At 35.1% G+C, this 72,089-nt stretch overlaps 2 protein-coding genes across 2 annotated transcripts; both read right to left on the bottom strand.

Moving 5' to 3' along the window:
- Positions 1-18,308: 18,308 nt before the first annotated feature.
- Positions 18,309-24,493, bottom strand: LOC132267215 (TPR repeat-containing thioredoxin TTL1-like). Its single transcript, XM_059768310.1, has 7 exons — positions 22,408-24,493; positions 22,121-22,316; positions 21,824-21,996; positions 20,320-20,653; positions 19,610-19,832; positions 19,291-19,391; positions 18,309-18,829 (listed from the first exon to the last, which is right to left on the bottom strand). Exons 1-7 carry the CDS (start codon positions 23,445-23,447, stop codon positions 18,677-18,679), a joined length of 2,220 nt encoding a protein of 739 aa, XP_059624293.1. The 5' UTR covers positions 23,448-24,493; the 3' UTR covers positions 18,309-18,676.
- A 5,299-nt stretch (positions 24,494-29,792) lies between these two features.
- Positions 29,793-46,130, bottom strand: LOC132267214 (protein SCO1 homolog 2, mitochondrial). The gene is made up of 7 exons (XM_059768309.1): positions 45,939-46,130; positions 41,159-41,276; positions 40,999-41,077; positions 31,052-31,252; positions 30,876-30,965; positions 30,637-30,769; positions 29,793-30,519 (listed from the first exon to the last, which is right to left on the bottom strand). The coding sequence occupies exons 1-7, from the start codon at positions 46,001-46,003 to the stop codon at positions 30,411-30,413; spliced, it is 795 nt and encodes a 264-aa protein (XP_059624292.1). The 5' UTR covers positions 46,004-46,130; the 3' UTR covers positions 29,793-30,410.
- Positions 46,131-72,089: the final 25,959 nt, after the last annotated feature.

Below are 72,089 nucleotides of genomic sequence, written 5' to 3'. Positions count from 1 at the left end.
TTAAATTAATTTAAATTGTTTTAAAATAAAATAGGATAAAGTAAGATACTAAGGTTTTTAGTAAGACATTGGTATTAGGATTGCAATCTCTTAATTGTTCTTATTAATATCATTATTATAATGTTGTATATGGTCTATTGTGAATAAATTTAATTATATTAAGTTGTTTATTTGTATGTGTTTAGAAAAAGAGTTATGAAAAAAAACATTAAATTATTTTATGTTGTTAGACAGTCCAAAAGAATACTCTATGGGCAAAATAATTATTTCGATAGTAAAAGAGATTCAGTAAATGTTTTGCCAAACATAAAAAAGTATTCTAAAATACAGTTTCCAAACACCAACACCTAACCTAAATAGAGTGATAACATCTACTTCTCTTTTTCTTTTGCGTAAAAATAGAAGCAAAAGCTATGTCAAATGAGTCCTTAGTCGTCTTGAACGAAACAATCAACTAATTTGAAGTAAAGTATAATAGATTTTATCTCATGCTCACACCCACTCCACTCTGTGAAGACTCCTTAGGCTTACTCTTGCGATTTCTCCTCCAATTGTTGCAAACTTCATGTTTACACCTCAATCCGTGCAGAAGGGTTGCTAGAAGAACACGACTGGTCTACGAACACTCTTTTGAAGCCCATCCTAATTCCGCTGAAAGATTCAGTTGAGAACACCATCCTAATTTACTCACGTGCAATAGTACGTACTCTCAAAGAAAACGCACAAGAAGACCAATGAAAGTTTTTTTGTGAAAAATACTCAAAAGCTCACTAACTTGCAAAAATAATACTAATCTCTATGTTACATATGTTTAGGAGACTAAGAGAGTATTTATATGTATGTATGAGAGTCCTTGTTGAAAATTAGGTTGAAAGCGGTTAAGAATGTCTCTATCAATTCTGGTTCAAATAGGAAATCAATATCAACCTAAAAAGTAGTCCTTTTGGATCCGAACAAGTACAACCCGTGGCTAAAAGTGAAACCGGTTGGACTTCACAGAAGTTAACAATTGGGATAAGTCGTCAAGAGTGCAACAAGTGAACTTTTCAAATTTTAAAATCTTTAATTAAATACTAATTTTTTTGTTACGACCTACATGATTTTTTTCTTGTAATCAATGTATCCATATTCACGCGCAAGGTGTCCTCACTCAACATACTTGCCCTGCATGATTTTTTCATGTAATCAATGTATCCATATCCATGATCTTGTTGTTCAGCTTCCCAAAAAGAAAAGTATTTTCATATGTACATGTAAAGAACGAAGAAGGAAATGAACTCAGAAAGCCCAACTCTCAAAGTAAAGATGCAGGACTACCTGCACCTAGAAAACACTATCGAAACATTGAAGACCAGATTGTGACCTGCAAGGACTAGCAGAACCGACCATCTAAAGTGATCTCCGACTCGGGTGAAGATCTATCGATCAGGTAAGTCTCCTTAACTCTTGCACTTCTTCTTCTTCTTCTTCTTCTTCCGCAAAGGCTCAGTTCATCCAATGATGTCTTCATTGTTGTATGTAGTAAATGCCTGATATATATACATTCATACAGATAACTTGGACGATCATAAAGAGAAGGAATGACTCTTTCACAGGTTCTATCACTTTTTTTTTTTTGGAATATAGGTTCTATCACTTTGCCTCCACCCAAAGGGCTCTGTTACGAGTTATGTTTTGCAGAGAGAGATCACAATAGTTCAAACGAAAAGTAACTTCTCGTTGTTAACTTTAAACAGTAGATGAAGATCGGCTACAACCCCTTGAACATTATAGAACTTTGGTTCTAGTTACACTCTAACATCATTTGTGTGCAATAAATTCCTTCACCTTAGTTGGTTCCAATCCAATATTATTTTTTTCTTTCCATCTCAAATCAAGAATTTTCTTCCAATGCATACATATTTGAGAAATTGTAGGACTAATTGGTGTTACGTAGTTCATAAAAATTAATTTGTTCTTCTCAAACTAACTAGGAGCAGCTGCAGAGAAGCAAATTAAGCAAGAAACCAAAAAGGGTACAATGCCTTTTCATGCTCCAAACAAGGTCCAGAGGCTATGGGATGAATGGAATCTTCGTGGTGCTATTCTTTTCAGTCCCTTCTTACAGGTATTGATGACTTTGTCTGCACCATCACGGAAAAGAATAAAAAGCAAAATGATAACCAGTGTGATATGGTCGGCTTATTTGCTCGCTGATTGGGTTGCCGCCTTTGCCATTGGACTCATTGTCAGTGTCCAAGGAGAAAACTGCGACAAGCCAGTGGTAAATAAAGACCTAGCAGCTTTTTGGGCTCCATTCCTTTTACTACACCTTGGTGGCCCAGATACCATCACCGCTTTCTCTCCAGAAGATAATGAATTGTGGCTACGGCATTTGGCTAGTCTTCTCTTCCAGCTTGGTGCAGTTACATATGTCTTCTCACAGTCAACTCATAGCGAGTTCTGGATTCCAACCATCCTCTTGATTTTTGCTGGAACCATGAAGTACGCTGAGCGGACCCGTGCTCTGTATCTAGCACGCTCGGGTAATTATAGGGACTTTGATGGCCGTTTGGTACCTGGTACAGAGATGGAGGCAGAGAACATCAGTGATTTTGAGGTGGTGGAAATCGGGAAGATGTTGTCAAAATATTTTAGTTTACTAATCATTCACAGCATGTTCAATGAAATAGATCCTTCAAATGCTAAATATTTCTTTGATAGATTCAGTAATTCTGAAGACGCTTTCAGTATAATGGAAGTTGAGCTGAATTTCATTTATGACACTCTCTACACCAAGATGGCTGCGGTGCATAATAAGATGGGGTACATCTTCCGCTTCATATGCCATCTCCTGACAGTGATTTCCTTCCACCAATTTTATTCCCAGCACAACAAACACAAATTCCACGTAACGGACATCGCTATTACCTATACTTTGTTTATTGGTTCCATTGGCTTGGACTTGCTATCACTCCTTATGCTCATCTTCTCCGACTGGACTGTAGCTTCAATCAAGAATACCGTGGCCAAATCAATTATGTGTTCCTACCACAAAAAATTTCCAATTTTCAACAAAAGATGGCGTCAATCTGTCTCACAATTTAATTTGATAAGTTGCTCTCTGGTCGAACGGTCCTTATGGCTTGACAAAGTGACCGATTTTTTGGACTCGAGCGCATCCTTGACGAAATGCAATACACAGATACCAATCCTGTCAAGGATGGCCTCCAAGAACTTCATTTTTGAGGTGTTAGGATCTATGAGTTTGGAAGTTGATATTGATTACTTTGCATTTCAATCAGATAAAGATCTTTCTCTAAAGGAATATGATTCTCTTAAGGAGGTACTTTTGGCCAGAGGCAACTGGATTCTTTCCAAAAGACTTGCCCTGCTTTTCTGATCACCCTTCAATTATTGAATGGAGTGTGAGCAAGGCAGTCGACTACCGTGAGAGCCTTTTGATGTGGCATATAGCTACAGAAGTGTGCTGTATCACCGATGATCCCGATGTTCCATCAGATTGTTATCGTGAATATAGTAAGATTCTTTCAGATTATATGTTGTATCTTTTAGTCATGCGGCCTGCAACATTACTGGAGTCTGCAGCAGTGATTGTTGCGGAAGGGACGTTCCGGGCCACCTATCAACATGTCAGGCTCATTATGCAACAGGAGTTAGAGGATAACCCTACTGGAGAATTCAATACGGTTGAGGAAAAGCATAAATTTGTTTGCGACTATATACTACAAAAAAATATCTTGTTTAAAAACCAATGGAATACAAAGGACATAAGAAAGGAATCAATGTTGGAGGATGCAAGAGATCTTGCGTGGAGTCTTCTCGAAATAGATTTGAAGGAGAAGAGGTAGGAAATGATTGGCAAAGTGTGGGTGGAGTTGTTGCGCTTTGGGGCAATTCACAGCACAACGCGTAGTAATGCTCAGCTGCTCAGCAAGGGTGGGGAGTTTATTACCCTGGTTTCGTTACTGAATGCGCACTTTGGCTTAGGATATCAGTTCTTGAGAGGTAAGCCAACAGACAGATGGAAAGCCTCGCATGATGACGTTAATGAAGATGTCGGTGCTCTTCATTCGTCTCAGCCCAATAATGGTTGATAATAAAGATAAATGCATCTAAATCTGATCGGAGTTCAAGCAATCTGAAGATCCATACAAAATCTGTTCAGAAAAGCAGGGTTTCATTTTGCCTTGACAAATTCAATTTTGAAGGAAAGAGGTTTCGATCGAGCTACGAAGGGGACAGAGCATTCGCGGAGTGTTGGTGTTCTTCTTGCTACCCTTCTATAAGGATTGAGGAGTAAGCCCTGAAGTCTAGAGCATTTGGATTGGAGAGTCGCAAAGCCAAAGGTGTTCAACAATTTGGTAGAGCATAATGGGTGTGAGCCTGAGACAGAATCTGTTGTACTTTGTTTCGAGATAGTGGATCGTTTCACTCAAGATTACGGAAGTCTCCATAGTTTTTATCCTGGTTGGCCAGATTTCTCCCAACAAGGGTTTCATATTAAAAAACCGTATCAATCTTTAACACTCTATTTACTTTACTTGCACTTTATTTTCGCTTTGTGGATTGTTGTTAGTTTTATTTTTGTAAAATTAAACTAAGAAAAAATCAAACAAAAGGGCAAGTTAAACCCATTCATCCACAACCATTCTGTCTAGTGCAACTCACAGTTTTAGAGGTATGGGATTCTTGCAATGACCCTCATTACCTATTAACTTGCTTTTGGATTGGGCTGGAAGTGCTCTCGAACACAATACCATGCTCTTAAACATTAATTGCCTGCTCCTATGTGCCTCTATGTACTACATGTGGGTTGAAAGAAACAATAGAGTCCACTCTAACACATACAAGAGTGGTGGTGATATCCAGAATTTGATCATAAACGCTGAAAGAATCAACCTTTCTCAAGGCCCCAGCCCCCAAGTATATCAGGAATGACTTTGTCAGGACTCTACAATCTATTTGGAACATCCCTGATTAAACTTTTAAAAGAAGGGAATCGATTACTTTATAGTACAACTAAGTTGCCAATGAAAGAGGTGATAATTTAATACTCATTTTTGGCCTCTACCGTCGCCTTCAACTTCCGCATTAGTTTTATCACCATCTATGTAAGCTTCTAAAGTATCTAAATACAGTTTTATTTGGAAGTAAATCAAATGCAATTGTGCACTAAACACAAGCTATTTGATTAAAGGACCAGTTAAGAAGAATGCATAAAATAAAATAAAAAAGTACATGGTTAAAAGTTTAAAGTTCAAATAATCAATCTTAAAATGAATTTGTGAGGCATAACACATTTTTAATGCAAGACAATTCAATCATTTCCTTTATAGCTTAATATTCTAAGAAGAATGCAACAAGTACATGGTTAAAGTTCAATTAATCAAACTCAAAAATAACATATTTTTAATGCATGACAATTCAATCATTTCCTTATAAGCTCAATATGATTTTATAGTAAAGTTCTTATTTCAAAATTATCTGAGCGACAGTGCCATCCACACCAGACTGAAAAAGTATTGCATTTTCTTTTTAGATATCGAATAAGCTTATGAAGTAACAAATGGTGCATGATATTTCTCTTGAAAAATAATTGTATTGTTCTCTTCTCTAGAAAAAAAACAAGAAGAGATTGTCAATGCTTTTGAGGAATGCAAATATTACTTCTTTTTATATATTTCTTGTTTATTTACTTTCATTTATCACAAATTATTACTTAACGACTTAGTTTATTGTATTCAATGTTTTATCACCTCTTATAATATATACAAATTGGAACCACTACATATTATCACATCTACACATCGTCCTTCACTATTTCACTCAACGGGGAAATCCATGGGTATTTCAAAGGAGTAAAAGGGTTGAGATGGGCGACCCTTTATCCCCCTTTCACTTTGTAATAGTCGTGAAATTTCTTTCATCAATCATCAACAAATCAGTCTCTTCAAATCCATTATTCAAATTCCACTGGAGATGTAAAAGACTCGGGCTCCATCTCACGACCTATTCTTTTGTGTCATGGAGACATCTCCTCTGTCCAAACACTCGAATCTGCTCTTGATCAATTTCAAATACTCTCCGGTCTCTCAGTCAATGCATCCAAAAGCTCTATATTCCTCTCAGGAGTCAATTCATCAATGTCACAACCTATAATCTCCCTACTGGGGTATGAAGTTGAATCTCTGCCAATCAGACACTTCGGTGTCCCATCCATCTCCACTTGTCCTAAAGTTCTGGTCTGCAGATCGTTGCTAGAGAGAATTACCACCTCTAGAGTTGGACATTGGACAAGCAGTCAGCTCTCATATGCTGGAAGGTTGCAGCTACTCAAATATATCTTTGTGATTTGTGAGCATCCACATTTATTGGGCTAGCATTTTTATCTTGCTAAAAAGCATCATTAGAGACTTGAACAAAAAATTTAGGAACTTTTTATGGACAGGAAAAGAATTGAAGTCCAAAAAACCTAACCTCATGGGTCTCTATCTGTATACCTAAAGCTGTTGGTAGTCTTGGGCTACCTAATATAATAGCCTCTAACAAGAAGAGCATATGGTCCATCTCAGAAAACAACAATCAAAGTATTTGGGTAATGTGAGTTAGAGCATACCTGATTAGATATAGAGATTTCTGGGTTATGAAGGCTCCACAGCATTAATTGGAAGAAGCTTTTACAGCATAGAAGCATTGCTAGGCATTTCATCAAACAGAAAGCATGCAATGGTGCAGACAGCTTAGAAGCATTGCCAGGAATGCTCGAATCTTTCCTGGAAAGCCCTCTTCAAAGAGTTTGGTAACACCATCTCTTCAATTCTCAAACTAGGTTTCTTTAAAGATTGCACAGCCTCCCGGATCATTCTTAGCGATTGTAATCTCCCCTCTTCTTGTTGCAACCTCCCCCAGACCACCGGATTCATGCCTCCCGGGTTTTTTGTCTTGAATTTTTGGGCCGGGCTTAGTTCTTTGGGTTCAGTTATAGAATTGGGTTTTGTATTTGCCAACTTGTTGGGTTCCTTTTTAAAAAAACAACACATAGAATTGAACGTAACTCATGCGGACTAAAGGTTCTGATTGGTACACCTTTTATTTTTGCTATTTTTATTTTTGTTGGATGTTATAACAATGAACAGCATAAAAATACCTTCTTCTTTTTGCATAGATCAAAACATTTTGTGAATAGTAATAAAAAATTAAAACACCAATTTATTATTTTTACATGTTCCAGCATTGTAATAAGACATATTGTAGCAATTTAAAAACTTTTAAATTACATTTTTAAATTAGTCATTATGTTTTTTAAACTTGCTAACACTTTTTTATCAAATATATTTTCATATTTTTATTTTTTAAAATCTTGCAACAACTAGATATTATCAAACCTGCTTCTCATTATTATTCAAAACACTTTACAATAAACACTTGTTTTGTTTCGAATTAAAACAAAACCCAAATAAGAAGCAAAACATAAACTAAATAAGACCTAAACCAGTCGATTACCAAGGGTCTTGTAGTCGAGTGATATTTTCTCTCTACTTTTCAAAATGGATGGTGAGGATTTGAGTCTTCAAATGAGCAAAGTGAGTGTATGAGTTTTATCATTAATTGTTTGTTAATAATTAAAAAAAAAAAAAAAACAGTCTATTAAATAATGTAAAAGTGAAAGTGATGTCATCTTATCAATTGAAGTATATGGAAAATATACATATATATATATATTTGATAATATTATTGAACAAATGTTTATCTTTACTCTTTAATTTGCCGCGCTTAGTGACACACTCAAAAGTAAAGATCAATTTAAATGATGTGACATGAAATTAACGAAAAGTAGACTTTTTGAATGGTAGAGCCGAGAGTCTTCTTCTTATCAACAAAGACTTGGTGAATTGATAAGAAGAAGACTTGTCATTAATTTTTTGTTAATGAAAAAAAAAAAAAAAAAAAAAAAAAAAAAAAAAAAAAACATATATATTATCAACTTATTTATTGAGTGGCAGAGCCGAAAGTTAATAGTGACCTTACATAGTCTCCTTTAGTCTACTTCTTATTGGTTCGTCCAATAATCATTCCATTCTTTTATGTAGCAAATGCCTGATTAGCAATATATATACACACCCATAAATACATATGATAAATACTTTTTGGGATTTAATCGTTTGATATATACGTGCGCGTCAATTTTTTTTGCAAGAAATGATAGTTTTCTTTTGATTGGCATAGCTGAAAGACTTATTCTTATCAACAAAGACTTAGTTAATAAAAAAGAAGACTTGTCATTAATTTTTTGTTAATGAAAAAAAAAACATATATATTGAGTGGCAGAAACTAAAGTTAATAGTGACCTTACATAGTCTCCTTTAGTCTTTTTCTTATCAACAAAGACTTGGTTTGTCCAATAATTGTCCCATTGTTTTATGTAGTAAATGCGTGATTAGCAATATATATATACCCCCATATATACATATGATAAATACTTTTGAAGATTTGATCTTTTGATATATATGTGCGCGTTAATTTTTATTGCAAGAAATAATAGTTTTCTTTTGAGTGGCAGAGCCGAAAATCTTCTTCATATCAACAAAAACTTGGTTGATAAGAAGAAGACTTGTCATTAATTTTTTGTTAATGAAAAAAAAATAAAAAATAAAAAATATATATATATATATATTATCAACATATATATTGAGTGGCAGAGCCTAAAGTTAATAGTGACCTTACATAGTCTCCTTTAGTCTTTTTCTTATTAACAAAGACTTGGTTCGTCCAACGATAGTCCTATTGTTTTATGTAGTAAGTGCGTGATTATCAATATATATACACACCCATATATACATATGATAAATACTTTATGGGATTTAATCTTTTGATATATATGTGCACGTCAGTTTTTATTGCTAGAAATGATATTTTTCTTTTAAGTGGCAGAGCCGAAAATCTTCTTCTTATTAACAAAGACTTGGTTGATAAGAAGAAGATGACTTGTCAAAAAAATTTGTTAATGAAAAAAAAAAAAAACATATATATTATCAACACATATATTGAGTGGCAGAGCCTAGTTAATAGTGGACCTTACATAGTCTCCTTTAGTCTTCTTCCTATCAATAAAGACTTGGTTCGTCCATTCCATTGTTTTATATAGTAAATGCCTGATTAGCAATACACACACACACCTATATATATATTTGATAAAAACTTTCTGGGATTTGATCTTTTGTTATACATGTGCGCGTCAATTTTTATTGCAAGAAATGATAGTTTTCTTTTGAGTGGCTCAGCTGAAAGTCTTCTTCTTTTCAACAAAGACTTGGTTGATAAGAAGAAGACTTGTCATTAATTTTTTGTTAATGAAAAAAACAAATATATTATCAACACATATATTGAGTGGCAGAGCCTAAAGTTAATAGTGGACCTTACATAGTCTCCTTCAGTCTTCTTCTTATCAACAAAGACTTGATTCGTCCAATAATCGTCTCATTGTTTTATGTAGTAAATGTCTGATTAGCAATATATATATACACACCCATATATACATATGATAAATATATATTATTAATTTTTTTGTTAATGCCAAAAACATATATAATATCAACACATATATTGAGCGCCAGAGCCTAAAGTTAATAGTAAACCTTACACAGTCTCCTTTAGTCTTCTTCTTATCAACAACGACTTGCTTCGTCCCATAATTGTCCCATTGTTTTATGTAGTAAATGTCTGATTAGCAATATATATATTTACACACCCATATATACATATGATAAATACTTTTCTGGGATTTTATCTTTGGATATATATGCACGCGTTAGTTTTTATTGCAAGAAATGATAGTTTTCTTTTGAGTGGCAAAGCTGAAAGTCTCCTTCTTATCAACAAAGACTTGGTTGATAAGAGGAAGACTTGTCATTAATTTTTTGTTAATGAAAAAAAAAAAAAAAAAAAACATATATATTGAGTGGCAGAGCCGAAAGTTAATAGCGACCTTACATAGTCTCCTTTAGTGTTCTTCTTATTAACAAAGACTTGGTTCGTTCAATGATCATCCCATTGTTTTATGTAGTAAATGCCTGATTAGCAATATATATACACACCTATATATACATATGATAAATACTTTCTGAGATTTGATCTTTTGATATATATGCACGCGTTAGTTTTTATTTACAAGAAATGATAGTTTTCTTTGTGAAGGGGGACTGATGCTTGAACTGAGGATGATATTTCATGCAAGGTACTGTTGACACTCAAATTGGCTGTTTAGATCCGATTCTGAATTGATGTGATACAGGTGTGCCAGAACCAATTATGTGGTTCAAGTGTGAGTTGTCAACTGCAGTCTCTTTGAGAATATTGACTATCAAGCAATTCGAGGAGAGAGAACAAATATAACTCCTCTTTGAGTTCTAATTACCTTAATTAAAAGGACTGTATTAGTGAATAATATATAGTAATAATATGATAATAGAAAGGGAAGAAAATATAGATATAGAAAGTGATAGGGAGAAGAGATAGATGACAGAGATATAGGGAGAGAAATAGAACGAGACTGAAATAAAGAGGGAGAAAGATAGAGATAGTAAGGATGTTATTTGGGGAAAGTGCTTGAGAAAGCAACAATAATAATAAAATGATTTTGAAGGTGCTGAACTTCTAGTACAACAAGCCTCTTTAATTATTTATAGAATATATCGTAACCAAAATCCTATACATAAACATTATAATTGCATTATAACTCTTTGCCATAACTAAAATGTAAATTCAAATCAAACTAATCATATAGATAAGCATCCTACTTAATTACAACTCCATCACCTAAACAATTGCAAATTTAAATTAATTATCCCACAGATAACTATTAGCAACTGTAAACGTTACCCAACTAATTCAAATACTTCAACCATCTTTATATGCCATTTGAATCCACGATAAATATATATCCCCATTTTTGTCCAAATCACAGCCACGTCATTACCCAATAATACTGCCAAATAATCCACCTGTAGTTCAAACCTTGCCACGTCACTACCCATGCAAATTTACCAAAAAGGGTGTTAACAATGCCCCCCAATTTTAAATGTCTTATCGGCTGTTGGCCACCTAAACCGATAAGATATTTGAAATTTAAAATATATTGGAAGGAAATTTTGAACAAGGGTTTCACTAGTCACTTAGAATAAGATTGCAAATCAACGAACTCCAAAGATTTATTTATTTTGAATCACCCCTAAGATGATATTTATTTCATATTAGCCAAATCTGCAGATTTAGGCTACTTCCTAGATTCTCGTAAAGTTTGCCGATATCGCCTGCCCATAAACCCGGAAGGACTTGCCCCCCATGCATTTTCTAACTCCATTAACAAATGATGATCATGATCGGCAGGAATTAAATTATTGTGAAGTGTCACTCTAGCCAATCTACCTATTATCTTTATGACATTGTGCCAGAAAGGAGTTTTCTTAGCTGATTTCATTGCAGCCGATTTTGCATTCAGCTTCATCGGTAGGACTATATCATGCCCAAAATTCCATTGATCGGCAAGCATTACCCAACTATATCAGCAGGCTGAAATAGAGAGTATGAATCAACTAACTTTTGTTGGGGGTTTGCAATCACATGCCCCCCAGCAGTAGCTAGTTTTTTAGCCAATTTTCTTTCAGCCGAGTTTGCCTGAGCCGATTTTACATTCAGCTCAATCAGTAGGACTGCATCATGCCCAAAAGTCCATTGATTGGCAAATATGACCTCACTATAATCAGCAGGTTAAAGTAGAGCATATGGATCAACTAACTTTTGTTGGGGGTTTGCAATCACATGCCCCCTGGCAGCCACTGGTCTTTCAGCCGATTTTCTTTTAACAAATTTTGTCTTAGTCGATTTTACCTCAGCCGATTTTCTCAACTAAGCTCTAAGTAACCTTTTGAAATTAACATCGGTTAGTCTTTTTTTTCTTTTCTTGAAATTGGGCTGAGGACAGCGAGCAAAAATAATTCTTTTAGCTGATGATTGCTTTTGCCAATTATTAGATGTCACAATCGGCGAAGAATTCTGGTACATAGGCCACTTTGCTCTCAGCAGATTTATACCCTTCCATTCATGGCAAACATGTTGAATGGGAGCAAGTTGGGTTTGCTCTATCTTTCCGTCTTGTTTGTTGAGTGATAGAGCTAAAGTTGATAGTGACCTTACATAGTCTCATTTAGTCTTCTTCTTATTGGTTCGTCTAATGATCGTCCCATTGTTTTATGTAGTAAATGCCTGATTAACAATATATATACACACCCATATATACATATGATAAATACTTTATGGGATTTGATCATTTAATATATACGCGCGCGTCAATTTTTTTTGCAAAAAATGATAGTTTTCTTTTGAGTGGCAGAGCCGAAAGTCTTCTTCTTATCAACAAAGACTTGGTTGATAAAAAGAAGATTTGTCATTAATTTTTTGTTAATGAAAAAAAAAAAAACATATATATTATCAACGTATATATTGAGTGGCAGATGATGAGCGTTGAATATTGCATATTCGAGCCCCTAAATATGCATATGTTAAGACTTAAAGTTTTATATCTATCCTGTTTTATACTGATTTATGTTTATTTCGTGTTTTTAGGTGATTTCTCAAAGAAACGGTTAAAACCGGGCTTTTGTGATGAAAAGATTGATAATGATGTTTACCGCGTCATTGCCAGTCATTTGAAGCAAGCCGAGAGTCAAAATGGTGAATTTTGGAAGAGTTTAAGTTCAAAAGCTCGAGCCTGAACTTCAAGGCTTGAGCCTGAATAAAGGGTGCTCGAGCCTAACCAAGGGTGCTCGAGCCTTGACCCTCAAGCTCCAGCATAAGGCGTCGGAATTTGAAGGAATTGATTTTCAAGCTCCCAGACCTCGTGCCAGACCTCAGGGATCGAGCACCAACACTTCGAGCTCGAGCATGGCTGAAAACTCTGAACCTACTTCAGTATTTTGGCCATAACTTTTGACTCAGAACTCCAAATTGAGCAAACTCAATGGCTTTGGAAAGAAGACTCGAAGCTCGATTTTTTGTCTCTAATAGCTATCTTTAAATTCGCACTCTAAATGGGTCAAAATTGCGTTACAAAGTCGGAACAAGTTGTTGGCAGGTGATGCTCGAGCCTTAACCCAAAAGCTCGAGCCTGAAGCTAAAAGCTCGAGCCTAGACGTCCTGGAAATCAAAAATTCATGCGAGAATTACCGAAAATCATCTTTTTTTATTTCCTTAAGAGCCTAATTGTTACCAAAAGCTATAAAACCAATCCAAAGGGGATTGGGACTGAATTTCTCATATAAAATAAGAGGAGAAGACCACAGAAAATTTCTATCATCAATCTCTCTCATATCTCTCTCTCACGGCGGCTTTTAGGGTTTTGAAGAAGAACATCCAAAAGGAGTTTTGGCGGTCCATGGAGATGAAGACCACAACAACACAGATGATATCTAGCATCGTCATGAGTGGCTAATTCCTCTCTTAGGGTATTGATGTAACCCGATCCGAGTACTATGGTTTGATTGTTTGTACTTTGAAAATTTAATAATTTATATACTTTGATTATATGATTTTGAGTAATTGAGCCAACTCAATTGATGTTTTAATGAATTAATAGTTTCTGAATAGTTATTACATTGTTTTAGATATAATTGTTCATAAATTATTCTCAACCCATTCTTATTGGACGATATCTGGCAAAGCCCTGTCGGACATAAGAATGGAGATCATGTAATGGTATTCAAACGTTTTTCTTGAATGAACTCTTTCATAATCTATGCTTAGGGAAGACGAGTTATACTATAACATTAGTTAGAGTAGGTAGGGAGATAATTCGTGCCAACTTTTGATAGGTTATAGTTAGCTAAGTTCAATTAAACATCTTTCTTTAAAACTGAATTAAATGAATGTTATCGAGTTTAATTTATATGATATATAAATTGTTAAAATTTCAAGGTTAAACAGTTGACCATAGTATGAGGTTCGTGGTGAATTCAATCCCTAAGTATTTCTTCTCTTGATCTCAATCCTTTTATTCCGTTTATTTTCTTTTATATTATTGAATTACTTCACAACACACAAAATCAAATCTTTCTTCTAAATTAAAATCGTAATTAATTGAAGACTCGATGAACCACCACAATCCTTGAGATTCGACACTCTCAACATAGCCCTATCCTATAAGGATTCGTTCTATTGTGAGTGGATAATTTATTATTGACACATCAGCAAAGCCTAAAGTTAATAGTGACCTTATATAGTCTCCTTTAATCTTCTTTTTATCAACAAAGACTTGGTTCGTCCAATAATCGTCCCATTATTTTATATAGTAAATGCGTGATTAGCAATATATATACACCCCCATACATACATATGATAAATACTTTTGGGGATTTGATCTTTTGATATATATGTGCGCGTCAGTTTTTTTTGCACGAAATGATAGTTTTCTTTTCAGTGGCAGAGCCGAAAATCTTCTTTGTATCAACAAAGACTTGGTTGATAAGAAAAAGACTTGTTATTAATTTTTTTTGTTAATGAATATATATATATATATATATATATATATATATATATATATATATATATATTGAGTGGCAGAGCCTAAAGTTAATAGTGACCTTACATAGTCTCCTTTAATCTTCTTCTTATCAACAAAGACATGGTTCGTCCAATGATCGTCCCATTGTTTTATGTAGTAAATGTGTGATTAGCAATATATATACACACCCATATATACATATGATAAATACTTTCTGGGATTTGATCTTTTGATATATATGCGTGTCAGTTTTTATTAGTAGAAATGGTAGTTTCTTATGAGTGGTAGAGCCAAAAGTCTTCTTCTTATCAACAAAGACTTGGTTGATAAGAAGAACACTAGTCATTAATTTTTTGTTAATGAAAAAAAAAAAAAACATATATATTATCAACACATATATTGAGTGACAGAGCCTAAAGTTAATAATGGACCTTACATAGTCTCCTTTAGTCTTCTTCTTATCAACAAAGACTTAGTTTGTCCAATAATCGTCCCATTGTTTTATGTAGTAAATGCCTAATTAGCAATATATACACACACACCCATATATATATATATGATAAATACTTTCTGGGATTTGATCTTTTGATATATATGTGCGCGTCAATTTTTATCCTTTTTACAAATTTAAATATAATGGCAACTCGTCTATGCCTCTAAGAGTATGTTTTTGTCCATACTATATATTAACAAATTGTCCATACTTCCATTGTATGTATTTTGTTCATACAATTAGTTAGATCATCTTTCTATACTTTGACATTTCAACCATGTCTCCAAGTAACCACCTACCAAGACTACTCAACCAAGTCGAGGTACAAGTGCGACTGCATTTATTAGTCAGCCCACATGGTTCCACAATCCATTACCATCATCATAAATTAATTCACAATAAATCATACAATAGGCACACATGCAAAATATAAGCATGAATAAATTATGTAAAACAACCTACTATGATTTCCATCCACAACACAATATATATAAATGTGATAAATAACAATGAATAATTTATTAGTTGATTTAGTTTTATTTATTTAATAATACCCATGTGTGTGGTAATATATAACACGTATGTTACACAATTAAGCAATATAACAGTATATTCAATTCCCACCAACTTGTAAAATCAATCAACCACTACCATTTGTCCAAAGTGGTTATAACCAATTCCATAATTCAGCATAGCACTAACACGTTATACGTATATAATATACAACCTGATTTAATTCACATGTAACCAATTCATCATTGTCTAAAATTGGTTATAATAATTTTGGGATAAATTATATATTTAACACGTAACTAATACAATGACCAAATTGTTTATAAAAATTATGGGATAAGTGTCATAATATGATATGTATAATATCACTAAGTGGTAAACCAATTCTGGGCAAACTTTCAACTGAATCAGACAGTGCAATAGCAGGAAATTTTGGTCAATGTATGACCCCTATCGGTCGACCGAGTTGCCCAAATCATTCGATGTGTAGCCTCCTATCGGTCGACTGAGTTGCCCACATCGGTAGACGTGTAGCATCCTTTCGGTCGACTGAGTCCTGTCGTCTTCTTCTTCGCGGCTTCTGGTTTAGCTCCGCTTCTTCCATCATTCCAATTCCAAAACACATCTAAACAGTCTAAATAATTCCTAAATAATTAGCTAACATGTTCTTATGATCAAACACACAAACATATCAATTAAATCATGTAAATCATGCTTTCACCAATTTTATACACAAGTATAACATATAGACAGATATATACATATATCAGTTTATTCATGCTTTTAACATTATGTCTACAGTGATTTATCATGTAATTTAAATATGTGATTTCAGTTCTTAAGGTGTAAAACTTATGGGTTCTAAGAGGAAGAATAGAGTAAGAAATCGCCTGAAGGTTTCGAAACGAAACCGACGCCGCAAGCTTCTCATTTCAATTCTGCAACTCTAGCTCCTCTCTCGCCGTCGCCGTCATCTTCCACAGGTCCGACCTCCTCCTCTTTTTCCTTGGTCAGCCTCTCTTCCTTCTTCTCCTTTTTCCTTTTCTCAGATCACACCTCTCTCTCTCTCTCAGCTGCCCCTCTTTTCCTCTCTTCCTTCTTACGTAAAAACATTCTCTCCACAACAGAATATGTATGTATATATATATATATATATATATATATATATATATATATACTCATCATAATCCTACCCTCATCAAACTACCCAATATACCATATACATAATATACATAAATATTTATATATTATGTAATATATATTTATATATATCCTTCTTAACAAATAATTGTGCATATTTATGTATATACGTGCCATATAATATATACTTACTATATATATATGGGAAAATTACATATAAATGAAGTCAAAGTTCCATATTTCTCTAAAATGGATTGCTGAGGTGGCACATGGTTTTTTACTGTTTAGAAAATTGTGGTGCCTAAAATGCCCTTTCCTAACAAAAAAGTAGTACCTTCAGTTCAAAAAAGTAGTACATTCGGAGAAAAAATAGTACCTTCGCGGGTGTTTAAAAAACATGGTACCTGGAAGCCAAAAAGTAGTACCTTCAGTTCAAAAAAGTAATACCTTCGAAGAAAAAGTAGTACCTTCACGGAAGGGTATCTTAGGCACCACAATTTCTAAACAGTAAAAAACCATGTGCCACCTCAGCAATCCATTTTAGAGAAATATGGAACTTTGACTCAGCCTCTAAATAAATATGGAACTTTGACTCCATTTATATGTAATTTTCCCTATATATATTTATATAACTCATGTAATATATATATATATATATATATATATATACCCATCACCATAATAATTCTTGGCCCATTAAGACCCTCTTCCAAAATCCAAGGCCACCTCCTTTGGCCCAAATCCTTAACCCAATATTTGAAAATTAATTAAATAAAACAAATACCATAATCAAAAAATTACAAAATAATTAACACAAACGCAACCATAGACAAATAACACACACTCAATCAATGCATTTCAAATCAAGCAAAAATGCATGCCGAATCATTGTGTCCGTATCCGTATTTGTATCGTGTCATATTTGTATCCGTATCCATATCGTGTCGTACTCGTGTCTGTCCTTTATAGGATAAGGATAATTTCAAATGTATGGGGTTGAGAAGGATAAGCTCAAGTCTACTTTAACAGGGCAAAGGCCCAGCAAAAGCTACAAAGCCTAGACTAAATCACTGAAATGGGTCTCTGATATTCTGAAGGCCAACCCAACATTTAAAAACTGTAAATTGCCTTATAAATTCTTGCACTGAATTAAGGCAAGAAAAATTAATGGATTTCAAGAAAATTCAAATAAAGGTAAGTTGTCACTATTCCTTCTTTCATCCATGATTATGCTAAAGTACTTGAAGGCAAGTTGCTACTAAGCCTAAGGTAAATTAAAAAGTCAAATTTATTATCTTAATCATTGCTCTGATTGTGTACGTTACAACAAAATATTAATGACAAATCACTTCATGTTCTAAAGTTGAACACAACCATACTCTAGCTTTTGTTAGGCACTCATGAGCACATATATAATTAGTAGGCCCATCAAATCATCCAGTAACAACGATTGCATTCACAAGGAAAGAGAGAAAATATATTAAAACAAGTTTGAAAATAGACAATTTCGACTAAGGTATGACAGGTGAAAATTTAATTTATTCTGATGTTAAAATGACATGCATTAAATCTTATTTAGATAAAATTAATTGAATTTATCCAACCATCAAATTTCCTATCATTATTTATAAACAAATGGGCTTGGAGTAACAATGGATTGAATGAATAAATTGAGCCAAGTACCTCAAACTACATTAATTACATTCAAACGTGTATAGTCCTCCTTGATTCCTCTCTAATGTTAAAAACTTTTGCTGCTTAGTTCAATCATGAGTTTTCCTTAGTGCTACAACAATTAAGGGCTGTGCCAGCAAATTAAACTGACCAAAATAACCTTCAATTCCCTATGAAGCCTCTTTTATCTTCTTCCATTTCTGCATCAAAAAAAAGACTTCAGTCTCTTGTCCTTCATGCCTGGTCCTTGTGGCACAGTAGGTTTGTGGATGACAAACTCAGAAACCCCTTCCATTGTTCTAAGTGGCATACGATTTTATTGATCTCTCTAACAAATCATGTTTGTCCCCTGCGATTTCTTTTTCTCTTGACCCATTCTTGTATATGTTGAAAGCCGGAAATGAGCTCACCTCCTCTGCTTCTGCTAAGGAAGGATGATCTTCGACCTCCACCTGAAAATCACGTACAATTATACCAAGCATGGACAGTGATACAGGATAAGCACACGAGTGATGTAACAAAATATTAAAAGATACATTTCATATACGAATAAGTACACCAATTATTATTATAATTATTACTAGTACTACATCACCACCACAATATATATATATATATATATATATATATATATATATACACCTATTACCAATAATCCTTTATTTAAATATAAATATGTATATAACAAACTAGTTGAAATCTTTGTTATGTTTTCCACAACAATTATAATATGATAATATACTTTGATAACTTACATTTTTAATGTTCCAGACTTACTGAGTAATAGTTCCACAAATAAATAAAATCAAGATCAAAATCTTTTATACGTGGATAATATATATATATATATATATATATATATATATATATATATATATATATATATATATATATATATGGTAATGGTCCAAACCTTTAAGAAGTTGATGGAATGGTATCTCTTGCAGAGTTGCTCCATGAAATGCAACGTTTGTTTGTCGTGTGGCTTGCTAGAAAATAGGACAACTGATATACCTGTCATCAATTAATTATAATAATAATAATTATTATTATTATTATTTTGGTTAAGAAAGAAATTTTATATAAAAATGAAGAATCAGTGTGTGTGTGTGTGTGTAATGAAGAATGTATATATAAGAATCAGTGTGTGTGTGTGTGTGTGTGTGTGTGTGTGTATAATGAAGAATGTATATATATATATGTGTAATGAAATAGTATAATGATGTTTTTACCAGGCGAATTTAGGTAGTCCATGAAACTTTCTTCGCTTGAAATGAGGACCACTTCATGAGCAGCACCACCAACCTTCATGTCCTTCACGTCGTCTCCTCCTCCTCCTCGCTGTCTATTGAGCTGGGTTTGGGCCTCCTTCAAGGCGCGGCCCACCTCCTCGTCATCTGGTGTTTCTCTTCTCAACACCTCATAGTCTCGTATACATGCCTCCCACTTTTCCAACTATACATATACATACCAACCATTACAAACATTTCAATACATATATTAAAATTAGTCAATCACCTTTAACAACCACCACCCAAAAAAATAATTATCTTTTAACATATATCGTAATAAGAATAATATTAGCCTTCAATTTTATAAGGAACATTTTCTTTATATGACATGTCACAAATGTGCCTCATAATTTATTTTTATTTTTATTTTTTTTTAAAAAAAACAGCACATGCATAAAATTGATGCTAAATAAATAAAAATCAGTCTATTTCAACTCATACATGAAATTATTCATCGAAAAAGATTATATCTTGTAAGTAGTAACGTAGTCTGTATAAATTCGAAAAATTATAAATGACCACCACCGTTTTATAAATGTAAGTGTTTTTTTTTTCCTTATACTAAATGACCTAAATACTCCCTATACTTGATTTTTTTGAGTTCAATCAAGGACAATAATGCCATTTCACACTTATAGTGTATGATTTACCTTGGCATTACAATCGGCTCTTCTTAGTCTAGCCTTGCTGTAGGATGGGCGTACATTAAGCGCAGCATTGCAGTCCTCAATGGCCTTGTGGATTTCGCCGAGTTTGGACAGACAAGCAGCTCGGTTGCACAACAAGACCGAGTTGTACGAGTCATGGTCGAGACCCTCTCCATATGCACCACATGCCTCTGAGTATTTCGATGCCTTGAAGAGATCGTTACCTTTTGATCGAGCTCCCGCCACCGCTCGTGTCCGCCGGAACACCATGTTCGCCTCCTTGTTGTTCCCGTCAAGCCGAGTTGCCCGTTGAGCAGCCGCGACAGCGATATCGAATCTATCAATCCATATATGCATATCATGTTTTATGGACCAAAATGATAAAATATATGTGTCTGACACTTTTGATTAGTCATGCATTTATAAAAATATATAAATTATTTAATTTTATTATAGTGTTGATTCAAAAATTGTAAAAGGACTAGCCCAACTCGTGTCAATATTGCGTAGTCTTGGAATCAGAGTTTATCTTTAATAAAGTAAAAATATTAAATAATATGATATTTAACTCAACATAAAAAATGATACTTAGGCTTATCATTCTAACCTAATTGTTGGACCTAACTATCAAATATCATCTGCCTTTGGATGCTATAGAGATGAAATTACATGGATCCCTTTCTATGGCATCTAACGGCTGAGATGTTTTAAACTCAGCAACTCAGCCTGAAGCTAAGTATCAAAACTCATTTAGCATCGCGGATATGTCCTTTCATTTGAGAATTGATATATTTAAATACAGACCAGCATCCATCACACCTATTTAAGTCTAAAAAATAATATATATACTATATATATATATATATATATATATGTATATATATATATTTTGGCCATAAAACCCTTGCATATTTCCATAAGGAGCCCATTGAGTTGTCTAAATGTTTATTCAAAAGCTTTTATAGAGAGAGAGTAATATCATCATTTTTATTGATGATATTTTTCATAGTATTCCTATCATGTGGTTTGAGAAAATATTGGGAAGAAAAAAAGTTTGTAATCATAAGAGAAGTTAAATTACAAAGGGAGGCGTTAGCATCTTATCTCTTAGGCTTTAGGTTGGTGGGTATATGTCAAAGTCTACCAACTCAACCTTTACCTACCTTTTCGTTTCTCCTTTTTCCAGCATGGTTATAGCTTTTGAGTTGTTCTACAATATGTAGTAAGCGTAATGAATACTCTAAATAATGTTTACAATTAGAGCCCTCTTTCCTCCACATTCTACTTTTTGTCCCATATAATCATAGTTAGTTACAAGATACATGTATAATCTATACATGAATATATAACATCCATGTTATGACTAAGTTAGGGCTTCTAATATATAAAAAATGGTGCAACGGCCATTAAGGGTTGAAGTATGGTGATATCTTTGATAGTTCTAGTTCATTACGGATAAATAAGTGTGTGTTTTTCTTGTCTCGAAAAAAAAAAAAATAACACTGACCTTCCCGCGGCCATGTCAACTTGTGCCCTAATCACCAACAGACTAGCACTACCAATAGGGCCAAAGAACTTAGTACAATCTTCAGGATCGAAATTGGGGCCTTTTGTCAATGTTTCATCAGCATCTTGGTGTCTATGCAGCCTCAAAAGGGCCTCAGCTTGCAAAGCATATATCTTTGTGACATTGAAAAGGAAAAACCAAACCCATGTCAAGTGTGTGAAAGGCACCAAAAAAATAGCTGGAAAAAAATAAATAAATAAATGAAATGGAAGTTTTGAGGATCATTTGATGTCTAACCAGTGGTGCTGAATCAGCCCCGGCCGATATGGCATTGCTTGCTTCTTTTAGCAAAGCATTCCAGTCTCGTAGCTTCTTCGCCTCCGTGCACTTGCTGAGATGGAACTGGACTTTTTTAGCTTTGGAAATCACTTCAGGATCAGCTTCAGCACCTGCATGTTTGTAGTGATATATGGCCTTTTCTGTTTCTCCTAATCTGAAATCCAAAACAATATAACTGTTAGAGAATTTAGATATTATAACAACTTAAACTTTCAGAGTAGACGGTGTTCAAACAATAACACCACCTGAGGTATAGGGTTGCCAAACGGTTATGAGCTCTTTGATAATAGGGTTCAATCCTAATGGCTTCTCTGCACTCCAAAACAGCCTCAAGAAGCCTCCCGAGTGCAGTTAGTGCCGCGCTTTTGTTGCTCCGGTACGAGGCCTTATTAGGGTCAATAGATATAGCAGCATCATACAAAGCCAAGGCCTCTTCAAACCTCCCACTCTTGTAATCCTCATTGCCCATAATCTTCAATGTCTCCGGATCCATTCGAGTCGAGAGAGCCCGGCATAGGGAGGCTGGTGGGGCTGCTTTTGAGGACACTTCAGGGGTTTTCTTCACTACATTGCCCATCACACTAGTTGGGTATTTACCATTAGGCCCCGAGCTCTCTTCTTTTGGTGCAGCTTTGGGTTGGTAATCAACAACATTATTCAAATTTGCATTGCCACTACCATTGCCATCTGGATGCCTCAAGTTACCTAAATTTCCCATCAGCATCACATTGCTTGACGAAGCCCGGACAAGCCCACCGGGTCCTTTTGATCGCTGGTGATCCGCGATCATGCTCTCAAGCTCGCCGGAAATGCCTGTTGCACCAAATGGTAATTTCTTTCCTTGGCCATAGCCACCATGGTTATTATTCTTAGGAGGCACACTTCTAACCATAATTGCTTCCTCGGGAGCTTTTCTATTTTGGTGATGCACAGGAGGAGGAGGAGGAGGATGGTGTTGGTGTTGGTGGTGCACAGGCGGTGGGGGGGCGGCCGCGGCCTTTGTATTGCTCCGGCCTGAAGGTCTGCTGCCATTAGGGTTTTCAACTGGCTTCTGTGATTGCTCCGATGAAGCGCCATTCAAGTCGAGGAAGGCAGCCTCGTCAGAGCCGCCACGCCTCCTCTTCGAATTGGGAGTGCTCGGAATCCTGGTCATGACATCTTTGCTGCCATTGGTGGTCACCGTGGGAATTGAATTTGTGGAGGTTGTTCTTCTTGGTTTGCGCCCGAAAAAGGCATCCAAAAGGCCACAACCTGTTTTCTTCTCCGGAGATGTAATGTCTCCCATTTCAAAAAAATAAAAATATGTGACTTTTCTCAAGCCTTTGGCTCAATATATTCTAGCTTTTGTATCTACAAAAATGTTGTGAAGATAGAAAATGAAAAGGGTATGTGGGGGAATGAATGTCAAAGACCATGCATGGGAATTTTCCAGGAAAATTCTTGGGTACCTCCTGTTTACAATGTATATTATTATAAGAAAAGAAAAGAAAGTCAAATGAGATTGTAATTATGTATGTAATTCAAGTAGGACCAATGTGAAATTTAGATTCAATAATACTACAAGAAAAGAATACAAGGCAAGAGAGAGAGAGAGAGAGAGATGTTGTTGATTGTGTCAAAGGTGGGGAAACCAACATGCCTACACACAGGAGATGGTGAGAGGTGTGGCTCCCAAGAAACAACAATCTTCTCTCTTTTTGTTGTTTTTTTGTTTTCTCTCTCTTTCGGTTAGAGAGAGATGGAATGACATGATGACATGAGAAAGAGTGAGAGAAACAGGGGCGTGGGATATGACCAGAAATTTTGCAGAAAAGGGGAGGAATTATTTAGACACTTTTTTTGTTTTATTGTAATTAAGTTGGTTTTTTTTTTTTTTTTTTTCTTTTTATTATTTGAATTTTTTTTTTTCTTTTTTTGTTGATTGTATGGTGGAAAATGCGCAGCAAGAGACCCGGTCTCGGAAGAAATGAGGATCTCTAAATGTTTAGAAATAGAGGAGGTGTACCTAATGCCACAGTTTATTATTTTTTTTTTTTTAAATAAAATTGCATTTACAGCTAGAACACAAAACAAACCCTGAAGAGGAGGGAAGGATGTAAGTAGGTACAAGTAGTTTGAGGCACTCCACGTATGATTGATTGCCAGTTGCTATATCATATGCTTTTTGACCTACCTAGTACCTACTCTTTCTTCTCTTCTCTACCAGTGTTTAAAAGTCCAAAGCTTTTGCCCTTTTTTTCTTTTTTTATTTTGAGTAATTTATAGCGACACTCCTTAGATTTTGGATTTATTATGGACATATATAATTTGATTCATTTTTTGAATAATAACACCCCTTAAATTTAATAAAATTAACAAAGACACCTTAATGACATTATTGTCTGATTACTTGACCTATTTAAATATTGAAATTAGTTTTTTAACCTATACAAATCATTTTATTGAGCCAAATAACTAACTCGTAATTTATAGCGACACTCTTTGGATTTTGGATTTATTATCGACATATACAATTTGATTCCTTTTTTGAATAATACCACCCCTTAAATTTAATAAAATTAACAAAGACACCTTAATAACATTATTACATAATTAGTTGACCTATTTAAATATTAAAATTAGTTTTCTAACGTTTACAAATCATTTTATTGGGCCAAACAACTAACTCTAAATAGTAACGTATTCTCACATTAATAAACCAAGTAACACCACCACCGCCACCAACAACTACAACAATTACTACATCATTCAGTAATAAATTTACACACATATAAATTGATCAAATCGGTTAATTTTTTTTTTGGCCGATGTTGTTGTTTGTAGATGCCGTATGACGTTTGGCTTGTCTTTTTGCCCGGTAAAAAAAAATAAAAAAATGGGTTAATTTTTTCTTGTTCTTTTTCTTTTTCTTTTTTTCTTTACTCCACCACCTTAACACCCTTTATACCGGGTTAAAATAAGGACTAGAATTCAAGTCCAAGACGTGCAAGACAAATGCATGTTAAATTATTTTTTTCCTTGGAGGCGCTACCTCAAATTTTTTCAAGAGTAATACAATAGTTGCCAAAGCAACTAATTGAAGTGTAAGCTTGAAACTATCATTATAATCCGACGAATGACCGTGTAATAATTTCTCTCAATGCAGAATGCTAATAAAAATATTTTTCCTGAAATTTTACTTAATTAATGGGAGATTTTGGTGGCCTTGTAGCCTCAACCTTTCCAGTCATGCAAGTGTAAGAGTATGCATATGGACCACATGATTAAAACTTTAAGAAACAATTCTTTTTGAATAATTCAAAAATCTTTGAATCATGTAATGAATCGAGTTGCAGTGTCTTTACGAAAGAGTAGCTTCTTATTGGAGTCCTTTTTATTATTTTAGAAAAAAATATATTGCAGAAATTGAGAAAACAGTGTTAAAATAGTGTGTTAAGGACCAAACAAAATGGGCTGTTAAAAAAGTAATTTTAATATTTAAATAAGTCAACTAATCAATCAAAGGGTAATAATTTATATTGTTAACTTTATTAAATATGTGGGAGTGTCACCGTTCAAAAAGGAATCAAGTTAATCTGTATGTAATAAACTCAAACACTGGAAAATGTCACTATAAAATATTCTTTTATTTTTTATTTTTATGTAACCCCTAGTTAGTAGTTTTTTTTTTTTTCTTTTTTTTGTTCACTTGACTTCAACTCCCAACATCCTTCTTAGACTTCAACTCCCCAACATCTTTATCAGTGTGATGAGAGGATTGAGAAAAGAGGTACATACAATAAAAAATAAAAATAAAAATAAAAAGTGAACATTTTAGTTATTTAGGTTCAATATTCATAATGATGGAGAAATTAGAGATGACGTTAGGATTAAATGTATATTATGTGATAAATGTACCTTCTAGGATTGAAAGGAGAATTTTATAAAACAATTATAAGATCAGCCATATTTTATGGTATCGAATTTTGGAGAGTTAGGAAACAACATTTGCATAAAGTGAGTGGTAGAAATGCAAATGTTGAGATGAATATGTTGTATAACTAGAAATGAGTGAGATGGTTGCAGTAATACCAATTGAGAATAAAATAAGAGAAAATCAGCTGAGATGGTTTAGACATGTGCAAAAATGACTCTTAAGTGCCTCGATTAGAAAAAGTAACATGATCCACATTGAGAATAATGCTAGGAGAAAAGAAAGAGCAAAATTAATAGGTAAAATTACTAAATAAAAATATAACAGCTTCTAAATTGACTGAGACTATTACCTGTAATACCCCTAATTTTAAAAGGATAGTCTCGATATTTATTTATTTATTTTTATTGTATTTTTTTTAATTGTTTAATTGATTATTTGACTAACTGTTTATGTGTTTAATTGAATTAAGTGTTACTTGATTAATTGGCTACTTATTTATGTGTTATTTGTATTTTGTCTAGATGTTATTTGTATTATTTGTTTAATTAGATTGTGTACTTAAATGATGTATTTGATTAATTGTAATTAATTGTAAATTAAATGATTAAATGTTTTATTTTATTTTATTTTATGGTTATGGTTAGTGGTAATGGGCTAACTAATTGGGTCTCATGGATTACTTGGATAGGAGGTTAGATAGGTATGGATAATTACCCATAAATAGTTCTATAGGTATATATATAGATATATATGTATATACATATATATAAAAAGGAAAGTAATTTATTAATATTATAGTAACTTTAGTATTAATAAATAATCTGATGTATATATTTTATATATTTATATAATAAGGATACCTAACATGTTTTAAGTTACCTTTTAAATATTATGGTAACTTTAGTATAAATAAATAATCTGATATATATATTTTATTTATTTAATGAGGATACAGATATATTATTTACGTAACATGTTTTAAGTTACTTTTTTAATATTATGGTAACTTTAGTATAAATAATATATATTTTATTTATTTAATGATGATATAGATAGATTATATACGTAACATGTTTTAAGTTACCTTTTAATATTATGGTAACTTTAGTATTAATAAATAATCTAATGTATATATTTTATTTAATTAATAAGGATATACATAGATTATATACCTAACATATTTTAAGTTACCTTTTTAATATTTTTATTTTTTATTTTTCTTTATTAAGTTGACTTGGATTGGGAAAAGGAATAGGGTTATTATTTAGCCTATAAATACACAACTATAGGTTGAAAAAGGAGTGAAAATATATCACGTAATATATTCTAGAGAGAGAGAGTTAGAGAGAAAAGGAGAAAGAGGAAGGAAGGAGGAGAAAACTCTTTAGAGAAAAGATCAAGGAAGAAGAAGTTTAACTTTCAATCCGAAAGTTTAAGGCAAGTTCTTCTTCTATCTCTTTCCATTTGATTCGTGTTTCTGTACATGCCTAGGAAATTCCAGAATTTATTAAACACATAAAATTAAATAATTATGCATGTTTAATTGGGTTAGAACATATGTTTTATGAAATTGGTTCATATCTGTTCTTGTGCTATGAATTGATAAAATGCATGATTTTGATTTGATTTCTTATGTGAATTTTTACATGTTTAAATTATATATTTTTCATATCTGTGGAATGATGGAACGTAGAAACATGCCTAGGATTCCTGAACATTAAATAGGGACTAGGTTTGGGTTTTAATAAATTTAAATAGACTCAATCATAATGATACTTGCTATTTGAATGTTTTAAACAAACGAATGGATTTAATCTTTTAAAATCTTTTAGCAATTGAGATTAAATGTGTAGGATGAATTGGATATAGAGAATCCTTATTTAACGGTATAATAAAATATCATCATGTATAAGATTCAGTTTGTGTAGGACATATGGTATAGGAAGTTTAAAGAAATAATAAGTCATTCCTATTATGTGATAACTTTATCATAGTTATTTATGGAATGTTTGATGTATTTCCTTAATTGTTACATCAATTGTTGGATTGTGTGGTTTAATGCACCGGTATAGGACGGTGGCATTCTAGGGATGGATTAACTTATCAGTTAAGCCCTACCTATTTTATATAAGGGAATGGATTAACTAAAATGTTAAGTCCTACTTATATTTAAGTCAGGTCAGCTGAACAAGTTGAATGACTTATGGAGGATTAATTTATTATATAAGGGAATGGATTAACTAAAATGTTAAGTTCTACTTATATTCAAGTCAGGTCAGCTGAACAAGTTGAATGACTTATGGAGGATTAATTTATACTGGATAGGATGGTTACTAGATTATATATATATAAGTATGGTGCCATGATATGAGTTTGAGTCTCAGGATCAATGGTTAGGGCGCGTATATCGCCAGGGATGTGTAGCTAGATATAGTGTAGTTGTGTACCCTGGTAGGTCTAGGTACTCATGCCCACTATATGTGCGTTTTGCATGTTGCCTACTATTCAGGTTGAGACAACCCTATAGTCTAGTGAGGTTCCTTTAGTGTATGTATATATATATACGGACTACTAGTTACTGTTGGATTGACTACGATGTATACGTGTATCGGATCTCTGCTTGGATTGTAGTAGAGTAGAACTTGTTTGTGGGCCTGACCCACCATTATTTTTCAGGTGCTCGTCACGAGTAGAGGTTGTTCGTGCTGAGCGGGGATCAGTCTACTTCATTCTTCCGATGCTACATAGGAGTTCCTTTATGATTCAGTTTCCTGTTTTAGATTACTGTCATTTGTTTAGTTTGGATTTTTTAGGGGTCCACACAGTATGGATTCCCGAGTTGTATTTTGGAGGATCAGTTGTATCAGAAGAGTTTATTAATTAATGAAAATATATTATGAGGTTTATTATTAGATTATCATTTTAGTTTCTTGTCAGCATTTTATTTATTCTTCTTTATTCTTTTGTACTCTGTGTTCGTTTATTATCAATTTGTTTTGATATCCTCGGGTATTCGAGCGTAGGCCTGGCCAACCCGCATTCGGAAATTCGGGGGTATCACATTACCTTAAATGGAGAGTAATGAAAATATTCCATGTAGCCAAGTGTAACAAAGGTCATTTATCTCACATCGGATTCAGATGGAAAAATCATTGAATATAAATGGGTGAGTATACAACATTATCTAACAGTTTGAATTTTTGGATAAATGGACAAGTACCCACCCATTACAATTGATACCAGAGCCAGACCCAATCCTTAATCCGACGCCACACCTAGCGTCTGTTCAAAAGGCCTCTGGGTGACTCACTCGGGTAGACAGGATGGCCCGATCACAACGAGAGCATTACGAGTTTAGATGAGAGAGAACGTTATTTTGAGCTTTTGGATAAATAAACAAGTACCCACCCATTACCCATTACGCCAAAACACAAACAAAACCTTAAGAGGAAAAAAGGATTTCAAGTAGCTCCAAGTTTTTGAGCACTCCACGTATTATTGCCAGTTGTTATATCTTCTACCTTGTAACCAACCATTCTGCCACATCCTTGTCAACTGGACTTTTTTTTTTCTGTTTTTCTTTTTTTTTCCTTTTCTATTTTTACCTTCTTTTTTTTTATTTTTTATTTTTATTTTAACAAGAAGATGAAAGAAAGAGTGTACAATAAGGATCAAAACAATAATAGAAATTTCAAAGCTCAAGATTGAAAAACCTAGCAATAGAAGGTTCACTATTATAGTCCTATATATTAGGAAAACAAAATATGCAACTTATATCTGAGGATAAGAAACAATAAACTCATGGAAGATAAGCAAGTTTACACCATCTAAAACATCAAGCCCCTCCATGCTCAATCACCAATAAACTAAATTGGAGAAAATATACACACATTGTGACCCATAAAATTGTGCGTCCAATGTAATGGGACATTGGATTTGTGCTCCCGACTGTGTGAAATTTCACATACTTGAACTTGGCCGTTGAGAAAACCCCGAAAAGCCCAAGCACCAAGCAACCTCCAGTAGTTTGGCCTTGGCCAAATTAGACTTCATCATTGGTGCAATATATAAAGTTAGTTAGAAGAAGATGAAGATTATAAGAGTATCCTTCGGGAAAAAATAACTGATCGCCTTTTTGATTTCCTCCGGTTCTAATAAAATTCATTTGTGTTTCTAAACCTCATACGTCCTATAATATGTAACAAACTACTTCATTGTCAATGTGTAACATGAATCGAACCACCTCTAGCAACCACTAACTCACATTTCGTTTGTGTCACACCAAAAAATGTTGTACCAGCATCTAAACTTTAATGCCTGCCTGGACCCCAATTACGTTCCGGTTTTCTTTAGCTCCTTGACTATTGCTTCTGATAGCTCCTCTGCATTGTACTCCACTCCAAAGCATCTCACTATTTCCATGTTCGGGTTCATCAAATACCTGTTTATTTTTATATTCGTTATTCATGAATACATCTGGTTGCAACTGATTTCAAGCAACAAAAGGAATGGCAAAAGAGTACTAAAAGAACCATATATAGAAAGGCTTGGAGCTTACATGTTGTGGGAAGATTCAACAAGATAATCATCCCCTTCCTCTTCAACCTTCCTAAAAAATATACGGTACTGCTGTGCCATCTGTCTTATAGCAGCAACTGGTCCTGTTAATCCCACTATTCTCGCGTCGAACTCTGCATCCCAAATAAGAAGTGGACAAGAGAGAGATTAGCTGAACCATCTCTAGTCAAAACAAGGATAGCATATTGTTGCACATACTGAAGTGAATAAGAAACTGACCTTTAAGATAAGCACGGAGTTGTGAAGGGTTATCCCGCTGAGGATCAATTGTCACACATACGGGAAGAACCTTAAGGTTCTTTTTCGACTCTTGTTCAAATAAAATACTAAAAATCAATGGTCATACTAGGAGAATAGCTCAAAATATAAAACAAAGTCAAGACAAAGAGTAGAACCTAATACGTCAATAGCGTTGGCCATTTTTTGCACTTCTGCTGGCCCAATGTCTGGAGATGATGTATAACCAAAGTAGAGAAGAACCCAGTTACCCCTGAGGTTCCGTTCTGTAACTAGCCGACCCTCTGTATCAATCAGACTGAAAGGGCCACCAATTATGGGTCCCTCGTTGGTACATCTTTGACAGTCTTTTCCCTGGCCTGGACCAGTGAAACACACAGAAGATTAAAATTCGATATATGCCACTTTTGATATTTACAGAGTAAAAAAGACTTCTTCTTTTCTGTTATATGGATTTTATAAGGTCGGGAGACGTTCTCAAACAAATTAACAAATTCTATTGAAAGTTTTAACTCAAATGGATGCCGAGATCAATATATATGTCATGCTCCAAAATACAAAAAGAGGAAAGGCTCTAGAGTAGAATTGTGCAATATTTGAAAGCGTAAAAAGATACATTTTTTTTTGTCTCCTGTATGCCTTTAGTTAACTGATAGGTGGAGGAAAACACACATATTTGCTTTCAGATAATTTAATCTATAAACAAATATCATGTTTCCTGGAAATATTTTTCAATTTCCTCCTTTCTCTGGACTGGACATGAAAGCAGAGCTCCAATTAAACCTGAAAGAATGTGACTCCCAAGTCACGAGAAACCAGCTAGAAGCAAAGATACATCAAAGACAAGGACAGGCTATGTCAATTTCAATTTTATTAATGCAATAAACTAACCAGCATTTCCACCCCTAAGGGTTTATTAAATGTGGTAGATCGTTTCATTTTGCATGAGAATGACGTGCCTAAGCAAGGATCCCATTGCTACGTAAATGGCAGTGGACATTTAAAGGGTGGCATCTACTTCGAAGTTCATTTCAGAGAGTACTTACATTTGGTGGGAGAAAAGAGAGGGAAGAGTGGAGGGATGAAGCAAGCTTCCATTATTTTGCAGGAAGGAGAAAAAGAGGAGAAGGATGGAAGAAGGGATGAAGAGTTCCTTCAGGCCTACCATTTTCCTTCCAATCCAAAAGTAGTGGGTGGAAGGAGAGGGAAAATTATTCTTTTATGTAAGATTAAAGACAACATTATTAATCTCATTTAAATGTATTAGTATTAACTCATACATATTTAAAAGTCTAATGGTGAAATAATAAAATCATTTCCACTTTTTTCAGGTCTGTTGTGGAATCGACTTTCCAAAAGGTAGATCGACAAGATACCACGTAGAACTTGAGACTTAACTTAATATGAGTAAAGACTTTATTTTAAAGTCAACTACAGAACAGAAAGATTTAAGTTAAATTAAACTCCTCGGCACGAAAAAAATATAAAATAAAAGAAAACTCTATTACTTAATTTGTTCAGCTGATAATTTAACTTAGATCAAACCCTAATGACACGGTATGTATTGATATCTCTCAACTTAGTTGATATATAAACCCACTATATCAGCAATCATGCGGTGGAAGCTCCATTAGACTTCTTTGTTTATTAATTGATTTTTTTATTAAGCTCTTAAGAAGCACAGAAAGGTATTGTAACATGTTGGACACATTTTGCAAAGCACTCCTACACACTTGACACCTCATATTCCAATCCATAATTCAAGAATAAATTTTATTATTTTGGAGGTTTGGCCAACACATCCTACACACTCCCTAACACAAGCCTAATGCACCACAAAATTTTTGGAGCCATGTCCAACGACCCTAAAAGTAAGATTAACCCTAAATTTGCATCACTTGATCACCCTTCTGCCATCCCAAAGCATCCAACCTTTCTTCCCTCCAGAAAAACTGACTATAAACATGGAAGAAGACATGCATGCAACATACACTATTTAACATAGAACAAGAATATAATTAGAATGGCAAAGACATTATAGCATATTAGAAGCACCATATATATATATATATATATATATATATATAGATATATATATCAAAAATCTTTATGATATTTGCTTAGCTTCATCCTCTACATTATGCAATTCTTAATATAAAAATTAGAAAATTAAATAAGAGATGTCATGTATTGGCCTAGAGAAGTCATGTTGCCATGATACTAAATATACATATAATACTCTTAATCAGCCACAACAACATGAGCATTAACAGAAAACGAACATGTTCAGACAATGGAATAAAGATAATACATATATATTTGTGTGTGCAACTGAAGGTATAGAGTTCTCTAATATATCCCAATTTACTACAATTTGGCAACACCAATTTACACTGCATCAGAGGTCGTTATACTACCTCAGCGACCATGGGCAACCAAACTTTCTGCTGCTATTCACTTTCATAGCGTCATTTACATATTGGTAATGTAAACCCCTAGATATAATCAAACCAAATGTTAGGGCAAGCAGAGAGAGCACCTGGTTCTAAACCCCTACCTACAAAGCATGAATTGAGGGCAAATAATGCCTTAAAGTGTTTGGTCGACCGTGATGTAAAAGATAAGGGCAAAACCTTCCATGAAATATGTTAAAATGGGTCTGAATGAGAATCATGACACTCCAGGGCGTCATCCAGGCCAGAACAAACCCCGACTTGCCTTTCCCTATGTTTTTATTGGCCTTTTGGGTCCGCTCTTCAGTTAGCATGAACATGAATTAGATTCTAGTCATCTTCTTTGTTCTTAGAGAAACCCCCAACCCGAACAGTTCTTAAGACCATCAAGCCCTCTCGAGAATACCAGGAGACAAATCTCTCACTCACTGAGAAGTAAAAACTTGCAACTTGATCATCCTATTAGTGTTGTCATTTCATAATAGCTAACAAGGCTAATCCTGTCAATACACAGTAGCATTTTATACTTTACTTTTGCTGATATCAGCTATTTTCATCAGTTAACTCATTAACCATTATCAGAGGATGAAAATGTTACAAAGTACTAACGTTAAAGGAGGACGGAGTAATTTTTGGAATAATAGTTGAGGCACACGTAATTTCTCTTAGCCTAAGATAGATGTAATTTCCCCAAAATGATATTATAAAAACCCTTTATTAGACAACTTCACAAAAAGAGAATAAGAACAATAACAAATCTTGCTTGATGACAAGCTAAGTTAAACAAAAAAATAATACTATATATACACACAATATAAATACTTGGAATGAGAGAAAACTACATTTTTTTTTTTTCAAAGCATAAACGACATTTTTTAATTTCTAAGTTACATTCTTTGTGCCACCACTTCATGTTGATCTCATGAAAAATATAACACAATTACTTGTCAAAAATTAATTTAGCGTCACGAAACTCCATTAAAATAACGTCAATAATTATTTTGAAAAGATGAGTCTAAATGATCCCAAATCTATTGTAAGTTTTAGCGGGGGCAAAAACTGAAAGAACTCAGTTACTTTTCAAAAAAAAAAAAAAAAAATTTGCGTAACAAAATAACGTCGATAATTATTTTGAAAAGATGCATATAAATGATCCCAAATCTACCGTAAGTTTTAGCAGAGCAAAAACTGAAAAAGGTGGGGGCATTATTGAGTAAGACATGTAGGACAGGAATACTATGATATTGATGAAGGATTAGAAAGAAAAGAGGGTGTAAAGACGGAAAGGGGGTGTAAAGAGAGAAAATGAGAAGAGGGTAGACAAAAGGGGTGAGATAACTCACAGAGGAGACGAGAAACAGAAGATAGATGAGACCAGATAGAAGGAGAGAGCAAGGTAGGGGAAAAGGAGTGAAAAAAGACAATAATAATAATAATTGAAATTACCAAAACAATAAAAATAAACCATGTAAACTTAATTATACCAATCCCTAATTCTATCTATCTTTGCTACTTTTCCAAAAGTAGAGGTGAATTATGTGCAGCTGTTACACAAGTGTTATATCTTGTTCCCCATCACCAAGGATAAAATTTAATATGCATGGACCTCTAGAGTAGATAAGATGTTCTCCATCAAAAATCATATTTATCTTCTAAATTACCACATACCCTCAAGGTACATACCCATTTGATAATCACGGGATACAAAAAATATTTTACTACACATAATAATTAAAAGATAAGATGAAACTGGGCCTTAAAACGCTCCTGTCCACACCACTAATCACCATCAAATCTCCCCGACTTGAAGGAACTAGACTCCAACAAGTTAGAAGCAGAGAATTGCTCATATAGTACAGACTAGGCATTGGTACTCATTTCAATGTCTCACGTACAATCAAAAAGTGACGGTCCCTTCCATTTAATAAGATCATCCGCAACTTCAATTCCACCGTCTAACTTGGATTAGTAACCTCTGTTTGACCATTGGTTTGTGGGTCAAAAGAAGAAAATTTCAATGTTGTATTCAACAACTTTCATAAGGTGCGGGAAATAGAAACACATGAAGCTTCGCTTCAGTTGGGTAATCCCATGAAATCAAATAATTTTTTCCAAGAAGAGTTTAGCAACGTTAACAGCATCTAAAGTCTTCAAGTAAGGAGTGAAGTGTGTCATTTTTTAAAAGTGATCCAAAATGACATTATAGCAACATGGAAATTAGTTGTTTCCTTGACCGACTTCATCACACCAAAATATATCGCACCCATTTTTGTACTCTCTTGGTAAGAGCTTGGCTTTTTATTTATTTATTTATTTTGTTTGGTTTCAACAACAATTTTAGGTTTCTCACATTTATATTTTACCATCTCAACAAAAGACATAGACTTCATAACAATTTATTTCTTGTTGAATATGAAAGTATGTGTGTTCTCCTTCCTACAGTAATACACATCTTGATCATAAAAGCCATGGCCAACCAAGAAGAATATGTGTTACTTCCATGATAATTATGTTACACCAAATACAATTAATAGAAGCATCGCAAGAAAACGAAACAATTGAGTTTTTAGAATGAAAGAATTGTTTATCCAAGACAAGATGAACAAATTGTTGGTTTGGTTGGATGGAAGCTGACAATCAACTATGACTACCGAGGGCCCGTTTGGCGTAGTTGCAGCTTATAACAAGCACTTTTTCATGTAAAATTGTCAAAAAGTGTTCTCTAAAAATTCAGTGTGCAGCAACATGAATCACGTTTTTCGTTCTTCTCTAAGGCCACAACCTCAATTAAAACAAAAGTTATAATATCATTCCTTACTAACTCAACGTGTGTTAATTTTGGTCTTCCCCTTCCCCTCTAATTAACCTCAATGTGGACTATGTCACTCTTCCTAACCAATGCCCCTGGTGATCTTCTTTGCATTTATGTCCAAACCAGCTTAACAGATTTTCTCTCATTTATTCCCTTTTTTTAATAAGTAAATTGCATTAAAAGAGTGCACAAGAGGGAGCACATCTCGAAACAATTGCACAGAGGCCAAAAAAAACCATACCTTCAAATTATCCACAAAATCTACGAACTCCCCCATAGATTCACAAGTGTTCCCATATACCCAAAAGAATAAGGGTTAAATACACTGACCTCCCTTGAGGTTTGGCCTAATTACACACAGATGAAATCTGTCAAAAATCTTGTAATGACCTCCCCTCGAACGATTTGAGGCTTTCAAACGTTAAAAATTAGGGTAATAATTGACCAGATCCACTCATCCACCCTCCTCGACCGCCACAAACTGGCAATAAAGCAAAGCAAAGCCAAAAGATCTCCAACATCAACCACCTCACAATATCAGAAATGTCTAGAGAAGCGGACATCCCAAGATAACCTCCTGTTATCAAGTCGATAACAGTCAACAACCAAGATCTGGGAATCAACCGCAATCCTGAACAAGCTCAGAAATTTACAAGCTAGCAGTCTGTCCCTACGCCAAATGTCCAGCAAAAATCTGATGTGCCTCCCATCCCTCAACCTGAATTGAATATGCCTAGAAAATTTATCCCAAGCCTCTACGGATGAATTTCCAAACGCTCACACCAGTCAAGCCCCTCACCTCAAGGGTGTACCATCCACACCTAGAATCATCATACTTGCGTGAAATCACTCTCCTCCACAAGCTGAGCCTCTCAACCCCAATACTACCAAAGCCACTTGGCTAACAGCGCTTTGTTTAAGACATCCGACCTCCTAATGCCCAAACCACCAAGCTGGATGGGCCTGCACACCTGCTTCCAGTTCACAAGATGGTACTTAAACTCCTTACCGATACAACCTCACAAGAAAATCGACCGCAACCTCTCAATCCTCTTCCCCACTGAAGTGGGCAAATGAAACAAGGACATGCAGTAAGTCAGAAAGATTCAAGAGGGTGCTCTTCAAAAGAGTGTGTCTTCTCCCCATGGACAAGCACTACTTCTTCCAACTGGCCAATCTCCTCTTGAAGAGCTCCACAGCCAGGCCCCAAGAAGAAGCTCTCCTCAAAGATGCCCCAAGAAATAGGGAAAGACCTGACTCTGCAAGCCAAAATATCTACCATGGAACCTATACCACCAACCTCCCCCTGGCAACACTGTCTCACTGTTCTGAAGGTTAACTTGCAGACCAGATACCGCCTGAAAGCAAACCAAAACACATCTTAGATGTCTCAACTGGACCTCGTCATCATGGCAGAGCACAATAGTATCATCTGTGAATAGAAGACGAGAGATCCCCACCTGGCTAGGAGGTTGCCCACTCTGAAACCCCTAATGAAGCCCAACTCCACAGCCCTCAACCTACTAAAAGACTCCATCACCATGATAAAGAAAAAAGGAGATAGAGGATCACATGCCTCAAACCCCTCGAGCTGTCAAAGAAACCAGTCGAGACCCATCAACTAAAATACAGAATCTAACCGAAGAAATGCAGCGCTGGATCCATCTCCAACTAGTGGTACATCAACCATTTTGCGAGTGTTTATTTCTATTTATATCCTTTCTCATCTTGTTGAACGTTCGTATTTCCGGCACACTTCATGCATTATGCATGTGTTGTTTCTTAGTTGCATAACATTTTATCCTATGAAGAATGACTAGTCTAATCACTGTTTTATAGAACTTCCTCTTCAATTTTAGAGGAAAAAAATCCATCATGCAGTATGCTAGACATACTCATCCATTTAACCCATCTTGTCTTGATTCTAGGGTTCACATCATCTTCAATTTCTCCTTTGAAATATTGAGCCTAAATAACGGATAATATTCAATTTTTGGCATCACTTGATCCAGAATCTTCACTACCTACCTATTTGTTTTTCTTAATTTACTAAAGTTCCATCTCGTATATTCAATTTTATTCCTACTTATCTGAAATTCTTTTAATTTAGAGCTTCTTTCCAAACCTCCAATTCTAGTTTCATCAATTAGCACAATGTCATCAACAAATAGCTTACACTATAAATCTCATCCTGAATGTGTTTTTTTTTGGGTCAGCCAGAACTAAGGCAAAAAGAATGGGACTTAAACAGTGATAGTTGATGTAAGCCTACAATAATTAGAAATTCATACCTTACTCCCACAATCACTCTATTATAGTCACACTTCCATCACAGATGTCCTTTGTCATGTCTATATATCCCTTTGTGACTTCTTTTTTTCTAAACCCTCTATACTAGATCCCTAGGTACCATATCATATGATTTTCCCATTTTTTTTCCATAGGGTTTTTCTTTAAATCAACAAAAACCATAAGAAGATCTTTCTTTTTCCCTCTGTGTGGTTCCATTAGTCTCCTCAATAATTAAATAGCATCCATTTTTTACTTCCCTGGCATGAATAAAATTATTTCACCAACACTTCAGTTTCCTATCTTAATCATTGTTTAATCAATTTCTGCCAAAGTTTCCTAGTATTGCTCATCAATTTACTACCATGATAATTAGTACAACTTGGTATGTGTCCTGTATTTTTATATGTAGGTACTGACACTTTTACACCACTCATTCGGAATTCTTTTAGTTGTTATCATCTTATTAAATAATTGTTTGCCAAGACATGCTACCATCTTTGAAAAACTTCTAGACTCAATAGGAATGCCCTATGATTCTAGAGTCCTTCCTGATTTCATCTTCCTTAGTATATTTTTAACCTTAAACTCCCTAATCCTATGACAAATATGTTCTTCCTAATTTACCATATTCTTCTAAGCCCAAACTTCCTAAATAACTTTATTTATCAATTTCTCGAAGTGAATTTTTCATCTTTCTTTAATGTTGTTATCGTTTACTAAAACCCTTAAATCTTCACTCTTAATAAATTTAATATGATTAAATCTCTAAGTATCCTCTCTATTAGTTTAGAAAGTCTATACATACTCTTTTCTTATCTCTTGTACCAAATTTAGAATAAGGATCATCATATGCTCTATATTTACTTTATTTCACTACTTTTTTAACTTCCGTTTTTTACATATTTGTATTTCTCAAAGGCTTCTCTATTAGTTTTGTAGGTGCCATGATCAAACAAATTCTCATTATACACACCTTGTTGAGCTAGCTCTTCATGTTCGATTCAAAGGTGTAACTTTCCTTTGGACATTTATGAGCCATGTTCTCTTCCTCATACCTAATGCACATGTTTTCCATTCCACCTTCCCTGCTAGTTGTAGGACTCTTTCCTTTCAGATCAAACATGTTAAAGATGCTTCAAATGTAGAAGGCTGGTTGAATGTTGCTTTAGTACTGCATGTCTACTACAATCTTCAGAACTTCCTATGTGCTGTCCTTTGAGGTTGATTTCCTAACTTTCAAACAACTGTATGCTCCAAGTATTCCTCCATGTCCAATGAAAAGCAACTCCCTCTATATATTAGACCTTAGCCCAGCCTTAACTCGAGTAAGTAAAGCGCTTGTGTGGGTCTTTTACTACTTGACTCCTAGTCTTTAGCTCATCAAATCTTTGCACATGACACCCACATGCTGCTTTTTTTTAGATCAATAAGTTGATTACGTAACTTATCATGATTCGAAGGCATGTACTTCAATCAGAACTTTTTTTTTCCTTTTGCCATGTGTCGTCAACTGGTGATTGTCCCAACCTCCTAATGTCTCCTTCAACACCAAGCCAATGAACTTTTGCTAAAAGCCCACAAGTTCCATCCTAGCAAACCTCACTTTACAATTTATAATTGCCACTTATCATACTAATCAAACTATTCCTTGATTGAAGTAAGCAATACAGAAAATAGAGTAGGATCAACCTTACCTTCAAAATCCAGCACTCCATCCATACTTTTTGCCATATTCCCTGCTGTATTATATGGCTCATGACAATTTACTTCCAATACATCTCTGGCCAATTTAAACATCGGCTTGTGGTGCTTCAGCTTCAAGCCCGCACCTTTGGGCAAGATTTTGAGGTTGATTTAACTATTGTTCCTCTTGATTCCTGCCATTATGATTACTAGATGCATCTCGTCGTTCAACGGCTAAAAAAATTATTAGTGGGCTGCGAAACTCGAGCTTCAATATCATCCAACCTAACATAAATCCCATTAAACTATTGTATTATTCAAAATATTTACTTGTCGTTATGATAATCAATCTCCCATTTCCCAATCGCGTAGACATGATGGCAACCTTGCACTAAAACCAAAATGATATAGGAACTTTAGGAAACCTCAAATAGCTGAAAGTTAAAAAAAAAAAAAAAAATTAGAATGAAATTTAGGATAATATAGGGCTGGAGTTAAGAGTAAGATCATTAGGATGTAGGGATCTAAATTTGAAAGGAATGGACAAGGAACAAGACGAACTTACTAGAATCATACCAGTAGGGCTAGGGCTAAAAATGAACCAAGTTTTTTATGACCAGCTCGGGATCGGTTCGTTTTTAGCTCAACTCAAGCTCGTTCATTAAGTTGACGAGCCGAGCTCAAACTTGTTTTTGAGCTCATTTAGTAAACGAACCAATCCCAAAAATTGTTACATGGACTCGGCTACACACTAAAATGTGAAAATATTCAAGCACAAACTTCCCATATTCCAAATCTGGTACAATTGAAGCAGCTAGCTAACAACATTGTATGCTAAAAAATAGTATTATTATTATAAGCACACCTTTTGGAATTGCTCTCCTCTCGTCATTATAATGAAGAAATATTAACGCCCCACCAATTCCTCCAAGTAAAGCAGTTGGCTGCAAGAAAAATATTGAACATAAGAATCGGCACAAATAAACCCAAGTTGATGATGGACTGATGGAGTTTAGGTTGCATACAATTATATATGAACGCCATGAATGAGAAGTTGGTATCGGCTCAGTCACAGTAGGAATAGTTGTCCTTCTTGCTGATCTCAAGTAGCTGGAAGAGTGAAATCGCTTACTTTGACCAGACCTACACCAGAAGCACATTGACTAATGTGAATTAATATATTCCAATGAAAAAGGAAAACTAAATATGTATTTGCAGGGAGATAGACAGACGCACACAGAGAGAGAGAGAGAGAGAGGAAAATTCCTTGAAGATAGTTTTCAGCGATTTACTTTCCCCTAAAACTGTATATGGGTCCCTTGAATTTAAATTTGCTATATTATACCCATGACTACATTCTATTTTCAAAGTTTAGATGATGTTTGATGTAAGATAATTTTCAATGATTTACTTTCCCCTAAACTGAAAATCGGTCCCCTGAATCTAAATTTGATATGATATCCACAACTACAGTCTATTTCAAATTTTATACGATGTTTAAGGAGTACGCTTTTCTAACCGCCACAAGGTAGCTAAGTTGACGTATGGCCTCAGTCTTGGGCTCAAATCATAGGGGCATGAAGCGTCGGCCCTACTTAAAGGAGTCATCCATATATCTTAATACTTTCAGCCACGTGAAGCTCCTTCTCCAAAGGGGAGACAACTGCCTTCAATTCGTTGTCAGTCTAACACCTTATAAACAAAGAACACATAAAAGCCTATCTTTGGACCACAAAAAGTAATCTATAATAAGCACATATCAGCAACTTATGCAGTTTCTGAGAATTGTCAATTTTAGGAGTATTCCCCAACATATATCTCATGCAAAATCTCCGTCCAATACCTAACTGCACCTTTCCAAATCATCCATAACCTTCAGATTGCCCTCCCACACCCCAGCCAAAAGAAATGACAACATCTTTGACAAACCATTCAACCCCTCACTGCTAAATTTCAAAGACACCGTCCTTTACGAACTTTCTTTTTCAACCTCAAACCTCCACATCCATTTCCCTAAAGGATCTTTAGAGTGAACACCCAAACACCCGCCATATTTCGGCAACCAAATTGTATTTAAGTTGGTTACTTGTAGCTTCCACAAAAAAGTCACTTTGTAATTTTCCTCCCCACTTTGAAACCTACATTTTTTTTTTTGGCAAGTACTTTGAAACCTACATTATAATGGCAAACAAGCACATAAAATATGTTGCAAGTCTAAAACTACTCTTCAGTAGGGTAACCCTACCTTCCGTTGATAAGTCATAAGCGGTCGATTGCTATAACGTTACTCGTAGCTTCCACAAAAAAAAAGTCTGTTATCATATATGCTAACATATGCATAGTCAAAGCTTTGCTATTATGGTAAGTCACTTTGTAATTTTCCTCCCCACTTTGAAACCTACATTATTTTATTTTTAAATTTTTTTTTTTTGGTAAGTACTTTGAAACCTACATTATAATGGCAAACAAGCACATAAAATATGTTGCAAGTCTAAAACTACTCTTCAGTAGGGTAACCCTACCTTCCTTTGATAAGTCATAAGCGGTCTATCGCTATAACATCTTTTCAAACTTCTATCAATGATCCTCTATTGCTGCAGATTTGGATTTTCTTCCCAAAGGTAAGCCTCTAAAGATTGCCTACTACACAGCCTAAGTCTTTAGCCATCGTCTCTGCTTTTTTAGATCCGCTTGTCGGGACAAACTCAATCTTTTGAAGAATGATTTTTGTAGCCACCTGAAAAACTAAAAAGGATGCATTTCTTAAACTATTGTATCCAGCACAAGTTCAGTTTCGCTCAATTGGGAGGAGGATTGGGTTTAAACTTAGTAGAGGCAAGGGAGGGTCCAGGGAGAAGTAAGCTACACAAGTTCGGTTTTGCTCAATTGGGAGGGGGGCTGGGTTTAAGAGTTATGCCAGTGTCACTCTGTTATATGACTTATATCTTCAAGTTACTATTGTTTCCTGCAAATTTTCTGTTGTAACTGAAGCACTCGGTTTTACAAGAAATTAGTGGTTTAGTTTTCTAACACCAAGTTTCCACTCTCAGGGAACACAAAACAAAAACAGTCCAATAAGTTCATTGAATTAGCAGTTTTCTGAAAATTGTTCTTTGAAAACATGGTAAAAAGAGAGAGAACAATTTTTCCTAGTTCTTTCAAGACTAGTTTACATGCTCCATGTTCTTGATAACTACTTTCTAAAATAACCAAACGGCCCCCAGGATTTCTATAAAGTAGGACGCTTTCACTTTTAGTCGACTTTTCCTCCCCTTTCACACAATCTCTCTCTTTACACATATCTTGACACACCACCATTTCATAATTTACCATCATTGTCACATCTAAAGTTATCTGTCATTGATATCAACATGTTCGCCACGCCGTATCCTTTAAGTTGGCCATAGTATTTATCTGCATTGATTCACAAAAGATCCAACTTTTCAAGGAAAAAATCTATATCCATATACTTTACGGAAAATTAGGGTTGGGGTTTAATTGATCTTTGTATTGGTGCTTCAATGTAAGACAAAATCGAGATGGAGTTAAGGAGTCATAAATGGATTTGAGATGAGACATGTGCTAACAACATGACTGGAGTATTGAATGACAATGGGGTCAAGGTGCAGAAACAGCAGCGAAGGCAGGGGTGGCAAGGGACGTCATCCTGTACCTACTCTATTGCCATCCTTGATCAATGATATCAATAAATTATTCATCACAAAAATAAACATGTCAATAATATCAAGTTATTAATATATAAAAATAGATATTAAGAAGCACAACATCATGTTAATATAAAGTTGAACTTAATATAATAATCATGTAGAAATATCCATCCATGATAGTTAATGCTAGAAGTAGAGTAACTTGGTTAAATATAACATAAACCTTAAAACTCCCAAGGACTGAGTACATAACTCCAAAACTCATTCTCGTTATTTACAAATCATCAATTGGGAACTACCCTTGACTATAAATGTTTAGACTTATTTAGGAGTCCATGAGAACAACAAACATTATATGGTTCATAAGTTGTATAGTATTTACTCTAGATTTATTCATTCTTCTATGCTTATTTATACAATTGAATCATGGCTTAAATTTGTCAAACTTGGACAATGTCTTGACAAGCTAAAGTAGGACGAGAAAGAAAGCAGGAGATGACAAAATAGGAGAATAAATGAGCTAGAAAAATGTCGTGAGGAGACAAACAAAAGGGGGGAGAAGACAGTGAATAGAAAGGTTAGACAAACGGAGGGATTGAGGAAAGCAAGAACATAAAAGGAGAGAAGAAGAACATCAAAAACCAATGAGTTATGGTTACATGCAAACTTTTTTAGGCAAACCCTAGAAGATTATACAATATGATAAAATGCCCAACAAACATTAAAAGTATCCAAAAAAAATGAAAATACTAAAATATCCCTAACAAAATGTCCCTGTGACAACGCCATGTGCAAAACACCTTATGATCTCCATCACAAGCAATCAAACAAATCAATAGTCACATCACGTCGAGAAAAACGCAACAATATTCAACAAAATTGGGCTTCACTGAATTTCAAGGAGCATGAAGAAACAAAATCATTAAAGAATCAGAAAGAACAAATTGGAGCCATATAATGATTATCTTATACATAAAACAAAATCTAAACACAATTATTACCAGTATACTAATTTTAGCCAACACTTAATGAAATACCTAATACAACTCATTTGTGTCCTAAATTGAAAAACAATACAGAGAAAAAAATCAATCAACAGCCTCATCATCTTTGTTTCATCTTGAGCTTAAAATATAAATTAATAAAATTGATTCTAGAAGTATGGGTGGAAACATAAAAAAAGAATTTTGCAGGAGGAGGAGGAACAGTACTAACATCATTCAAGACAATTGCAAATAAACAAACCCAAGCATCAAATAGTATAAACGACAGTTTCAGTTGTCAAGACCGTGTACCAAATCAAATCGCAAGTCACTGACCAGACATGGATTACACTACGACTAGCAAATGCGAATCGAAATTTGATTGCAAAGAACAAATACAGAACAAAAGTGTAAATAAAGCATGTGAAAGACTATATAACAAAGAAATTCCAACACAATATATACACAAACCCAAACATCAAATATATAACAGTTTCAGTAATCAAGACCATGCACCAAAACAAATGGTGAGTCGCAGCTTATCGGATATAGATTATACTAAGTAACACTTACACTACCACTAGCATATGCTGAACCGAATTTCGATTGCAAAGAACAAATATAGAACAAAAGTGTAAAATCAAACATGTGTAACCCTATAAAAACAAAGAAATTCCAACACTATACATACACAAACCTACACATCAAATATAAATGACAGTTTCACTTACTGGAAATGGATTACACTAGGTTGTAATTACAGTACTACTAGCAAATGCGAGTCCAAATTCAATTACAAAAAACAAATAAAGAACAAAATTGTGAAATCAAACATGTGAAAGACTATATGACAAAGAAATTCCAACACAACATATATATATATATATATATTAAATATACAGATTAAAATAAATAACAGTTTCAGAAATCAAGATCAAGTACCAAAACAAATGGCGAGTCACTTGCCGTACATGGATTATACTAACACTCACAGTACTTCAAGTAAATGCGAGTCGAAATTCGATTGCGAAGAACAAATACAGAACAAAAGTGTGAAATCGAACATGTGAACTACCATATAACGAAGAAATTCCAACACAATATATACAAATATATATATATATATCAAATATACAGATTGTATATGGTCTGACCGTTTAAGTAGATTCAGAGTTTCTGCAGAGCGATTCTTCAAGGAGGAGAAAAGAAACCTAGACATGGTTATTCTGAATGTAATCGTGCACAATTCTTGGTGAGTATTTCACTAATCGCTTGTTGGAGCAAAGAGACTCCATGTACAGACAACCATTTTGAATTCTTTGAAACACAAAACCACCCAACATCACACAGAGAGGGTTTAGTGGTACGGGCGAGAAAGGAACGGCGTCGTATTAGTTTCTTTTTCCCCAAGACTGCAAAGATCCCAATTCTTTACTGTCTTGACACGGCATCGTTTTCTGAAGAAAATAAAATAAATAAATAAATAAAAACCTTCATTTAACGATGCTAGGTTTTTTAAGCTAGGTTTGGGGTAGAGTGAAAAAGAAAAGAAAGGACAATATTCGTTAGGAGAGCAAAGGAAAAAAAGGGAAGGATAAGACATTGTCAACCACTCATTGTGTTTGGTTCGTTAGTAAAAGAAAAGAAATGAAATAATAGTAATCATGTTGAAAAAAAAAAAAAAAAAAAAAAAAAATGAAAGGAAAGGAAATTTGGAGGTGCACAAAAATTCGGCTCGAATAAAATGATTCGACTCAAAGGATTTAACACTCAATTAAAAACAAGCACAGACATGAAAGTAGGAGATTGGAAAATGGGATTAAGGAAGAACAATGGCAAATAGCATAGTCAATTGGATGCCTTTCTCTGGGCTTTGTCATTCACATTTATACTAGTTACAATTAGAGTTCTTAGGGACCATTACGAGCTGTTACAAATATTGTTTTGAATGTTTATTATTGCACATCATTAATCCTAGGCGTTACTGCCAGCTGCATTTGGCCATTGTCTAGGTTGGGCTTGATGAGGCGACTCATGACCTTGGAAATGCTCCTGGTGTTGGGCCTTTCCTTGCTGGCCTCTTTGGGCCAGTTTATTGCCCTAAGATCGTTTCAAGTATTGGACTTCTGTATGTTGGGCCGCTATATTTGGTTGGGCTTCTTTATTTATTCTACTGACATGTGGCGTCTCCTGAGTGGTGGGAAATTTCCCTCCACACTTTGCCCCTAATTCTTTTTATGAATTTGATTCATATAAGGAATTGTAACTATTTTTGGAAGTTGAGCGGTTTCAAAATGCTAACACTCATCATTTCCAGGGATTGTGTTTCATTATCTTGTGTGGCTATTCCTCTTTCTTGCACGTTCTCTATCTTGGTGTCTATATATCCTGCACTGCCATCCTTGGTCTACACATTGAAAGGGACTTCTTGCATCTATGAAAGACGTCTGCCTTACAGCAACTCCATCCATTTCTCGAAGGTCAATCTTCTTCCCTTTCTTCCCTTATTTGTTCTCATTTGATTTCAAAACCATGAGCCAAGAAGTAACAACCGTACCTTAAGTGCTAGGGTTTTTGAATTTGGGTCAGAGGCGCCTGATGTTGTCATGAGTGACCAACGCGTTGTTGAGGGTCCGATTGTTCTTCATGTCGATGTGGTGGAGAGGAAATCCATTTAGCCCCTCAATTAAGGAAGAAAAACAAAATTCCCGTTGAGGAGTACCCTCATGACTTGAATTGCAGTACAGGAGAGGGCGAGATGCTTTTTTCGACTCATCACTTATCTACTTTTAGGTTTCTATTGAATCCCTTCTATCTTCGAGTTCTTTCGGTTTTTAATTTGGTGCCACTTCAGGTGAACCTTTATTCCGCATTCTTTTGTGTCTTCTGGCTTTGAATCAAGTCAGGGGTTTGTCTCTAAACTTAGCCGACCTTCTCTTTGTTATTCTCTCAATATGATTAGAGATGAAGAGGGGAGGTATCATTTTCACACCCGTATGAACCGTGCTTTATTTTTCAATCTTAATTCTTCTGACAAAGAGTGGAAAGAAAAAAATGTTAAGGTTGGGGGTGCCTGGCGCCCTTCGTCCCTTCAGGAGTTTCCCAACCGGTCAAGCTTTCATACCCCCTCTGTTCCTTTGTTTGATAATGATGGCGAGTCTTCTTACTTTGCTTGTGTAATCAAGCTATTCTGTTATCTTTATGATTTTCTAGGTCATAAGACTGACTCGTTTCCTTCTAAATTTGCAAATTTGAGGCTTGAGTACCTTCAGCTAAACGTTTGGGACAACGTTCCTTCTGTCAGAGTTCTTTTATCATCTTCTTTGCTTGACACTTGATAAGTGCTCAAATGTTGCACATTTTAGTACCTAAGATAGGGTATTTTAGTCCTTTCATCTATCTTTACTTTCCTATTTTAGTCCTAATTTATATTTTTGTCGATTTCAGGTCAATAAGGTTTAAACGAGCTAAAAACAGCCTATTAAGCCCTTTTTGGAGTCAAGAAGAAAATCTAGAAAAAGTCTGAAAATTTACCCTGGAGCATTTTCAATCGATCAAAGATTCATCCATGATCAATCAAAGGTTGGCGATCCATTGAAGCCACGTCAAGAAAAGGATAAGACTGCCACTTCATCATTCGTTCCAAGTGGTGATCGATCGAAGCTTTTGGCCATCGATTGCAGTGCCACGCCAGTGCCAGCTAAGTAGATAAGGTCGCCAGTTCTCAAGATAAGCTTATCACGTCATTCACGATCAATCGAAGCCATTAGCGATCCATCGAAGACCCCGGCGATCGATCGAAATCCTACTGGTAGTGAGTTGTTTAATTCCGGAGTGCGCCCGAATTCTATCTTACTTGGGGCTACGAGATTACACCAATGAAAAGGCTATTTTCTGACTTGTTCACTACACAAAGGAGCTTGTATTTTAAATCAAATGGAATCAATTATATAGGGTTCAAGTTTGGTTCTTTAGCTAGTTTTTACATAGCTAGACATAGTTTCTCTCTTTAGAGATTAGGGTTCTTGAGTAAGACAAGAGGCAAGAAAGAAGCAAGAAGATGAATTCAACCATGAAGACAGCCCTTGAAGGTTGTAAGACAACATCCATGAGTGGCTAGATCCTCTTATTGGGGCTTGGAAGAGCCCTAGGCTTGCCTTCTAAAACTATAGCTCTTTGATATTTTTGAAGATTCTTGTTATAAATAATGTATTGACCTTGTGATTTACATGGTTCAATTCTCCCAATTAATCTTCTAATTTATTTACATGTCTATGTGTGATGAAATGGATGATTATGTCTCTACATTAGATTCTATAAATTTGATGCATGTCTATGTGTGTTTGAATTGTGAATCTAGTGATGGTCATGCATAGTGCTTATTGGATACACCTGTGATTGATTTGACGGGTTATGCTTATGCTTGATGGATTGTTCTACAACCTCAGTTAATTAGTTTAATTTCTTTATCATTAGTGTAATTGTAGTGTAATTGCATTTAAATTCCTAGATAGGTAGACAATTCATGCTTGTATTTGATGATCCATGCTTATTATTACAAGATGTACATTTCTCTAGATTGATGTGTGCTACAATTGTAGGTTTATTGAATGGTTAATATCTTAACTTGATGAGTTGTGCTACACACAAGCCTAAGTAGACAACTCACACTTGTTTAGTCATCCATGCTCATTGTGTTAGCACACACTTGGTTTACAACATTAAATTTTCCCAAATTTGTCAAAGACTAGTGGTTTAGAAGAAGAGCTTAACGGTGATTCCAATGCCCTAAGACCTCTTTCCTATTCTCTCACCTTAATCAATTTTAGCTTGTTTTACATTGCATGTTCCTTAGTTAATTGTAGTATAATTAAACTAAACCAAACCACTCTTTTAATCATTTGACCTACTAATCCAACTTTTATTCCGAATACCCTTATAATCTCTTGGGACGATCCTACTCCTATGCTACATTAGTAGTAGTAGTAGTAGTGGTTTTATAAATTTAAATTTGACCAAAAAGGCTTCTTAAACCACACTCATAATTTGACATTAGTGAAGTGACCTAAGACCACGCGTGTCAAGTTTTGGGGTCGTTGCCAGGGATTGTCAACCGTCGAATTCGAAATTAAAATAGGAATTAGTACTCTTTTGATCTTTGTCTTTATCTTCTTCTTTTTTTTTTTTTTTTTTTTCTCACTTGTTACTTATTACAATTAGGTACTTGGAGCAAAGGAAAGCAAGCATTGGACCTTGAAGCAAATCTTGAACCTTAAAGTTGCTAATATTGCTTGGGAACTTTGTGAGCGTATCTTAAACCTCTTTACCTTAATTGTATTTTGGTCCTTGTCAAGGCCGTTTATTTTAAATGTTGAAAGCATAGGAGTGTAGGAAAAATGTATGTGGAGGTTGATTGTTGATTGATCGTTGTTGTGGAGGAGAAGTGTTGATATTTGTGATATTTGTTGGTGTGTTGACTTGATTTGTGCATGTATGGTAGAAGGTCCCTTAATCGTCCTATTCTTCCATTGAATCTTAATCTTGAATCGATTGTATGTAATTCAAGGGGTAAAGGTAGTTCTAATTCAATCCTCCCTACTTTTGACTACCCCATTACGTCACTGGAGGATCATGTTGAGGATCTCGGTCATGTAGACCAACAAGGAATCTCCCATCCTATCAATTTGCAACAACCCAATGTACAACAACATGATAATATGCACGTTCCTTTGGGAATGCCTAGACCACCACTTGTTCCTCAACCACCAATTGGCCAAGTTTCACTTGGAATGCCAAGGCCACTCTTTGTGCCACCACCTCCTGTAGGTCAAGTTAATCTTGGAATTCAAGTAAAACAACAAGCCCCAAATGCTCCCATGGTTTTGAAAAACCATTATGTGCCGCATAAATATAATGCACCCACATGCGTCCGACTTCCTAATTTTAGAGTGCACCATTATGAGATCAAACCTCAAACCATCAAAATGTGTCTGAATTTCTATGGGTTAAACAATGAGGAACCCTACAAACACTTGGATGAGTTTCTTGAAGTATGTTCCACCGTGAAATACACAAATAGCTGGAGGAGGTTCTAAGGTTGAAACTCTTCCCATTCACCCTTAAAGATAAATCCAAGTATTGGTTTGCCAACTTGAGGCTTCTTACCATAACCTCTTAGGCGGAGATGCAACAAGAATTCTTAAAGAAGTATTACCCGGCCTCTAGAACCAATGCCATGCGAACCTTAATTCGTGAATTCTCATAAGGGGATGGGGAACTTCTACATGGAGCTTAGGAGAGATTTAATGATTTGCTTAGGAAATGTCCACATTATGACATTCCAAAATGGCAATTAGTGCAATACTTCTATGAAAGCCTATCGGAAACCCATAAGGGAATGGTAGATGCTTCAATGAGGTAGATACTTCAATGAGAGGTTTTTACTTAGACAAGCATGAGGATGACATATGGCGATTATTTGAAAGTATGAGTGAGAATTCTATGTATAGATCGTTATCCTCTCGCAATGGTCGGAATTCTAATTTAGGAGGAAAGAACTCTAACTTATGTCAAGTTGAGAGTTCTAATGACATTATTACCAAAGTTAAAACCTTAACTCAAGGTTTGATCAATTCTTGATGAATCACAACTCGGCCAATCAAGCATCTTCCTCTCCCCATCATCATTCCAATGAGACGTGCATGCCATGTTCTAGTGTGCTTCACAATACTTCCAATTGTCCCTATGGACATATTCAATGTGAGCAACATGAACAAGTAAATGCCGCTTTCATAAATCAAGGGAACAATCCATTTTCAAATCAATACAATCTAGGTTGGAGAAATCACCTGAACTTTTCTTGAAAAAACCAAGGAGATGGTGCAAACCTTCCTCAAAATCAAGGTTTCCAAGCTAAGTACGTTCCCCCTCATTTGCAAAGTCAAAATTTTCAAGGGTATCATCCGTTTTACCCTCCTTTTAATATGAACCAATCATCAAATTCTCAAGCGTCTAATTCTCATTCTTATTCTCAAGGTCCTTTTAGGAGTTCCACTTTTGAAGAAAAAGTCTTGTCAGCTTTGGGAAGTTTGGAGGCTAATACCTAATTGTTGCATTCCCATTCTCAATCCATTGTTAAGCTAGAAACCCAAGTAAGGCAAATAGCTAGTACTTTGAATGCTAGAGAGAGGGAAATTACCTTTTCATCCTGAGCTAAAACCACAATTTGTGGTGGAAGCAACTCCCCCATCGGGATGCACTATACATGAACAAGTGAATTCCATCACTACCTTGAGGAGTGGGAGATTGATTGACAATAAAGTTGATGAACCTAATGAAGAGAGTGAACCGGTGCAACCAAGTGTTGGCACCCATCCCGTTTTCGATCCTATTCCTCCTTCACCTAAGAAAAATGTTCACATTGAAGAGAAGTCATCATCCAATGTTTTTGAAAAGCCTTATAAGTGATGAGCACTAAATATTGCATATTCAAGCCCCTAAATATACGTATGTTAAGCCCTAAAGTGATACTTTTATCCATTGTTAGACTGATTTATGGTTAATGTGTGTTTATAGGTATTTTCCCAGAGAAACGGTTAAAACCAGAGCTTTATGATGAAAAGACTGATATCGAAGCTTATAGAGTCGTTACCGATCATTCAGAGCAAGCCAAGAGCTTAAATGGTGAAGTTTGGAAGAATTCAGGATCCAAAGCTTGAGCCCAAGTCTTGAGGCTCGAGCCTTACAAGTAAAAAAAGAAAAATCAACAAGGCATTGAAGCTCGAGCCTTGCACCTCCAAAGCTCGAGCCTTACCTCCAGGGTGCTCGAGCCTAACCTTAAGGTGCTCAAGCCTTAACCTTTAAGTTCGAGCACAAGGCGTCGGAATTTGAAGAGTTGATTTAATGGAAGAACCAAGCTCCCAGGGCCTCGTGCCAGACCTCAAGGATCGAGCACCATTATTTAAAGCTCGAGCCTTGAGTACTTAAAGCTCAAGCCTGATACCTAGTGCTCTAACCCATGAAGCTTGGATCGAGCAATGTTAAAAGAGATGAAGCCCAAGAATATTCTAAGTGTTGAAGAAAAAGAGCTTCGGAAAATAGTTGAAGAAATTTGGCTAAGTGTTAAAGTGAAGATCGAACACCACTTCTTGAAGCTCGAGTAACAACTCAATGAAGCTTGAGCCTTATTCACAAAGCTCGAGCCTGAACCTTAAAGCTCCAAGCTCTGCTTCCTAAAGCTCGAGCCTTCCATGACATATCAGATTTAAATTACGAGATTGTTCTCTTTACAAGTCGTATCTTATTCCAGATGGGCCAGAAGACCTAAAAGCCCACCAAACCTTTATTTTCTTCTATAAAAGAAGGCATAGGCCTTGATAGAGGAAGTTCCTTTTTTCCTGTATTATTCAAAAGGCTGATACTGTGGTGGTGGCTTTTAGGGTTTCCATAACCTTAGAAGGTGAAGATCCTAAGAAGAGAAGTGCCATCTGTGACGATGGAGATGACTACAACACAGATGATATTCACCATCGTCATGAGTAACTAATTCCTCTCTTAGGGCACTAATGTAACCCAATCTAGTACATGGTTTGATTATTCTTAACTCTGGGATATTTTAATGTATATTATGTTTTTGGTTACATGACTATGAGCAATTGAGACAACTCAATTGGATTTAATGCTTTAAATACTTTTCAAATCGTTATTACCTTATCTTAGATATAACTACTTGTCTTCTATTCTCAACCTATTCTTATTGGACGGTATTTGGTGAAGCCTCGCTGGACATAAGAACAGAGGTCATGTAATGGTGTTCCAATGTTTTTTATAAAAGAATGTTTTCATAGTCTATGCTTAGGAAAGATGGATTGTTTACAAAGTAATTAAAGTAGTTAAAGTAGGTAGGTGGATAGTCCATGCTAACCGCAGATAGGTTATAGTTAACTAAATTTTATAAAACATCTTTCTTCAAAACCCGAATTAAACAAATATTATTGAGTTCAATTCATTTAAAATATAATTTGTTAAATCTCCAGAGTTAAAACAATTAACCATAGTATGACGGTTGTGGTGAAGTCAAAGCCCTAAAACCTTTCTCTCTCTGATTACTCTAGATTAATTTCTATTTAATTATAAGTTTTTAATCATGACAACCAATCAAATAATTAGAGTAGGTAAAGTAGTTAAAGTAGGTAGGTGGATAGTCCATGCTAACCGTAGATAGGTTATAGTTAACTGAATTTTATAAAATATCTTTCTTTAAAACCCGAATTGAACGAATGTTATTGAGTTCAATTCATTTAAAATATAATTTTTTAAATCTCCAAAGTTAAAACAATTAACCATTGTATGACGGTTGTGGTGAAGTCAAAGTCCTAAAACCTTTCTCTCTCTGATTACTCTAGTTTAATTTTAGTTTAATTTTAAGTTTTTAATCATGACAACCAATTAAACAATTCAACCAGTTATTTGTGAACCAATAGGAATTAATTAAAAGCAGAGCATAAATACCCATCTCCCTGTGGGTTTGACACCCTCTGTATAATGCTATCCTACAAGGATTTGTTCTATTACGAGTAGTTATTTTATAAATTGGAAATAACACGACACACCAATTTTTGGTGCCGTTGCCGAGGAGATTTGTTATTTAGTTTAGTTTTTAATTAGTTTTATTTTTGGTTTACCAGTCCTCGGACTTTCTTATATCTTACCTTAATTCTTTTTCTTTTCAGGTACAGGAAATTAGCAGTGGGGACAAAGACGCTTAAGGGATAAAAGACTTCGGTTTATTAAACCTTCTGTAAGTTTTTGCTATTTTCTTTTACTTGGAAAATTTTATTTTTGTCACTTTTAGGATTAGTGGAATTAATGTATGTTAACCCGTCAAACTCGGTCAAAACCTTTAGTGCATGATCTTGAAATAGAGAGAACTCTTAGTCAACTAAGGAAAATTAAAAAACATTTGAATACAATAGGAAGTTCCTCTGACAACATGGCTGATAATCCTGATGCACCGGGTGATGGCAATGGTAATAGAGAACGGGTGTTACCTGTTCCTCCACAACCATAATTAAGGGATTATTTTATTCCTACCACATATACTTCTCATTCGTGCTTTGTATTTCCGGATGCTAATGCAGCCCATTTTGACATTAAGCCTGTTATGATCCAAATGCTTCCTACATTCTATTGGTTTGCAATAGAGGATCCTTAAACACACTTGGATGTATTTTTGGAATTGTGTTCAACTACCAAGTTGACCACTCTTACCAATGATTCATTCAGGATGCTACTTTTCCAATTCTCTCTCAAGGACAAAGCAAGAACTTGGTTGCATTTCCTTCCACCAAATTCCATATCTACATGGGATATGTTGCAACAAGAGTTCTTGAAATAGTACTACACAGTGGGTAAAACATGTCAAATGAGAAGATAAATCATAGTATTTTCCCAAATCCCGGGAGAACATTTCCATGATGCATGTGAAAGATATAATGATCTTCTAAGAAAGTGTCCACACCATGATATTGCTCAATGGTAGTTTATATAGATTTTCTATGATAGTCTCTCTGATTCTTATAGAAACATGGTTGATGTATCTAATAATGGAGCCTTTCTGTGTAAGAGTTCGGCTGATGCTTGGGAACTGTTTGAGGCCCTAAGTGAAAATTCAACGCAACATGCGTCTTCCTCTAGGTCTAGGTCTTCACCTGGAATGTATAAAGTTGAAAACTCTATGAGGTAGACAAATCTAGTGAGTTAGCCACTTAAATAGAAGCCTTGAACCATAGGTTTAATCAAATCTTATCATCTGGCTTTGCTCCTGTTACTAATCCATAAACTGCCTTGCCTAAGGAAGTTTGTTCAATCTATGCTAATCCTTCCTATTTTGCTGACACTTGCCCTATGATGGGACAATCATCTGAGATCCCACATGAGCAAGTGAATGCTGCATTCTTTAGACCAGCTTACAATCCACATGCTTCTACATATAATTTTGGCCGGAGAGATCATCTAAATATATCATGGCGTAATCAGAGCCAGGGAACCACTGTTCCTCAATCACAGGGATAGTATCAAAATTCATCCAATCCTATGCCAAAAAATAACTCTTTCAATCAATCTGGTATTTATCGTCCACCTCAATTTAGGAATCAACCCACTCAAACTCCTAATTTTCCTCATCTTCCTAGAAATTCTGCTTTTGAGGATCAAGTAGTTAATACTCTTGTTAATCTTAAAGCTAATACCTAACTTCTTAATTCTCATTCATAAGCTATAACAAAGCTAGAGGCACAAGTTGGGCAAATAGTGAGTACTCTGTCTCGAAGAGAGAATGGAAAGCTGCCTAGTCAGCCAGTAACCAACCCAAAAGGGTAGAATTACACGATTGATGAAACCAATTCATGAGCAAGTTCAGGCTACTACTATATTGAGAAGTGGTAGAGTGGTTGATAATCAAGTTGAAAAAGGATAGGAAGAAAAAGAGAGGCTTAGGGTTCCTATTGTTCTTATCATTTATAACCCACATCCCAAGGATGTTTCCTTAAGTTCTATTCCACAATCCACCACAGGAGTTGAAGGTAGAGTCACTTCTTCATCTGCTCCTAACCTTGAGACATCTTATGAGCCAATAACACCTTATCCTGAACTTCTCAAGGAACCCTCCCACTTTGTTAAACAAGGAGATAAAATTCAAGATATGATGGAGGTCTTTAAACAGGTCAAAATCAATCTTCCTTTGCTTGATGCTATAAAGCAAATTCCAACCTACTCCAAATTTTTAAAGGACTTATGCACTCTCAAAAGAAAATCTAAAAGCTAAGTTCCTAAGAAAATTTGTCTCACCGAGCAAGTCAGTGCTATTCTTAAGTACAACACTCCTTTAAAGGTTAAAGATCCTGGTGCTCCTACAATTTCTTGCATCATTGGAAATAATGTGATAGAGCGAGCACTTCTTGATCTTAGAACAAGTATTAATCTTATTCCTTACTCGGTGTATGAGAAGTTAGGTCTAGGAGAGTTAAAACTTACATCGATTGTTCTACAGCTTGCTGACCATTCTGTCAGACAACCACGAGGTATTGTTGAAGATGTACTCATAAAAGTGGTTAAGTTCTTTTTTCTAGTTGATTTCTTAGTTCTTGATACAGAACCAGTCCACGATTCTAAAAAGTATATTCTAGTCATTCTTGGGTGTCATTTTCTAGCCACAGTGAATGCTTGCATTTATTGTAGGACTGTGGCCATGGATTTATCTTTTGGAAATATGAAAGTCAAGTTAAACATCTTCAATGCTATTCATCATCCCCACGATGATAGTGAATGCTTCTTCCTTGATGTTATTGATGAGTTGGTTGAGAAATCACTCCCGACTATTTTATCCAAGGATCCTTTAGAAGCGTGTTTGAATCACTTCAACTATGAAGACTTCGATATCGAATCTTCAATAGCTAAAGTAATTTCCTTGTTTAATTCCACTCCTATCACAGATTTTCCTCCATGGAAATCTAGATTTGAGCCTCTTCCTCCACTTTCTAGTACTCCGCCTATTCCTTCTTTAGAGTCTTTACCTAAGCTTGAACTTAAGCCACTACCGGATAAGTTCAAGTATGCTTTCTTGGGTTTAAATGACACCCACCCGGTGATCATTGCTTCAATCTTATAAGTTCCTAAGAAAGCAGTCTCTCAAAAGTTCTTGAGTAAAATAAAGAGGCTATTAGGTAAAGTATGGCTGATTTGAAAAGAATTAGTCCCACACTTTACATGAATCAGATTCATTTGGAGGAGGATTCCCGAACATCTCGGGAACTCCAAAGAAGATTGAATCCTAATATGAAGGAGGTGGTTTTAAAGGAAGTTGTGAAGTTGTTAGATGCGGGAATAATCTACCCCATCTCAAATAGCAAGTGGGTGAGTCCTACTTAGGTAGTACCTAAAAAGACAGGTATTACAGTAGTTGAGAATTCTGAGGGAGAATTAGTTCTACAACGCACCACCACTGGATAGCGTGTGTGTATTGATTATTGGAAACTCAACTCTGCTACTAGAAAAGATCATTTTCCATTACCATTCATTGATCAGATTCTAGAGCGATTGGCTGGCCAGAGCTATTATTGCTTCTTAGATGGATATTCCGGCTATAATCAGGTGGCCATTGATCCTAAGGATCAAGAGAAAACTACTTTCATTTGTCCATTCAGTACATTTGCATATAGACAGATGCCTTTCGGATTGTGTAATGCGCTAGCAACATTCCAAAGGTGTATGATGTCTATCTTTTCAGACATGGTTGAAAAGTTTCTGGAGGTCTTTATGGATGACTTCTCTATTTTTGGATCTACATTCAAAAACTCTCTAAAATCTGTCCCTAGTACTTCAGCGTTGTAGGGAGACTAATCTTATTTTTAGTTAGGAGAAAAGCCATTTTATGGTTTAAGAGGGGATCATTTTAGGATATATCATTTCAGGGAGAGGTATTGAAGTTGATAAAGCCAAAGTAGATTTGATCTCTAAATTGCCTCCTCTTACCTCCATAAGGGGAGTGCGATCATTTCTGGGGCACACCGGGTTTTATCGATGTTTCATTAAAGATTTTAGCAAAATTTCTCGTCCTTTGTGTAATCTACTTTCAAAGGACGCTCCTTTTGTCTTTGATGACTCATGCCTAAAAGCTTTCCATAAGCTTCACTCTTTTTTTTTTTTTTTTTTTCCAACTCCTATCATGAATCCTCCAAACTGGGCTCTTCCATTTGAAATCATGTGTGACGCATCTGATTATGCTATGGGTGCTGTTTTGGGATAACGAGTAGATAAGCTTCCTCATGTTATCTACTATGCGAGCAATACTCTTTCAGAAACATAATTGAATTATACCACGATTGAAAAAGAATTGTTTGCAGTTGTCTTCACTTTGGACAAATTTAGATCTTATCTGTTGGGTTCCAAAGTAGTGGTCTACTCTGATCATTCTGCTTTGAGACATCTTCTCTCCAAAAAGGGAACCAAACCGCGTTTGATTCGATGAATCCTCTTACTTCAAGAGTTTGATTATGAGATCCGGGATAAGAAAGGGTCAGAGAATGTGGTAGCTGACCATCTTTCTAGAATTCTTATTGAGGATACCTCAACTTTACTTCCAGTTTGTGATTCCTTTCCAGATGAACAACTATTTGGGGTTTCTCATACAGATTTACCTTGGTTTACTGATATTGTGAATTACCTCGCAATAGGCAAAATTCCTTTGTCTTGGTCAAAGCAGGAAAAAGATTGATTCTTCTCTCAAATTAAGATGTACTATTGGGAAGATCTCAGCTCTTCAAATATTGTGCTAATCAAATCATTCGTAGATGTGTTCTAGAGAGTGACTTTCATAGTATTCTAACCTTCTGTCACAGTTAGCTTGTGGAGGTCATTTCAGTGCAAAGAAAACTGCAGCTAAAATTCTTTAATGTGGTTTCGTTTGACCTTCACTCTTTCGGGATGCATACTTGTTCTGTAGGTCGTGCCTTCGATATGAGCAGTTAGGATCAATTTCCAGAAGAGACATGATACCCTTAACTCCAATCTTAGTCATTGAGGTTTTTGATGTGTAAGGTATTGATTTCATAGGTCATTTTGTTCAGTCAAATCATGATGAATATATTCTTGTGGCTGTTGATTATGTGTCTAAATAGGTTAAAGCAGTGGCTACTAAAACCACCGATCACATAGCTGTGGTTGAGTTTATTGAAACGAACATTTTTAGTCAGTTTGGTATGCCACGAGCTATTATTAATGATAGGGGTTCTCCCTTCTGTAATAGGTATTTCCGTACTTTGGTACAAAGATACTCCATCACTCATAAAGTTGCTACTCCCTATCATCCCCAAACAAGTGGCCAAGTTGAATTATCCAATCGTGAAATTAAGAGAATTCTTCAAAAAATGGTTAAGCCAGATCGTAAAGATTAGTCTTTAAGACTAAATGATGCTTTGTGGGCTTACCGAACAGCTTTTAAGACTACGATTGGTATGTCACCTTAGGGTGCCATCTTCTTGTAAAATTAGAACATAAAGCTTTCTGGGCCATAAAAAAGCTCAACTTTGATATGAACTCTGCTGGATCTAACAAGAAGCTTCAACTAACAGAGCTCAAAGAATTACGTAATGATGCTTACGAGAGTCCTAAGGTTTACAAATCAAAGACTAAGGCATTTTATTCACCCGGATTTGAAGAAAAAATGTTAGTTTTACTTGATGTGCATATTTCACAAACTCCACTTATTAATTCTCATTCTAAAATCTTAGCCAAGCTTGAAACTCAAGTTGAGCAAATTGCAAGTACTCTTTCTCGTCAAGAGGAAGAGGAAGAGGCAAATGAAAAAATGGTAAGAATTTCAATTTATATAGATGATGATGAGGAGAGTGAGGAAGAAGTAGCAAGTGAGCTAATGCCTAGCACTCTATCTTGTATAGAGAAGGAAGTGGCAAGTGAGTTAGTGGCTAATCCAATAGAGTATAATATGATTAATAAAGACTTTCCTTGTTTTGATCATGATTTTATCTCAGCCATTGCTACTTTAGAGAGTGGGGAGATATTGATCACACTTGAGGTAGGAGAGCCTTCCTTCTATTATCTCTAATGACCCTCTTAAGATATGCCTTTTTGAAATGTATAAAAATTATGGTTTTGACCTTGAAAGCTCCAAAAATGAAGTGAACTCTGTAATGGACTCCTTAGCTAACTTGGAAGGTGAGGAGATGGTGATTTTTGAGGAAGAGGAAAAGGATGAAGAGAAAGTGTTTCTTGATATTCCAAATGAGTCTTTGAAAGATAATGCCTCACCAATTATCAAAGTGAATGATCATTTGAATGTGTTTCAAAAACACAACAAAGAGGCAAGACCAACCATTATTGATTTTGTTTTCAAGACCGTATGAAAGGAACAATATCATCTCTTTCATTTCTTTTCAAGTCATTCTTTTGGAGGATGATTTCATTGTTGTAAGTGGGACATTAAATGAGAAAAGTGAAAAGAGGATCAATAAGGATGCTTCATATCCGGTTTTTGATTCGTTTGACTAGTGAGTCGACCCAACGTCTTGCTAAAGACGTTAAACACTAGTATTCATAGAGTTTCAAAACTCTATTCCTCCCTCATTTCTTTTTATTTTTCGTTATTGTATACATTCTGCCATCCATTTTTTAATCTCTATTCTTGTTACCATCATTGGGGCCTAGCATATGATTTTCTGCACTTTCATGTCAAAATTAGGCATTTGGTGCCAGTTCGATCGATCATAAGTTTCCATTCGATCGATCGAACCTCTTTGCAGTCAATTCTCTTTAGAAATCAGCTCTCTGTGTATCGTGCGAACTTTCTTCCAAATCGATCCAATTATTTCTTGATCGATCCAGTTATCCCTTCGATCGATCTCAGTTCTATACTTAGAAATTTTTTGAATCTCTGCATATTTCAGATCTGTATGTATCGTTCGAAGTTGTCTATAGGTTTTCATATCTTGGATCGATCGAGTTTCGATCGATCGTCCTTAGATCGATCACAGCTTTGCCCCTTTGACTTTTTGACTTTTTCTTCTTTCTATTTTTATTTTATTTTATTTTTCATTTTATTTTACTTTTGTTATTTTCCTTCATTTTATTTACTTACTTTTCTCTTGTGAAAAAAAAAAAAATTCTTTCTTTGCATTCTTTATTTTCTTGCATTTTTATTTACTTGCCTTTTTATTTTTGTTTGTGTACATATTTGTTATGTCTACAAAAAAAAAAAAAAAAAAAAATTTCTAAGTAGTATTCTGTCTTGTTAGAGACGTTAAACTTCGCACCAACATGACACATTGTGTCTTTTATTTCTTGTATCATACATGTTCATGTTCATTCTTATTTCTTTATTTTTCTTGCATTTTGTTTCATTGTACATATTTTCGTAAAAAAAAAAAAATAAAATATAAAAAAATTTGCTTTCTTTATTTCATTGCATTTTTATTTATTTTCATTTTATTGTGTGTGTGTACATACTTGTTATATCATAAAAAAAAGAGTTTTTATTTTCATTTTCATTTTTTTATTTTATTTTTGTTCTTGCATCCTTTCTTACTTTTTGTTTTTCATTTCTTACATTGTACATATTCTTTCATTACATTTTGCCTTATTTATTTTTCTTTTTGCATTTTGTTCATGCATTTTATTCTTTGTTTTTCTTACATTTTGTATATACTTGCTTTCATAAAAAGAAAAATATAAAAACTTTTCACCATTGTGCCTTTATGTGTAGTCATGCATACCTTATGCTTTAGTTAGGGCTTGATCTTATATCTCTCATCCATCTTGTGCTATACTGTCTTAGAATGCTTAGTTTGCTTATCTTATCCCATTTGATATTTGATGTGAGTTTGCCAGTGTGGTTATTCAAATATGTTGTTGATTCCAAGTTTGGGGGAGACCCTTCTCATATTAGATCATTGTCGAGCTACATGTTTTCGCCACCACGGTATACTCTTTCCATCTTTTCCATTATTCTCATTGCACATTGAGGATAATGTGCGGTTTAAGTTTGGGGGTAAGGTAGCTTTGTTGCATTCTATTTAAAGTTGAACTTTAAATGCATGATTGAGATTTGAGATCCATGTTAGCGATGATTTTGATCTTTTGAGGACTATATTGCTTAAAATTTAAAAATTGCTTGACTTGAGAGTCCAATACTCCTTGTTTGCCTTGTGGATGCCATTTAGGAGTAAATGTTTCGAAAGATTGATATCATGCTTGCCTTTGTGGTCCACATCATCCTGATTTTGTGATTGCTTTGAGATTCACTTTAGGATTCTACACTAGCACAGGCGCACACTAGCATTCATTTGTGGGGGTACATGCTTTGTTGACTATTGAATTGGTTATATCCCAATTGGGCTAGTAGTGCATTGAAAGCTTTCATTTTGATAAAGGTGGATAACAAACCCTTTTCATTGAGTAGCCGGGATTCTAGCCTTATCAAGCACTGAATTTCTCACGTAGAAAGGTGGAGGGCCCAAACTCTAGGTTAATAACTTGACAAAAAAAAAAAAAAAAAAAAAAAAAGAAGTTGCAAAAGAAATAAAAAAAGTGAGGACTTCTCCCAAAAGGTGAAAAGTGGGAAATGATTAGATGGAGATTGTTTTGATTTGTAACTTAGTTGATTTGAGCTTGTAAGTCCGTAGGGGTGGTTGAACACCTAATGCCCTAAAGCCATCTGGTTTGGGAGTCATTGATCTAACGCTCGACCTCATGGATCGCTAGAAAGCTTAATAGATCACTACATTGCACCATGCTTCTATCTTTGATCCTTAGGATTAGAAAAAAAAAAAAAAGAAAAAAAAAATCGAGTGAAAATAATAAGCACACCTAGATGAATAAAGTTTTAATAAAAGGTCCACTCTTTGTCTTGATGATCGGTACTAGATTTATGTGCTAGTTTGAGGGTAAGGATGTGATCATTTCTTTAGTTGGCTTAGATAGCAACATATTTGATGCTAGTCCACTCAAAAAGAATTCTAGAGTTGTTTTAATTTACATGATCATTTTCTTGATATGTGGAGGAACATATTACTTGCTTGATGTTAAGATTTTGGGAGATTGCTTGGAAATGGTTGAAAAATTACACACTTGAGGTAGTTTTCTCCCAATGTTTGTTTGCAATATTGGTGACTCTTTAGTGAGAAAGAGCTTAATGTTTGTGGGTATCATTTCTAGAAACCCTCACGAGACTTCACTCGTCCACTAGGGGTAACCTAGGGGTTTAAAAGGCTTGTTGCATACGCTAAATGCAATCGTGTTCCCTACGAAAGTAGCGTTATCCATTTATTGCTTTTTAGTTCATAGTTGTTTAGTTGTTCATTTCATTCATTTATTTAGTAGTTCATTGCTAAGGACTAACAATATTTAAGTTTGGGGGTGTGATGAGCGCTGAAAAGTGCGCATTTAAACCCCTTAAGCTTGAGTATTCTTAGACCTTTATCTATCTTATTTTTCCGTTTTAGACTAATTTCGTGTTATTTTCCTTTTTAGGTCAATAAAGTTAAAACGAGCTAAAAATGGTTTCTTAAGGCCTTTTTGGAGTCAAACTAAGTCTTGTTGAGAATTTGAAGCAAAAAGAAACTGATTTGGAGCAAAATGAGGCTGATGCTGAAAAACTGTCAAGTGAGATCGATCAGAGATCGATCGAACCAACTCTAATCGATCGAAGAAAAGTGAGATCGATCGAACCCAGATAGATCGAAGAAAAGTTAGATCGATCAAAAATGTGCTGGCAGTGACCTGTCTTATTCCCGTGCGCTCGAACTCCACCTACCACTTAGTTGCGGGATTAAATATTTTTGGGGCTATATTTCTGACTTAATGACTAAGAAAAGGACCTTGTATTTAAAGGAAATTGAACTATTTTGTAAAAAAAGCTTTTTCATCATTTTATTTTTACATTGTAATTTTATTTTCTCTCTCTCGAAAAGTTAGAGATTAGGGTTAGAAGAAAAGAGAAGAGTGGAGGCACCAAGAACACATCTTTAGATCTACACACACACTCTCTCTAGAATTTAACAAAGAAGAAGAGAAAGAAGATGGAGCCATGTTTGGGGATTGCCCTTGAGGGTTCCAAGATCACATCTACCTCCTCCATGATCGGCTAGACTTCTCCTTGGGGCTTGGATGAGCCCCAAGTTTGTAATCTAAATCTCTATCTTTTTTTATACTTTTTGGGGAATAATATATTGTGATTAATATTCTAGCCTTGTGAATTTAATGAATCCTGGTATATTTTTATGATTTCTATGGTTTAATTCTTCCTATTAATTCTCTAGTTTATTTACATGTCTATGTGTGATTAAATTAGGAATTATGTCTCACATGATTCATATGGTTTAATTCTTCCTATTGATTCTCTTTGTGATTACATATTGTCTTATGTGTGATTATTTAGGAATTGATCTCTACACTAGTTTTTCTATATTAATTGCATGTCTATGTGTGGTTGATTGAGAATCTAGTGATGGCTAGACATGCGTTTTATTAGATGGGTTTGTCAATTAATTTGATAGATTATTCTTATACTTGATGGGTTGTTCTAAAATTTAATTCATGTTTGTAGGTAGGTAGACAATTTATACTTGAGTTGATATTTCATAGCTTATTGTTGCAAATTTCATGATTCTTTAGATTGATGTGTGCTACAATTGTGACTAGTTTGATGGATCATGCTTATAATTGATGGGTTGTTCTACACTTAGTTTATTTGTTGGTTAGGTAGACAATACATTATTGAATTTGATGGTCCATGCTTAATATTGTAATTGGTAGTCGCATTTTGTTCGCAAGAAAGTTTTTCCCAAATTAGTTGAAAGTGTGTGGTTTGGTGAACAAGCTTGGTGGCAATTCCAATAGACCCCAAGACCTCACTTCTTATCTCTTAAATCCCTATCTCAACTTAGTTTTATTTTACTTGCATTTTAATTAATTATTTTCTAGAGTACTCAACCAATCTCTCCTTGCAATCAATTGATACATTAGAGTCAAAGTTAAATTCCAACACGTATAATCTCTTGGGACGATCCCTACTCACTCTTGCTACGTTAGTAGTAGTGGTGGTAGTGGTTTTTATAAATTTAAACTTGACCAAAAAGGCTTTTCTTGAACCGCACATTCACTACCTTATTTTGGCGTATACAAGCGGCCTCGTCAATGAATAGTTTACTTTTATAGTTGGATATGATGGATTATATATATATGTAATTATATGCCATGATATGTGTTGTTGTTTTTTACTCGCAATAGAACGATTCCTTGTAGAATAGTGCTATAAAAAGAGATATCGAACCCACAGGGAGAAGAGATTTATATTTAGACTTTAACTTTGTTCTATGGTTTACAGGTAACTTGGTTGGAAAGTTTGTTGGTTGTCACGGTTTAACAAACTAGAATTAAAAATAAACTATCTAAAAGCAAAGTAAATAAATTGAGTGATCAGAGAGAGAGGAATCTTAGGGCTTTGACTTCACCACAGTCATATACTACATTTAATTATACTAACTCTAGGAGTTTAATAATGAGATTTTCCAAAGGAATTGAACTCAATAACATTCGTTCATTTCGGGTTTTAAAGAAAGATGTTTACAAAATTAGCTAACTATAACCTATCTGCGGTTAGCGTGGATTATCCGCCTACCTACTCTAACTACTTTAACTATTTTAACTATGTTGCAAACAATCCACCTTTCCTAAGCATAAACTATGAAAACATTCTTTTGTAAAATACGTTGGAACACCATTATATGACTTCTATTCTTGTGTCCGGCAAGGCTCTGCCAGATACCGTATAACAAGGTAGGTTGAGAATAGAAAACAGACTATTACATCTAAGACAAGGTAGTAACAGTTTATAATCTATTAAAGCATGAAAACCATTTGAGTTGTCTCAAGTGTTCATCGTCATATAATCAAGAAAATACATATATTAAAATTAATCCTAGAGTTAAAACAATCAAACCATAGTATTTAGGTTGGGTTATATTAGTGCCCTCAGAGAGAAATTAGCTACTCATGATAAGGTTGGATATCATCTGTGTTGAGTTCATCTCCTTCGTCACGGACGACACTTCTCTTCTCAGGATCTTCACTCTTAAGGTTGTAGAAACCCTAAAAACCACTACACCTTCAGCCTTCTGTAAACACCGACAAAGAGATTGAAATTTCGGACCTCTTCTATCAAGGCTTACACCTTCTTTTATAGAAGAAAATAATATTTGGTGGGCTTTTAGGTCTTCTGGCCCAACTAGGATGAGATTCGGCCGATAAAGAGAGCAATCCCGTACTTTAAATGTGACATGTCATGGAAGGCTCGAGTTTCAGGAACACAGGGCTCGAGCTTTAAGGTACATGCTCGAGCTTCAGGAACAAGGCTCAAGCCTCTCTGAATGGATGCTCGAGCTTCAGTGAATGGTGCTCGATCTTCACATTGACATTTAGCCAATTTTCTTTAACTATTTTCTGAAGCGTCTTTTTCTTCAACACTTAGAATATTTCTGGAACTGGATTCTTTTAACATTGCTCGATCCAAGCTTCTTGGGCTCGAGCACTAGGTACAAGGCTCGAGCATTTGGGACACTAGGCTCGAGCTTCAGGGCACCAGGCTCGAGCTTCAGTTGTTAGTGCTCGATCCTTAATGGATAGTGCTTGATCCTGGAAGTGAGGCACGAGACCTGGGAGCATAGCCTTGCAATTAAATTAACTTTTTAGTTTCTGACGCCCCAGGCTCGAGCTTGAGGCTCAAGGCTTGAGCACCATTGGTTAAGGCTCGAGCACCTTATGGTAAGGCTCGAGCTTCAAGGTACGAGGCTCGAACTTTTGAGCTGTAATGACCCGGTCATTTCCTTCCTTTTCTTTTTCCTCAGAATTTCACGGCTGAATTTTTTTTGTTGAAATTTCTTGTTTGAGTTCAGTTTCTCGTTGCTTAGTATCATCTCGAGTGCTCGAAAATGGTTTCTGAGACTCTTTCCTTTGGATTGACAACTTCCTTTAAGGACCGAGTCATTTCCATATTTTTTGTTTTTTGACACTATTCACTTTTCGTCATTTTCCCTGTTTTGTCATTTTTCCTATTCTATCTTTTCCCCATTTGTCACTTTGTTGGCGTAACCTCACTCCTTGTGTTCGGAGTTGGTTTTTGACTTCACGTGTCTTCATTCTAAGTGGTTTCCAATAAATACGTATCTTTACTTTTGCAAGAAAGTACTCTGGTTGCTCCCGGTGTCCATAGGGGCATGGATGCAAAGTTCTTTGGAATTATTTTCTTTTCTTGGGGTGTTTTTCATAAATATCTTTTGAAGATATTTTATTTCAGGGGTTTTTAAGAAAATATTTTTGGAAGATATTTTTATTCTGGGGCATTAGTGCAATTAACCCTTTTTGGAGGGGCCATTTTGTAATTAATGAAAGTTATTGTAAAATACTTCGTCTGGAGCCTGGATCCTCAGATGAGATTCATTTTCATTTTTCGTCGACTCGTAAATTCTTGGAATTTCCTTCTGGTCATTTTTCTTCAGTTTTAGGGTTTCTGGCCCTAGTTGCCGCCGAACTTGTTTGGGGCATATCTCTTTGCTCGGAACTCAGTTTTTGACTCCGTTTCTTCTGTTGTTCATATTTTCTCATTTTGAATGCTTTTTGTTCATGGAGTTTTGCCGTTTGAGCTCGTCTGCTCAAATTTTACTTTTCCGGACCCAGCGGGACCTGTTCGGGGCACTTTTTGAGATTTTCTATAAATAGGGGGACTTAAAATTAAAAAGTCATCTTCTCCCCTCTCCATGCACGACCAGAACCTGCTATGGCAGCTCAAGGGGGTGCTACCCTTCTTCTTTCATTTGAACCTTCTTCCCTTTGTTAAAAAGTCGAAGTGCCTTCGCGTTTTGTGTTTGTCTTGACCACGCACATCTTTCCCCCTTATTAGAACCCGCTTTTGGCCAATTTTTGAGTTTGGATTTGAAGTCAAGTTGTGATTTTGATGGGGCTTCTTGTGGATTCATGTAGATCGTGTTGTCCCCGACAAAACCTAGAAGTTTCGTTGGATTTGGAGCACTTTTTTTCGGTGGGCTTTTGAGATTTTCATCTCAAATTGAGGTAGGGGATGTCTTAGGTTTATATTATTGTTGTATTGATTGTTTTATAAGCATATACAACTTATGAGCATGCCTTGTTCAAGTTTTTAGAATTTAATTTATTTATTTTCATTGTTTATGATTTAATTCTAATGATGATATATAGTTTAGAATTAAATTGTGGCATGCTAGTAAATTAGGCCTTGGTGAGTTGTGTAACATATATTAAATTTGGAGCATTTGAATAAGAATTGTAAATTTTATTTAATATTTATCTTTTGTGAAAGATTAATTCACATAGTTGTATCAAGCATGAAACCAACTTGTAATGTGATATTAAAGTAGGCCTTGGTGAGTTCTTTAACATATATTAAATTGAGGACATTTGGATATGTTGGAAAATCTAGAGAAAAATTAATTAATGAGCTTAATTAATTTTATTTTAAGTGTGTTGGTTACTTAAATTGATATTGGAGGTAATAGGTTGATAATCCCTTGAAATGTAGTCTCTTTTATCACCTTGTGAGCATGTTACTAATTTGATGTAGAATTAGTACTTGAGACCTCTTGAAATGGTAATTGGACTTAGCATGATATAGAATATCGTTGACTTACATAGCTTGTTTAGATATATCTTGTGTAGGTGTATAACGTGTTAGAATATTACAATTATTTACCTTGGAAGCTAGTTACTAAATTGGGACTTATTTAGTACTTGTGGCTTAGTGTGGTAATGTGGTTTAATTGTTGTAAAATATTCTTGTTTTGGTGTATAAATTGCATATTGGAGGCTTGACATGTCATATGCTATATAGACTTGAATTATAGGACATGGTTTGTGTGGATTCAACCTTATTTAGGCATGGAAGATGGTTTTATGCATTAGTGGATTTGGAATAAGTTTGGTCTAACTTATTGATTTTTGTATAAGTTTTGGACTTAATGATTTTGGAAAGCTTGTAAGGACATATTTCACGTGATGGCTAGGGTTTGGCTCTAGTACGGTGACTAGAGTCTTCTAAGTCATAAGTGGGCACTAGGTAGTACCTTGTGGGTCGTAATTGCCCGGAATAACTTATGCATATGCGTACTAGGTAGTGCCTTATGGGTCGTAATTACCCGGAAACACTTGCTTGGTCTAGTGACCACATGTCCTAGTCTTTCTACTTTGATTTCGCATTCAATTTCAAGTTGTTAATCATGGATTACTTGTAACTTGAGAATTGGTGCTTGCCTATGTATTTTGATCTCATTTAGTATACTTGAAACTGTATACTTGAACTTGTATCCTTATTGGTGTATCTAAACTCTATCTAGTGTATTTATGCTTAGTATGCCTGTATTGTATGTGCGGATTTCATTTTTGTTTACTTGTGCCATGTATACTTGTCTTGTGTGTATGTGTTTAGCTTGGTATACTTGTGTTTGTATACCTGATTTATGAGTACTCTATACATATATCTTATACTTGTGTATGTGTGCTAGATATTGCTTATCCCGTTTAACATGATTTAGTATACTTGTGAGCATGTGTACTTGAATGTCGTGTATCATGTTTTAATACGGTTTAGTGTACTTTGGCATGTATACTTGTATGCTATAGTTCATTTCAATTGCATGAGTAAATTAGGATGCTCCCTGAGTCTCATTTTGATATAAACGTTAGGTGGCATGAGCTCTTTTAACATGTTTCACTATAAGGTGATCTTATTGTAAAATGCTAGGTCGATGCATGCTCATCTCCTACGAGTAGCTTTATGTTACTCACCCACGTAGTGGGGACATTTTTTAGGTGCAGGAATCAAGATTCGAGATTCTCATATTGCTTGGATGATTTGTAGCCTTGAAGGTTTCAATTCTTGTAAAAGTTGGCTTGAAATGCCACTTATAGCCTTATATGTCAAAATGTGTATATTTGATTCCAATTATGTAATGTGTACATAAGTACACTCTTTACAATGTATTTGACATGTATGAGATGAGGCTATAGGCCAAAGACATCTAATTTGTATCCCATGTAACTTTTGATTTCATGAAATATTATGAAAATATTGAAAAATGCTATGTCATTACTTCATAACTTTTGCATCGGGTGTGGGAATTCCATTTTTTTTCCTTTCATAGGGTCTTATAAATCATGTTTGAAGTGTGACCAAGGGCCAAATGGTAATTTAAAATCATTTATTAATTTTAGTTTTCAAATTTCTCATTTCTTTTTCATTTTCGCCTTTTTGGCCGTCGGGGGGTCGAATTTTGCATCGGCGATATTTTTAAGCCATGGACCATTGTAGCATGTCCTAATAGGTGAGTTACGTTTGCGTGCATGGTCGTTTCCGGGCAAACCTTCTTCTTTGGTGAAATGAGCCTCCTATGGACTCATTTTGAAACTTTGTTGCATAATCTGATTTTAAGGCATTTTGGGGTTTTCCTTCGAGGAATAAATTATGGTCTTCACATGGTCACTTAGAAAACGTGATTTTAGGAGGGTTTTTTCTTCGTGTTTTTCCAGAAAATGTCATCTTGGTACCGGAAATCCCTCGTGAAGTTTCAGCTTCTAGTTTGCATTTTAGCAGCTTTTTGGCCTTTATGACCAGATTTCATGGAGGGACATTTTGGGTATTTTATAGTGAGTTTTTTTTTTTTTTTTTTTTTTTTTTTTTTTTTTTTTTTTTTTTTCTCGCTAAACACGTAGAAAACTCAATTTTAGGGGGGGTTTCTTCTTCGTGTTTTTCCAGAAAAACTCGTCTTAACCTCCGTTTCAAGCCTCAGTTCTGGCTGTTACCATGGGCATGCCATTAGGTGCCGGCGCGTGCGCCAGGCGCGCATGGGGCATGTCATGGCCTTCATCGGGCCGCCGCGACGTCAAAATTTCAAACACTCGTTTCTCCCTCGTCCGGACTCCAAATCGAGTGAACTTTTTTTTGAACTTGATTAATTTTTCGCTATCTTTCCAACGGTATGCTCGGTTGCACCCGGATTTTCCTGGATAATTACCAGTTTACCCTTTTAGCCTTAAGTGCTCGTTTTTCTTCGTCATGCCGTTTCTCCTTCGTCCGGACTCCGAATCATGCGATTCTCGAGTCCATCGTGATTAGTTTTTCATTGTCCTTCCAGCGGTGTGCTCGGTGGCACCCGAGTCCACAGTTTTCAGAAATGACTATTTTGCCCCTGAGGGTTTATTTGTCATAATTTTGATTTTTTGCTTCCGCATCAGTTCTCATTGAGTTCCACGACCTCATGGAAGGTCACTTTGACTTTTTAGAGTCTTGTTTTCTGTTTTCGTTTTCGCAATTCGGATCCGTTATCGGGTCAATTTTCGGTTCATCATAGGACGCACTGGCTTGAAAAACTAGGGTCGTCACATGAGCCTTGTTGACTTTTCTTCTTTCTTTGTTATGATGCTCGAGCCTCAACACTTGGGCTCGAGCTCTAAGGCTTAAATATCTTCAAACTTCACCATTTAAGCTCTCGGCTTGCTCTGAATGACCAGCAACGACTTTGTAAGCTTCGATATCATCATAAAGTCTCAGTTTTAACCATTTATCTAGGAAAGTACCTACAAACACACATTAAACATAAATTAGTCTAACTATGGATAGAAGTATCACTTTAAGCCTTAATAGATATGTATTTAGGGGCTCAAATATGTATATATTTAGTGCTTATCACACCCCCAAACTTACATATTGC

The sequence above is a fragment of the Cornus florida genome, unplaced genomic scaffold (genome assembly GCF_030987335.1).
Source record: "Cornus florida cultivar Cherokee Brave unplaced genomic scaffold, ASM3098733v1 CherokeeBrave_3.0.0_Hap2_Chr07, whole genome shotgun sequence".
NCBI lineage: Eukaryota > Viridiplantae > Streptophyta > Magnoliopsida > Cornales > Cornaceae > Cornus > Cornus florida.
The sequence above is the reverse complement of the archived record's forward strand: the minus strand, read 5'-3'. Positions and strand labels throughout refer to the sequence as shown.

Excerpts from the sequence above, each read along its gene's own strand:
- LOC132267215 (XM_059768310.1), bottom strand. The coding sequence starts at position 23,447 with ATGGGAGACATTACATCTCCGGAGAAGAAAACAGGTTGTGGCCTTTTG. Across the intron at positions 19,833-20,319 it reads GAGCCGATTGTAATGCCAAG|TTGGAAAAGTGGGAGGCATG; the intron begins GTAAATCATACA and ends GTATATGTATAG. Across the intron at positions 18,830-19,290 it reads ATTCCATCAACTTCTTAAAG|GTGGAGGTCGAAGATCATCC; the intron begins GTTTGGACCATT and ends CGTGATTTTCAG.
- LOC132267214 (XM_059768309.1), bottom strand. The coding sequence starts at position 46,003 with ATGTCTAGGTTTCTTTTCTCCTCCTTGAAGAATCGCTCTGCAGAAACT. Across the intron at positions 41,078-41,158 it reads CATGGCGTTCATATATAATT|CCAACTGCTTTACTTGGAGG; the intron begins GTATGCAACCTA and ends TTTTTCTTGCAG. Across the intron at positions 31,253-40,998 it reads GAGGAGAGCAATTCCAAAAG|GCCAGGGAAAAGACTGTCAA; the intron begins GTGTGCTTATAA and ends TCACTGGTCCAG.